Source organism: Electrona antarctica, assembly GCF_951216825.1.
Source record: "Electrona antarctica genome assembly, chromosome: 5".
Lineage (NCBI taxonomy): Eukaryota > Metazoa > Chordata > Actinopteri > Myctophiformes > Myctophidae > Electrona > Electrona antarctica.
The window spans coordinates 16,504,150-16,576,238 of record NC_136810.1 but is presented as its reverse complement, the minus strand read 5'-3'; the positions used below and the strand labels follow the sequence as shown (position 1 = coordinate 16,576,238).

General features: G+C 42.5%; 4 protein-coding genes across 10 annotated transcripts in view; 3 read left to right on the top strand and 1 right to left on the bottom strand.

The window, feature by feature from the left end:
* LOC306923024 (serine/threonine-protein kinase pim-3-like) overlaps positions 1-5,716 on the top strand; it is a 6,518-nt gene extending 802 nt beyond the window's left edge. The window contains exons 2-6 of the mRNA XM_079500978.1: positions 125-234; positions 453-503; positions 804-1,278; positions 2,894-3,085; positions 3,542-5,716. Coding sequence (XP_079357104.1) covers positions 125-234; positions 453-503; positions 804-1,278; positions 2,894-3,085; positions 3,542-3,753 — 1,040 coding nt within the window. The 3' untranslated portion in view covers positions 3,754-5,716. The remainder of the gene's footprint in view (positions 1-124; positions 235-452; positions 504-803; positions 1,279-2,893; positions 3,086-3,541) is intronic.
* Positions 5,717-32,370: 26,654 nt separating this feature from the next.
* On the top strand, positions 32,371-41,430 carry ftsj1 (FtsJ RNA 2'-O-methyltransferase 1). Of its 6 annotated transcripts, none has more exons than XM_079501017.1 (11): positions 32,371-32,492; positions 33,302-33,457; positions 35,156-35,225; positions 35,763-35,892; positions 36,204-36,282; positions 36,777-36,829; positions 36,926-36,979; positions 37,443-37,545; positions 38,687-38,770; positions 38,891-38,994; positions 39,559-41,429. In XM_079501017.1, exons 2-11 carry the CDS (start codon positions 33,337-33,339, stop codon positions 39,763-39,765), a joined length of 1,005 nt encoding a protein of 334 aa, XP_079357143.1. In that variant the 5' UTR covers positions 32,371-32,492; positions 33,302-33,336; the 3' UTR covers positions 39,766-41,429. The 6 variants fall into 6 exon arrangements, with proteins under 6 accessions (XP_079357143.1, XP_079357145.1, XP_079357147.1 ...); XM_079501019.1 differs by having other exon boundaries at positions 32,377-32,492; positions 33,324-33,457; XM_079501021.1 differs by having other exon boundaries at positions 32,379-32,503; positions 33,324-33,457; positions 39,559-41,430.
* Positions 41,431-41,623: 193 nt separating this feature from the next.
* LOC306923038 (bromodomain-containing protein 1-like) lies at positions 41,624-57,884 on the top strand. The gene is made up of 12 exons (XM_079501016.1): positions 41,624-41,988; positions 43,399-44,850; positions 45,733-45,895; positions 46,039-46,194; positions 46,515-46,643; positions 47,600-47,912; positions 48,500-48,838; positions 50,040-50,588; positions 50,930-51,053; positions 52,218-52,348; positions 55,992-56,158; positions 57,735-57,884. Exons 2-12 carry the CDS (start codon positions 43,421-43,423, stop codon positions 57,747-57,749), a joined length of 3,516 nt encoding a protein of 1,171 aa, XP_079357142.1. The 5' UTR covers positions 41,624-41,988; positions 43,399-43,420; the 3' UTR covers positions 57,750-57,884.
* A 7,922-nt stretch (positions 57,885-65,806) lies between these two features.
* Positions 65,807-70,090, bottom strand: bncr (bouncer). 2 transcript variants are annotated; one of them, XM_079500979.1, is made up of 3 exons: positions 69,931-70,090; positions 66,956-67,260; positions 65,807-66,708 (listed from the first exon to the last, which is right to left on the bottom strand). In XM_079500979.1, the coding sequence occupies exons 1-3, from the start codon at positions 69,954-69,956 to the stop codon at positions 66,572-66,574; spliced, it is 468 nt and encodes a 155-aa protein (XP_079357105.1). In that variant the 5' UTR covers positions 69,957-70,090; the 3' UTR covers positions 65,807-66,571. The 2 variants fall into 2 exon arrangements, with proteins under 2 accessions (XP_079357105.1, XP_079357106.1); XM_079500980.1 differs by having other exon boundaries at positions 66,956-67,257; positions 69,931-70,087.
* Between the last annotated feature and the right edge of the window lie 1,999 nt (positions 70,091-72,089).

Sequence of the window (72,089 nt, the reverse complement as noted above, 5' to 3'; positions counted from 1 at the left end):
CAAGTGTGTGGTGCCACGACCATCCATGGGCGCGCTGCCTGCCTGCCTGTGCGCATTGTGCGCTGTTCTCCCCAGTTTCCCCCCACAGGAATAAAAAACCGTGATTGTGTTATTTTGTATGCAGGGAAAACGGAGAAAGAAGCGTTCGAGAAGTTCTACCATGTGGGCTCGGTGCTGGGCAGCGGGGGCTTCGGCACGGTGTATGCCGGCACGCGGATCTCAGACGGTTTGCCGGTAAGAGAGAAAATAATTAGGGGCTTTGTTTTGATCCGCCACGCCACATGTGTAGGCTAGTAGGCTACCATCCCACCCGGGGAGAGAAACACACGACCTACATTTTAAGGCGTGTAGATCAGAACAGAACCACAGGGTATATAGGCTATATTCGTGTTCTTTATTATTATTATGATTTCCATTAATCTCATGATGTTTCGCTTTTGTTGTGGTTCCAGGTTGCTATCAAACACGTCTCCAAGGAAAGAGTCACCGACTGGGGAACCCTGGTAAGATTTTAACACACTTTGTCCGTTTGTTGTAGTTATAATGATGATAATGATACAATCAGCAGCAACTATACGCGACCATGTGTTATTGTTCCCACAACGTGTGAACCATGTGTTATTGTTCCCCGTCGACGCATAACATGTGCCATTGTTGTTGCCCCCCCCCCCCCCCCCCCCCTCGCATTTTAACCACTTTACCCATTATTTTATACTTTGCTTTGGCAATTTGTTTGGCTAAAAATCGTGAACATGTGGGCAAATCTGGGAATACATGTTTTGATCATGTTTGCCTCCACGCAGAACGGCGCGGTGGTCCCTCTGGAGATAGTGCTGTTGAAGAAGGTGTCGGGAGGGGCGGCCTGTACCGGCGGCCACCACCACCACAACAACAGCAACAACCCCGGCAGCAACAACTCCTCGCCGCCCCCGTCGTCGACGACGAACACGACGTCGCCCCCCGCCTTCCGCGGCGTCATCCGCCTCCTCGACTGGTACGAGCGGCCGGGCGACGGATGGCTGATCGTCATGGAGCGGCCGGACTCCGCCAAGGACCTGTTCGACTACATCACGGAGAAGGGCGCGCTGGACGAGGACACGGCGCGGGGCTTCTTCCGCCAGGTGCTGGAGGCCGTGCGCCACTGCTACGGCTGCGGCGTGGTGCACCGCGACATCAAGGACGAGAACCTGCTGGTCGACCTGCGCACCGGCGACCTCAAGCTCATCGACTTTGGCTCCGGGGCCATCCTGAAGGACACCGTGTACACGGATTTCGACGGTAAAGTTTTTTTATTTTATTTTTATTTATTTTTTACATTTTTGTTTTGCTTCATATTGTTGCTGCTGTTGGGTATAGGAAAAGCTTTGCATGTCCAAAATTGTATTACAAAAAAGAAGATTATTTTTTTACATTGAGCTTGTAGATCTGTTATTTTCACTGCTTTTTGTGTGTGACAGTGACACTCTTGTCTTGTATAGTGAAGTAGGGCATTAATTAATAGGCCTACCATAAAATAAAAAGTTAAGATTATTTATGATTGTGTACGGTCACCATTATTACACATGTGGTCCGGGGACCCCTAGGGGGTCCAGAATGGCCCCTTGGGGGTCGGTCTGTAACTCACTGGTATTTTTTTACTGTGGGGGATAGAGAGATAGAATATTGCATCAGAGGTTCTATGGCATCGCAAAAGGCTGATAAATCACTGGTGTGGGCTGTGAAAGAAGTATTTATATTCTGAGCAAAGTGTGCTCTGCTGTGACGCAGCATTTCCTGCTGCCACCCCACACACGCACACTTCAGGAGCAGGATCACCAGGTTGAATTTTTTGCCTAATAGCTGCTTATAATGATGATACTAGTATTGTCTTATAAAAAGCTTTTTTAATTGTGATATAGCTAGGCTATCAAACAAATGTTGAGACGGGTCGTGGGGCTTTAGCCTAGTTTCGAATCCACACTTACTTGATCTCCTCAAAACTAAGGCAAAAAAGAGGCTTATATGGACATGGTTGTGTTTTTTAAATGGGCGGGGGATTGGATTGGTGCATGTCTTGTTGTGAAACCTGAGAGGTAGCAGGCAGCGCACGTGACGCATTCCTGTTTTTGTTTGGTATCCAAGTCCCCCCCCTCCTTCCCGTGCCCTTGGGGAGGGAGGAGGGGAGAGGGAGGGAGGGGTTCAAAGCGTTTAATGATATAATGGCGGGCTGTAGTGCTTTTGTTATGGCGACCGACTTAGTTAAGGAGCTATTTATACCAGCCCGAGCAGAGCGGTGTGCCTCTCTCTCCTCCTCTCCTCACGACCCCAAAAGTAGCAGCCCCATTTCAGCCATGATGACGCAGTATATGTCGGTCTTCCCTCTCTCTCTCCTCCCTCTCCTCTCGCTGACTGACTGGCTGCCTGCTGGCTTCTCGTGACTTTTTTTATTTTGGGTCCGCAGTCAGCGTCACGCGCCAGGCAGACACGAGGGGGCGGGGTGGGGGTTGTTTTAGACAGACTACAGCGGTCGGTCAGCTGACAGGGAGGGAGAGACTGCTGCTTGTAGTGTCGCAGTTGCCCCCTCCCAGATAGTCATATTACACAGTGATTCTATTTCAAGGACTCCCACATTTGATACCTTTTTTATTTTATTCTTATTTATTTTGTTTCTGGGACTTCAGAACCCCCCCCTCCATTTGGTTTAATTCGTACACACTCTGAGTTACAGACCCATAAGGGATCTATTTGGACACCTTGGTGTCCAAATAGACTGAGAATCAGTGCATTATTACGATGTATACAGTATATTACGGTATTACCCAAGCAACAATTCTCGACTGCCCCTTTTCTTTTTGGCTTAGCCTGTTCCATCACAATTCACTCATGGTGTTTTTTCCTTCTTCCCTTACTGTAGGAACCAGAGTGTACAGCCCACCTGAGTGGATCCGCTTCCACAGGTACCATGGGCGGTCGGCTACCGTCTGGTCGCTTGGCGTGTTGCTCTACGACATGGCGTGCGGAGACATCCCCTTCGAGCAGGACGAGGAGATCCTCCGAGGATGCTCTTCAGCAGGCCGCATGTTCTTCAGGAGGAAGATCTCCCAAGGTGAGCACTTTATGAAGAATATAGGAACCCCCCCGTGACACTTGAGGAAAAATGTAAGAAACCCCTTATGACAAGTGCGAGATCGGAATAATAATTAATTATAATAATTGTGAATAAGGAAAGTAAGTTCTAGTCAACAAACGATAAAGAAGAGTGCAGTACCTCAAATAAACTATGTTACCAAACAATGAACCCTAACATATGCCTAAACAACATGCTATCTAAATAACATTCTGCACATTTGGAACAATAGGATACCAGGTAAAGAATGAATGCTAGCATTATGTCTAAACAACATGCCATCTAAATAACATTCTGCACATTTGGAACTATAGAATAGCAGGTAAACAATGAGCTGAATCTGCATGTGTCTGAACAACACGCTACCTAAATGGCATTCTTGACATCTGTGGTCGAGAAAAATAAATCTAATAAGGTCTTTTTACATTTCTGCAGAGTGCCAGCAGCTCATCCGGTGGTGCCTGTGTCTACGGCCGTCCGACAGGCCCACTCTGGAGCAGATCTTCGATCACCCTTGGATGCGAGCCTCAACGTCGTCGTCGACGTCATCGCCCAAGGATTCCACGACGTCGGAGTGCAGCGGTGACATCACGCTGCACGCCATCAGTGCCGACTCCAGTACACACTCCAGCAAGGAGAGCCTATGATCATCATACTGGGACGGAATTCCATAAAAGAAATGGGGAAGGGAATGACATTCATAAATATATCCCTGGACTGATGATGATGGGTTTGTGCCCCCAGACCCTCCCATTTTTGGCAGCACAGCAGTGGGGACTGCAAAGACTTTATTGTGGTTGACAACTTAAAAGGTTTTTCCTCTTAAAAACTATGTCTTAGTTTTTGAGGAGATGTCGTTTTGCTCATCAAGGAGCTTGTTATTACGTTTTGGGTGGTCTGGTGGCATTATTTTTATGAATTGTTATTTTTTGGGTTGGTTCATGTTCTCTGTAACCCTCCCCCAATCCCCTGTTATGTTCCGAGCAGCTCTTATAGAGCTTCAACAATTAATATTATAGTTTTTCTTTTGTATTTTCATTGATTTGGAGTGCCTTGTTTTTTGGAAAGCTGCTTATTTTTTTTTATTTTTTTTGGGTGCGCCCTCCCTGTCATGTTTTTGTTTGCCAATTTGAAAAAAGGAGGGGGGATGGGCATGAAGTCCCCCTGTGCCTCTTTCAACCAAGAGCCTATCCCCCAAGGGCATCGCCAGGGCTGCATAATCGTCGGGTGCAAACCACGTATCAAAACGAATATTTAAAAAGAAAAAAGAAGCCGATCTGCAAGCTCCTTGTAAGCTGGTAGATCTGCTATTTTCAATGCTTTCGTGCGACAATCTTGCATGATGAAGTAGGACGTACATTTACGAGGAAAAAATATTGAAATTGAAATATGGAGATACAAGGTTTATGCCCGACGACCATCGGCGATATAGCAAAAAAAGATGCCCGCCACCCCTCTACACTGACATGGTGGAATACTTGAAAACGCACACTCAACAACTCACAACACTACATCTCTCTTTTTGTAACGCTTAATTTATCCTCTGTCATATGATAACGTGTTCCGAAAATAGCAAAGATATTACAAGAAGTCATTTCCACAAATCTGTGGTTATTTATGTATTTATTTATTTATTTCCCTGGGTATGAGGGGGATCCCTATAGCCCTCAAAAAATATAAAAAGTAACAAAAGAAAAAGGTTCAAGTAGAACTAAAATAATAATTTAAAAAAGCTCACACGTTATGAGTTTAATATTGGCTATTTTCGGGATTTGCGGCCATCTGACGGAAGTATAAACCTAGGCTATGATGCCCACCATGTGTCCTCTTGTCAAACAAAAAATAGCAGATCTGTAAGCTCACAATGGGTTGTGAGCTTATATATATGCTATTTTCCGCTTGTGACGACAGTATAAATGGGGCTCAACTGTGCTGCTCTCTCACTGGAAGTCTGCAGCACATGGCTGTATTTGAATGGTTTACTCATCCATAGTCTCTGAATGTGTACTGAAACACACAACACCTCTCTCTCTCTCTCTGTTTCTGTCCCATTGAAAGGCTTCTATAAAGCAGTGTTTCCCAGTTTTTATTTTTATGGGTCATGAAAAATATACGTTTTTCTTTTTACATTTCCTATAAAAAAGGCTATGTTTACTCGCGACCCACCAAAAAATTGGTCCCGTGTTTGGGAAGCACTGCTCTAAAGTTGCTACTTCACACACTGCTCACTCTGCTAAACATAGCGTTTAATGCTTACTCCATCGTTTGCTGAAAAGAAGAAGAAAGAAAGAAAGAAACCTCACGGTCCCAATCGTGTGTATAGGCTGGGACCCCTGGGCGTGAAATGATGCACAATCAATGCAATATTCATGGTCTCATTGTTATTTTAAATATGATATTACTCTTTTCTTTTTTTGGATTAGTATTTGTATATTTATGTACATTCTCCCATGTATATTTATTTGTACTAGGACATTCCACACTCTTGTGGTTATTTATTTATTTATTACTTTTTCCTTGGATATGAGGGGGATGCGCCATATCCAATTTCAATTCGTTCACTTTTTTTTTGCATTCCTGTAATCCCATTAAATCGTCAACTAAAACCAATTTAGCCGTTGTCCACATTGAACAACTCTTGTGTCAACTTGTAAAAGAAAAATCTATTGACCCATGAAGGTTCAAATGGAGTTCAATGAAAATGTATAGGACAAAGGATGGGAAAATGCTGTTTCTGGATTACTAAATTCTAAAACGTTAATTCAAAATGTGGATGAAAATGTTGAGGACTACCGTATATTGTTTCAATTCAAATTTTGAAAATCATGATGGGGAGAATATTTTTTCATACCAAAATTTCAAATAAAACTTTTTTGTATATAAAATACAAACATTTCCAGTGTCTTAATTTGCTCAGGAATTTTACATTATTATATTTGTTCTTTATTTAGTACAGTGGTGCTATTATAGGTTTTGATATAGCATCAAAATCAGTGTAAACAATTCCCATAGCAAGTAAATAAAACGTTTGGGCAATAAGCCTATCTCACAGAATTTCCCCGCCCCCCTTAATACGCCCCCTTTCGGGGTTAGTGGTGATAGCGTGACGTCACTCCATAGACACTACATGTTAACAGAGGTAATTTAAGAAGTCTACAACTTTTGTTTTCTCAAGGTAAGGTTTGTTCTATCTGTTCGAGCTGATTTACCATCTTGTTTGCTTCATAATAATATTGGTCTGTCACATTTTTACATTAGAAAATGTACTTAGATTCTCCAGAGAAAAAAAGGTGTAAATGCTAATGTTAAAGACACCACTATTTACCGGAAGTGGGCGTGGAAAGCGGGCTGTGAGATAGGCCTATTGTCCATGACCTTTGGGCAAGTAGAACATGGCCTGAAATTGGCTGACGAGGCATAAAATGCCAAAAATAAATCTTAAAAAAAAGACCTGCTTACCATTTTGTCTCTGTCAGGTGGAAACCTCAAACGCAACTGTCAAATTCAAAAACGGCAAAAGTAGCAGATTGACAAACTCTGATTGGTGCCTCTGAGACGGTAACCATGACTAACCAGAAGGCTCACCCCAAAACATACTCGGCCCATCACCCCATTTGTTTAGCTGATCGCTTGCCCCCAGCGGTTAATTAATTTGTTTTACTGAGGTTAAGGTTAAGAATAAGGTTAGGACAATACATAGATTTACAGAGGTTAAGAATAAGGTTAGGTTTAGGCATAGTTTTACTGAGGTTAAGGTTAAGAATAAGGTTAGGGCAATACATAGATTTACAGAGGTTAAGAATAAGGTTAGGTTTAGGCATAGTTTTACTGAGGTTACGATTAAGAATAAGGTTAGGTTTAAAGCATAGTTTTGCAGAGGCTACGTTTAGGAATACCGACCGTTCCGAGGTCGCAGGATTTTACCTGGGGAGTGTGTGATTTGACCTGGGGAGTGCGTGATTTGACCTGGGGAGTGCGTGATTTGACCTGGGGAGAGCGTGATTTGACCTGGGGAGTGCATGATTTGACCTGGGGAGTGCGTGATTTGACCTGGGGAGTGCGTGATTTGACCTGGGGAGTGCGTGATTTGACCTGGGGAGAGCATGATTTGACCTGGGGAGAGCGTGATTTGACCTGGGGAGTGCATGATTTGACCTGGGGAGTGCGTGATTTGACCTGGGGAGAGCGTGATTTGACCTGGGGAGAGCGTGATTTGACCTGGGGAGTGCGTGATTTGACCTGGGGAGTGCGTGATTTGACCTGGGGAGTGCGTGATTTGACCTGGGGAGTGCGTGATTTGGGGCGAGCGTTCATTTCCTGAGACGTTTAGTGTCAACTCCTGAATGTACAGTAGGCCACTTGAAACGAAGTAGATTTTGTACATCTGCTAGTATCACATTTTTACACAAATCTTAATGTATGGGGGTCCCTGGCACAATGTCCTTTCAGTTGGGGGACCCGTGGACCAGAATTTGGGTGTCCTTCAATGTGAACCACTGATCTAGTAACACACACACACACACCAACACACACACACACACACACACACACACACACACACACACACACACACACACACACACACACACACACACACACAAACACACGTCAATGATGCCATGTGTCTTAGCTGCAGACAGAACCCTCTCTGGTGCCATCATTTCCAGAATGGAAACATGTCCAATATAGTATATTGGACATGTTTCCATTCTGGAAACGTATGTATATTGAATATACCATTCCTTTTTAATCATTATTAAGAAAAGAAAAGAAAATAGCAGATGCGAGCTTGTAGATCAGCTATTTTCACTACCTTTGTGAGACACTTGTATGATGAAGTTGGGAAATAACTTATTCAAATATGGTTTTAGAATATTGAGACCTATGAGTAATGTCTTTGCAACAGTAGAGAGAGCATTGACTACACAGCACCTGACAGTATGATGACTCAGATTGAAGATTCCTGGAATCTTGTGACCAGGTTAGCTTCTGCTGCCCCCTGTGGTGCAACAATACGATGCATGCATGCCGTGCTTGTGTAATAACTGTGCTGGCTGTGGATATCAAAACATTTGAGAACTACTGGTACTGTACATGCAAGACCTCAGAGTCCACCTAAAGCCCGATTTAACCACTTTCAACCTGGTGTCCCTATATTACTTGGTGTTTTTCAAATTGTCACAATATATTTTTTTGTGCTGATCGATCTTCAATCTCAGCTGTCCTTGTAGACCCTCACTCTATTGGTGCTACACACCACAGTGTTATTAGTTTTCAGCAGATTTAGTCTTCTGAAATGGTTTAGTCTTAGTCAAGTCTAGACTAAATATCAAAATCTCATTATTTTAGTCTTAGTCTTAGTCAACAAAATGAACACTGCTACACCATTGTACAAAAATCACACCTGTGTGAACTGAGTGGTACAACCCCCCTCTCCCCCTGCCCCCTCCCTCTCTCTCTATCTCTCTCTCTCTCTCTCTCTCTCTCTCTCTCTCTCTCTCTCTCTCTCTCTCTCTCTCTCTCTCTCTCTCTCTCTCTCTCTCTCTCTCTCTCTCTCTCTCTCTCTCTCTCTCATATTAGCAGGCAACAGTGCAGCACTATCGCTCTCTCTCTGTTTCTGGCACAACAGCACCACTTTTGCCCCTACTGCTACTCATAGTCACACACATAGGTTAACACGAGTCACATAGGTTAACACGGACATTGCTGTTCCTTGGAGTGGTTGCACCACTCAAAAATAGGGCTTAAGTTGTGAGGTTCACCTTGGTTGTACCACCAGTTTGACACACACTGTGTTGTGTGTTTGACAGTTGTTGAAAGGCTAAAGTAACCTTAACCCCGGTTCACTGCTTAGGATAAAGCCTGTATTGATTGTTACGTGCTGTGCAGCACTTAAAACTGTCCTAGAACAGCCTGTACTAGAACACAACAGGGATGAGGGTGCGCGAGAGTAAATGTGAAACATAACTGCCCCTCCTCTTTCCCACACAGAAAAGCAGAGGAGAGTTCAACGGAGGTCCCAAAGATCATGTGAATGCCATATAGGCTCATTTCGAATGCAAACTGTTACAGCACATACAACACCATATAATTCCCCCCCTCCCCCCATCCAGTTATTACACTTCGCCCTATAACCAGTAATTACACTGGCCCGCGGCTCAGATCGAGAAAAGAGAAAAACATAGGACAAGACAATTATAGTAGACTAGAGTCGGAGAACAAGAACTCAGACACACTGTCAGTCAGTCACAACAGGAGGGAGTTACGTAGAAACTATAAACACTCACACAACCCACAAAACAACATGAAGTGAAACTATAGAAGACCTCTACACAGGTTATGTGCTAACGCTCCCATTTGCTCACATTGGGAGCCCATCTGCTGAGGCGATCGACAGAAAAAAACATCTTATGAACTCACATTACTAATATTTATATAGGAATGGGTCTTGTGCGTCATGACGCAGGACACACCCGGCCTCCGGGTATGTAAGCGCCCCCTGCGCATGCCCACTCATCTCTCCTTCTGCTATATCGACAGGCAGCAAGTATAAAAAGTATATATATATATGTATATATATATATATATATATATATATATATATATATATATATTTATATAGCATTTGCTTACGTAAGCAAATGCTCGCTTGCACTATATACTGTACAACACCGGCCACCGGCCCAGTGGAGTTAAGGTGAAAGGTCGAGGTCCACCAGGTCACCGACCCAATGGCCTCGTTCTTATGTAAGGAGCCGACAGACCTATAGGCTGCCTTATATGCCCCCCCCCTCTTTTTGTATACTGTACACCAGGGGTGCCCACACTTTTATGACGTGAGAGCTACTTTCAAAATCAATCAGCTCAACAAGATACCACCATTGCTGAAAATAGTTTAAATATGTACCGGGGCTTTAGAATAGCGGTGCTGGCATTACATATAGGACAGATGCACTTGGAATAGAGGGGGAGAAATCTAATAGTTAGGGGTTTTTTGTATTTAATTTGTAATGCTACAGACGTTTGTGCACAGCAACACTGTTGAGCTTCCATACAGGCCCCTTTTAATCAATCAAGTCACCTTTAACTCAAGTGGCAGATTCCAAATCATGTCCTGTGCTCTACCTGCACAGCCTTTGTGATCTACTGGTAGATCGCGATCTACCTTTTGGGCACCCCTGCTGTACACGTTTTCCCATTTTTCTAACTGTGTATTTACCGTACCCCCAACCCTTTATGCTTGGTCCAATTTTCATATTCTTTGGTATGACCTGGCAGGGGAATCTGACCTCTGACATCCCAGTCTCAAGGCGGACACTCTAAACACAAGCCCAATAAGCTGTTTTAAGGGCCAATTACACTGAGGACTATAACTATATAACTATAAAAAATATATATTTTAAAGTCAAGAGGGTGGCAAAGTCCACGCCATAATGCGCTTTAGACACACACAGGCGAGTGGGCAAAGTAATTCATGTCATGAACAGAAGGGACCATAGTTAGGCCTTTAGTCATGATAAGAAAGAATATGTTTGTGCCAAAAAGGACCAAGCTGTACCCAAAAACAATAGATACCAGGCCTGTGGAATGGCATCTTGACTCTTAAAATATGCAAAATGTCAGAACATATTATCATAAGGCAAAAGGTGAAGACATCATAACAATATAATGTATAATTCTAGCGTATAATTTCCATCTCACTTTACAGTAAAGTGCAGCAGATGTGACATTAAAGCAGGCTCATTCCAAAACCTTAAAATCTCATTAACCTTTTCCACTCACTTTGCACTTTGAGTCAACCCCCCAACCTGCATGAATGTGCTAATTGCCATCCATATGTTACGTTTACGGTATCGGCACCTGCTTCTAAAGATCGTGTTTGCATTGTCTGTGCCTGGAAGGGGTTTCTTGTTTTTTATATGTAAATGTCAGGACCATGGAGGTGCCTCCAGCAAACATTAACATACATACTATACATTCCCCACACACACACACACACACACACACACACACACACACACACACACACACACACACACACACACACACACACACACACACACACACACACACACACACACACACACACACACACACACACACAGTCCTGACCCATTTAAATGTAAGTGCCATAAAAGGACCCTGCTTGTCCTGTTCAGATGGAATTGTCTTATACAAAAGACAGTCATTGGAATTCTCATTTACAAAGGACAGTAATTGAATAATTCAATTACTGAGCAATGAGCAATAAATCATTTCACAAGGGTTTGGATGTAGATTGTATGGTGGGGGGAGGCCGTTTACAGTTACAACATATCACACAGGACTCTTAATATTTAACCCAAACAATAACAATTGCTTAAGTTGATATAGGGACCTTAGCTAGCTATATCCCAAATGCCCCCCATGCAGGAATCTTGAAGTTGTTTTGCACCCTGACCCCAACAACACATGCATGTGAGTGACAGGAGTCTGACACTTTGGAACAAGGAGGCCCCACGGGATGATGGGGGTGGGTGGGGGTTCTAAACATTGTTCTATTATCTTAATGAAGTTCTTGTTGAAAGCCCAATACAATTGTGCAGCAGCTGCTTCCTATATTGAATACACAGGACCACAATGGAAATAAGCCCTCAGGCCTTTTTTGTGAACAAAGTATCCCATCAATTAATCAATCAATCAATCAATCAATCAATCAATCAATCTTATGATTTCTATCTGGCATGATTTGTGTGTGTGGGGGGGGGGGGGGGGGGGGTATGCAGGTCTTTTTTTGAATTATTTATTTTTGCCAAAAAGAGACATTGACAAGAGAGGGATAGGACATGTGAACAGGGAGCATATCTGACCGGGAGACAGCGAGAAATATCTGACCGTCCAAGAGTCATATCAGGAACACATTGTAGGGTGCACTGTGCACCCATGGTGGCATCACTGGCATGTCATATCAGGAACACATTGTAGGATGCACTGTGCACCCTACAATGGTGGCATCACTGGCATGTCATATCAGGAACACATTGTAGGGTGCACTGTGCACCCTACAATGGTGGCATCACTGGCATGTCATATCAGGAACACATTGTAGGGTGCACTGTGCACCCATGGTGGCATCACTGGCATGCATTCTAATTATCAGGTCAAGTTGTCCTATATGTAATTTATTGAGGTTCTATTGGGATACTGAGGAAGTCCCGTTGGCATTGAGCAAATTCTCAACACAGAAAAAATATATATATTTTAGTTCTGAAAGTGATTTTCTGTGGTGAACCATTCTGTAACTAGAAATAATGCCCCTCTGGGCACAGGTCTCCACCAGGATTGATATTTGGATCAAATGTGAAGGACTAATACTAAATAAGTGTAGCACATAAGTATATACCTGGTGGCGCTCGAAAAGGCAGAATTGAAAAATGCAGGCCAGACGTTTTTCCTTGGCCTGCCCTGCTGTAGGGAGTGTGCATACAAAGTTTTGCCCAGATCGGTGCAGTTATTTGTAAAGACACGACTGTTATAGCGCCACCATGAGGCTGATTTGAAAAATGTCAAGTGGCATTTCTGACCCAGTCTAGTGGGAATATGTGTGCACTGTGCACAGTTTCACCGGCGCAATCAGACACTGCGTTGATGATTTGCGGCAACAAACCATGTTGATCACATGACTATAAAGATCATGTGTACCACTTTGCATGAGATTTGGATAAAATCTGAAGGCTATAATCTGAAGGCTATAACAGAAATGTGTTTTACATATGTCTGCCTCCTGGTGGCTGACGGACGGACAGACAAACACACACACGGACAGGCGGAGTGCAAAACATACTCCCTCCCCATGCCTTCGGCCCGGTGGAGACAATAAAATGTTCTCACACCATTGTTCTATGACAGATGTCTGTCAGAGCCAAGCTCTCATGAATTGTTGTTATAAAAATGTACTTGTCAAATAATACCCCAAGAACAACAACAACAACTGTTGTAAGTCACTCAAGGAGAAATGTTCCCATTTCTAATTGTTCCACTTCCAAATCATGTGACGGTGACTTTCTCCCCTGGGCGCTGTTCCTGTCCACAGGCACAACACAACACATGAGAGAACTAATCAGACATAATCAGCCATCAGCTGCCATTACTGGGGCACAGGCTATTGACCTTATACAGTACACACTGCTGCCATCTTGCCAGCAACAGCAAGGTGTGACTAGGTGCAATTTCCCATTGACAGCCCATTCATCCAAATAGAAAAGTCCTATCTGATTGATTGTATTAAACAATGTCAAACTCGCCAGAATTGCGTGTTTGTTTAATACAAATTCAACAGATTACAAATGTTATGAGCTACTTTATGTGAAGAAATTCAGCAGGTGATCTTTTTACCAGCTGCTATGCAATGGCAAGCTGAGTCTATCATCGATGTGTAAGCTAGTCCTCTAGTAGTCCACCTGTTTTTCTCATTGGCTGATGTCGCTGTGCTAGTCCAGTTGGCTTTCTCATTGGCCGCTAAACCCATAGAGTATTAAAAGGATAGAGACTGGATAACACACAGATAACCTCGAAAGCAGAAACCGGAGCGACATGATTTAATCAATTCTTGTTTCTATGTGTTGGAGTTTGGAAGTGCTCGTTGGATAATCACTCAACAGCCCGGCCTGCATACCACCTGTTTTCAATTTGCACATAATGCAGGAGGCAGCAGGACATTGCTTTACTGAAAGCAAGCGCAGCAAAGTGGGCAGGTAATGTGCTATGTGCATATAGCCTACTGTAACTGTAGGCCTACGTACCTACCTGCATATCGTCTCTGTTGGGTGAAAACCTCATGTCCAAAACTGTTACTTTTCAGGATTCAAATTCGAAAATGTACGAGAAAAAAACAAAAAAAAAATTTAGAATATGGAGATGAGAGGTTTCTACAACAACGATACCTAAAAGGTCCGCCCCCCCCCCTGTGTTTTCCGCTTCTACTTACAAATGGAGCCCTGTGGGCAAGTGCATTCCACGAACACTATGAGTGCCGTTAACAGTGGATGAACCACATACTGAGACAGAATGACTCACGCACGCACGCACACACACACACACACACACACACACACACACACACACACACACACACACACGATGAGCTTTAGAGGAGCACCACCATCATCATCATCATCTCGCTTTCATCCCATAATCGCATTGATGAGGAGAATCAATTACGTGGATGGGATGTTGTCAGTCTTCTGCAGCTCATATCCAGTTACTGTAATCATCCTTTTAATGGGGAATAAAATGGCTTCGTACCGTATTCCTGCCAGGGCTGACTCACTGTCTGCTTACGGTAATTTAGGACCAAAACAAGGCTATATTTTCCACAGAAATAATAATCTTGGGGTTTTTGACATAACAGATCACAATGGTCTAGTTTTTGCCGGCCTGGTTTGTTTGACGTCAGACATTCTCTTGCTATGCCCTTCAGGCTGCATCAGTTGTCAACATTGAGAAGACAATACAAATTCTTCTTTCCTTTTGAGGGCGGCGGTAGCTTGGTCGGGTAGAGAAGCTTTGGTAATCGGAAGGCCACCGCTCAGCGGTTCATCTTCTGTGGCCCGCCCTCGGTCCCAGTCGTGCCCTGCAATAGGCCTACAGTATATGTCAACGTGTCCCCGAGCAAGACTCTTAAAGATGGAGTGCCGTTTTTTCAGGTAAGACATTATTTGAATATTCTAACAACCACACCTGGGGGTCTATTAGAGTAATGTTAACTCCAGAGACACGTACAAAACAGAAAAAGTACAAAAATCATGGCACTCCATTGTTAAACCCAACAGCTCTAAGCGCTCATGGCAAATCATCTGGTAAGACAGCTTGGTGAAGCTGCAACCAAATTAATAACTAAACTGCCAGTTGTTTTCCCATACAACTGCATAATGGGAGTATAAGGGTGCAATCACACCAAACCTTAATGCCAATGCTTTTCAATGGGAACAGAGCATTCATTTATTTTCTTTTTCCTTATTTTACCAGCTGCCAGGCTGGTCTACTTTCTATCAGGTTGGTAGTGGCAACTTACTTACCATCTAATGCGTTTGAAACGCATTAGAGCTATGGACCAGAGCTAAGGTACCCTCACAAAAACATGCAGTAACTCGATCCTGACCTCCCCCTGGCCAGCCGGGGCACCTGATGGAGGGGCAAGGAACTGGTTGGAATAACGTGTTCTTTCCATGCGCTATACGTCCTACCGGGAAACCCCCCCCCCTGTCAGGTGAAAAGTAGCCTGAGCTAATGTGTTATAGGTTTCTGGTCTAGAGGGGCGGGTCGCGGCAGAGATTTGGATCTCACCCCCCCCCCAAAAAAACCTGATATTTTTCACATAAAACAAAACAAAACACATTAATAGTCACAATCTCTTGTTAATGCTTTTCATGAACATACACATACACTCACAAATGCAAGCACGTGAGCGCACACACAAACACACACAGACACGCACGAACGTGCGCACACAGTGCTACTGTCACTAGTAGTAAACGAACGGTTACTCTTCTTCACAACCATAAACACAAAAGGTTTATGACGCATGGCGTCATGTTGCCTACTTAGCCTACAAGTGAAGGGACACGGCTTCATCCGTATACAGTCAGTACTGTATACAGTACACTATACAGTATTGTCAATAGGAATGAATGCCCGGCTAGAAGAAAGCATTCCGTTTTTAAATGAACTGGAATCTGTAACAAATGTAACTCTCGAGCGTGACCTCAACACTCCAAGTCATCACTATATATGCAATATGCATGCTGACATTATGAAATGATGTGGTGAACATTAACGTAAACCCTGTATGAGACAGAGTGTTCTCTAGCTCACCGTTTCCCAAACCTTGGGTTGGGACCCACGATTGGGTCGTGGACCTTTGTTTATGGGTTGCGAGTAAATATATATTTCAAGGACACTTCGACACTAACTCTGGGGGAGCCTGGGACCGAACTGGGAACCTCAAGCTTCCCATATGGCCCCTCTACGGCTACTCTACCCCTGAGCCACTGCCGACAGACAGACAGACAGACAGACAGACAGACAGACAGACAGACAGACAGACAGACAGACAGACAGACAGACAGACAGACAGACAGACAGACAGACAGACAGACAGACAGACAGACAGACAGACAGACAGACAGACGAAACATGACACGCCACGCCACGCCACGCCACGACACGACACGACACGACACGACACGACACGACAAGACACGACACGACACGACACGACATGAGAGGGATACAACTCAGATTAATACATACAGATAAATACAGATTAAGTACAGATTAAGTAGGAAAGAATACAAATACAATATATTAGACACTTATCGTGCTCCTCAGTGGGCAGCATTTAATGGATATTGAGACAGAGGCAGACGCATGTTTTTGTCATAGCCTCATCATCATCCTCCTCCTCCTCCTCCTCCTCCTTCCGGCAGGGAAAAGAGAGAGAGAGAGAGAGAGAGAGGGAGAGAGAGAGTGCCACGTCATCGTGGAGTGCAGCAAGAGAATTGCCTAGTCATTGTTGTGAGTGCGTGTCGTCCCCCTCCTGTCTTGTCCTGTCTTATCCTGTCCATCCTGACCAGTCCTGTCCTGCACGTGTGCGTCACACGCTGGTTCCTGCAAGTCACATGATGCCACACACACACTGCACCTTGACTCAGCCTGCTGACGAGCATCACAACACCACACAGATAACCTCGAAAGCAGAAACCTTGTATCTCCATGTTTCACATTTTGATGTTGTTTTTTTTCTTTTCCCATAAATGAATGCCCGACACACTGAAATGTGTCTTCATGCGACTCAGCAGCAGCCATGTATGCAACAACCACAACACAGAGAAAAAAGCAAAATAAATGACTTGGATAAAATATGAAGACAAGAGCAATATCCACTGCTCAGTGGACCCTGTGGTCACTGGTCAGATTAAATTGACTGATGGACAAATATACTTCTTTAGTCTGACCTTATTGTGTTTTGGAATGCTGCCTGTAATCCTGAAGGCAGCAACCAGATATTCCCCATTTAAATATGGCTAGTGTTTTATTCCTTCACAAACCTTATTAGCACACTGCTATTATATGAGTAGAGTCTCTCGCACAAAAGGACTGAAAATAGCAAGAAGCTCACGATGCACGTTGTGAACTTGTAGATCTGCTATTTTTACAATTTTAATATGTTTACAAAAAATACAATAGAGAACCTGCTTTGGACATACAAGGTTTCCACCCGACAATGACACGGATACGTGTGTGTGTGTGTGTGTGTGTGTGTGTGTGTGTGTGTGTGTGTGTGTGTGTGTGTGTGTGTGTGTGTGTGTGTGTGTGTGTGTGTGTGTGTGTGTGTGTGTGTGTGTGTGTGTGTGTGTGTGTGTGTGTGTGTGTGTGTGTGTGTGCATGCGTGAGTGTTCCCATGGGTGACTCTGTTATTGACATGTTTCACATGTTTGCCTAACCCTAACCCATGGCGGAAAGTAAGTGCACTTACTTGCATTTACTCAAGTACTGTTCTTAAGTACAGTTTTGAGGTATTTTAGTTTTTACTTGAGTACGTCCATTTTTCAATACTTATCTGCTATTTTTCTTTTAGCATGTTGAATAAAAAAGGAGAAAGAAACCAACCTGGGAAATGGGACATTAATTCTGCATAATGCGTTTTACTTTTTGGACCTTTAAGCATATTTTGAGGCCAATACGTTTGTACTTTGCTTCTTCCACTACTGGTTGACGCAGCCGCTGAGTTCATCAGTACCATGTAAGTATTTGACTTCATCAGTACCATGTAAGTACTTGACTTCATCAGTACCATGTAAGTACTTGACTTCATCAGTACCATGTAAGTACTTGACTTCATCAGTACCATGTAAGTACTTGACTTCATCAGTACCATGTAAGTACTTGACTTCATCAGTATGTAAGTACTTGACTTCATCAGTATGTAAGTACTTGACTTGATCAGTACCATGTAAGTACTTGACTTCATCAGTATGTAAGTACTTGACTTGATCAGTACCATGTAAGTACTTGACTTCATCAGTATGTAAGTACTTGACTTGATCAGTACCATGTAAGTACTTGACTTCATCAGTACCATGTAAGTACTTGACTTCATCAGTATGTAAGTACTTGACTTCATCACTATGTAAGTACTTGACTTCATCAGTACCATGTAAGTACTTGACTTCATCAGTACCATGTAAGTACTTGACTTCATCATTATGTAAGTACTTGACTTCATCAGTACCATGTAAGTACTTGACTTCATCATTATGTAAGTACTTGACTTCATCAGTACCATGTAAGTACTTGACTTCATCATTATGTAAGTACTTGACTTCATCATTATGTAAGTACTTGACTTCATCAGTACCATGTAAGTACTTGACTTCATCATTATGTAAGTACTTAATTGACTTCATCAGTACCATGTAAGTACTTGACTTCATCAGTAGGCCTACCATGTAAGTACTTGAGTACAGTATTGTTTTTGGAAGAATTATTTTATTTTAGTTTTAGTCATAGTCTCTTGAATAGTTTTCAGTTAGTTTTAGTCACATTTTAGTCACATGGAAGGTTTTAGTGTTAGTCTAGTTTTAGTCAACTACATGTCATAAGATTTTAGTCGACTAAATCTACGGTTGATATAGTCGACTAAAATTTATTTTGGCGGGCCTTGATGTTGTCGTAATGACTGATTTTACACTTGCTGAAAATAGCCGATCTACAAGCTCACAACGCATCGCAGCGCGACGCGTTGTGAGCTTGTAGATCGGCTATTTTCAGCATGCAGCAAGTGTAAAATTACTTACACTGGATCTCTTGTTCCTAGCATTTGAGTCTAGTTTTGAGCTGTTGACGAAATTGTCAATACATTTAGTCTTAGTTTTAGTCATCATAGCTTAGTTTTCATTTAGTTTCCATTTCGTTTTCGTCAGTGGAAAAAGGTAGTCGACAAACATTTTTCGTCTCAGTTTTAGTCGAAAAAAACAACACTGCTTGAGTAAATGTACTTAGTTACTGTGCACCACAGTAGCCAGCATTAACACAGACACGGGTGTCCCTGTCATTGTGTAACTCAAACACAAAAAGACGTTCCCATGGGTGAGTCTCTTATTGACTATATTCACATGTTTGCTGCTGTGTGAACAACATGGTCTGTGGTCCTATTACACTGGCCTTGTGGTTAGAGCAGGGGTCTTAAGTTCCAACAAGAGGAGCGGGACCCCTAGGCATGCAGTCCTCAGAGTTACTAAATGAGGGCCGCTGAATCTTTGTGTGATAGGATTTTAGATTTTCTTTTAAACCCTTGAAACCTATAGCATCCGTATTCTGGGGGAAGCATTCGCCGAAAAGATCTGATCTACAAGCTCTGTAGATTTGGTGTAGAGGGAATGAAGAACAGCCAAAGGTCAGGTTTACTGTATACTATACATTGTTTAACACAAGTGGTTAAATGTCTGAGAATACACATGAATCCAACACAGAGCTACTACACTGATGATATATTCTGTCAAACAATACGTTTAAACTTAAGTCTACAACACAATGTTATACAATATGCTTCATCTCTCTCTCTGCTAAGGGGTCCTTGGCCTGAAAAACCTTGAAAACCCCTGGGTTCGAGTGTTCGATTCCCCGCCTGGGTCATACCAAAGCCTCCCTGCTTGGAATCAAGGATTGGATTGGGGGTAAGTCCCCGTGACATACCAGCACCCCAGAGCGACATGTATGGCAGGTTAAAACTAACCCGTGGCAGGTTAAAACTAACCTGTGGCTTCCTGTGAGGTTAGGTTTAGGTTGGGTTTTGGGTAGGGTGTCGGACTAATGCCTGTTGGACTGTTATGTCGGACCAAATACATGCACCGTCATGTCCAGGGGATGCTTACACATCAAGCTGCCTCACACACTACAGAAATAGAAGATAGGCTCCATGGGCCTCATACATACTGTAGTTTTAAGCCTGGTCTTTGGACAACCAGAAGGCCCTTGGCCTAGGGCTGTCAAACTATATATTTTTTTAATCTGTATTACACCATTCAAACTATGTCCGAAATATGCCATGTTTTTCTGTATATTGTTATTGGAATGGAAAGTCAGAAGGCGGATATATACATTTAGCATACCAGGGCTCCAGACTAAGGGGGTCCCTACGTCCCAGGGACTATAAAATATCTATTTGGGACTTAAACTGATCTCAGCCGGGACGGTTTCGGGACTAGAGGCGTTTTTGCACTGAAAATGTGCATATTGTGCGCGCCTATGGGCAGCATGAGACTAGCAGCAACATAAATGTTGCAGCAGAACATTTCTATAAAACAAGAAATAAATAAAATAAAACGAGAGACGGACCATTCAAACAGGCTCAGCGCTCCCTGCAGCACAAGGAGATGTACAACTTCCATATGACAACAGCCAAAAGTTAATATATGTAAGGATTAAGGAAACTGTCGCAAATTAATACTGTAGATGAAACAGTGGCTCTCAACAGCCTGTGGACGGTGGATGGAACAATGTGGTGGATGCATCCTGGTGTAGGTAAGATTATATTAAGATCCATAAAAAGATATCACACACCTAACACCGGAGGTGTTACCGTTCCCCACAATGACAACTTCAACCCGCAAGTGAGAAGATCACAGTGGGCAAGTTGAGGCTGTGCATGCATCAGCCCTACAGTATGTGTCTGAGCCGAGGTTCTGACGCACGTCAGTGAAAAACTACGTTTTCAGTGCCACACACGCAGACGTGTGCTTCCGAAAGCTTTTACCTACTAATTACCTAGATATTCTGTATTGTGACTGTGCTTTTACTAAAATATTAACTTAGAAAACATGGATTTATATTTTTATTCAGATTTTCATTACTTTGCACATATTCAGAAATGCAACTGGCGACCCCTCCAAAATGTTACCCCTCTGGGGATGATTTAAGGCATTTACTTCAAGGATTGATGCATATATCAAGGATTATTATGATACCTTGATCATACACATTATGATTCCTTGCCACTTTCAAAAGCAATGCTGGAAGTTTTTAAATAACTATTGTATGTTCTGCCCTCACATTAGTGTGAATGGTTAGAATGACATATAAAAAAATAAAAAATAAATGGGACTGTATACATTCACTTTGGGATGGTTCAAATTGTATTTCGGGACGGTTCTGGGATGTTGGTGAAAAATGTTAGTCTGGAGCCCTGTAGCATACGTACAGTATGTTTTATTCATTACTAGGGCGGGGGCCAGTGCCCGTGGGGCCCTGCCCAGAGCCCGGGCAGAGGACATTTGTGTCGGTTCTGGACAACCGTGGGTCTGAACGACTCGACACCGGGCACTGCACTTATATTGTGATGTCAGAAGTGATGTCAGCGGTATCCCCTTTTATGCCCATATATGGAGTTTTTTGTCAGGCACGCACAACCAAATATGGAGTCTATGTCAGACGTCGGTGGGACGAACCCGTAGGCATGCCCAGATATGGAGTGGCCCGGGCAGAGGCCTTTTGTGCCGGTTTGACTGACCGGTTTGACTGACCCAAACCGTGGGTTTGACTGACCCAACACCGGGCACTGCACTCCCTGTGGGTCATGGGACGCGTGTGTCGAATTTGAAGTAGGTGGGGCGAACAGTTCTCAAATTACGTGGATTACAGATGTAGTACACACACAGAGAATTGGTGCATTTATAGTTAGATAGATAACAAATCCAATGTGGTAGGATGGTGTCTCCCTGTCTCTCACCCCGTTGTTGTGCTATGTGATTTGAGACGCTGCCTTTGTAAATTGTGCAGCCTTATAGGGGTAGATATAGTGCAGATATGGTGAAATTGATCTCAAAGGTCAACCAGAGAACTCGATTTTTGAGCAGGATATCCCCCTATGTCAACAGCAGTGCTATGAGGACCTTGGTCGCGGTGCCCTCATCCAGTGTCACTTTGACTATGCTTGTACTTCATGGTACAGACTACAGCGGTATCGCTAAGCCATTGAAAACAAAGCTGCAGACCTCCCAAAACAAGCTTGTGAGGTTACTACTAAAATTAAACCCCAGGTCTCATCTTACCTCCACCCACTTTAGTAGCCTGGGGTGGGTGTGCTAAGAGTGGAGGAGAGAGTATCTCAGCTCTCATTGTGTCTGGTCTTCAAGATCCTAGATGCCTCTGTTCCTAAGTACCTGCTGGGTTACCTGCCCAGAGTGAGGGATGCTCATGGGTACTCAACCAGAGGAAGTTCACATGATCTAGTTCCCCCCAGTTTCAGGACACTCAAGGGGAAAAAATGCATTTTATTACACAGCCACTACTCCAGCCCTGAAATCCTTAAATTATCTTGCAATATTTAGGAAAGACCTTAATTATACTGTATATAAGGATTCTCTTTTATTTGTTTCATGGTTGTTTTGTTTGTGGTTGTTTGTGTATAGTTTTATTATGTTACAAGGTGGACCACAATGGAAACAAGCTCAGTCTTTTTTGTGTATAGTCCATTTGGCATTTTTGTAATTTTTTTAAACTGCCAATAAAGTATTCTATCGATCTAGAGTCGATTATTAGATGTATGGGGCGGGTCAACCAGGCATGGATTAATTGCGTTAAACATTTTTTTGTAATTCATTTCACAAATTAATTAACTCAGTTATTTTGACAGCCCTAATATATATAAATTCTGCAAGCAATTAACAGCCAGTGATGTGAAGACAGCACCGGAGTTATTAAGTGTGATCTGTGACTGGTGTTTGTAATACGTCTGGCAGCTGCATTTTGGATTAGTAAGTAATCTAGAAATAGATCGAGGAGTGACTTGGGCTGTTTTGAAAGGTCCATTAATTACAACAAAGGATGTTTCCTAATGAGGCTTTAAAAAAATAAAAAAAGTCTCTCTGCAAGAGAAGGCCAAACAACAATACCATCAAGTGCACAGAAAGTGATGTGAAATATGTTGTGCATATACTCTATGTTCTGTCATTTGCAAAACATTGCTCAAATCAAATCAACGCTTGCTCTCTGCTCACGCATTTGTTTCATCCCGTCTAGACTCTAGACGGGATGAAACAAATGCGTGAGCAGAGAGCAAGCGTTGATTTGATTTGAGCAATGTTTTGCAAATGACAGAACATAGAGTATATGCACAACATATTTCACATCACTTTCTGTGCACTTGATGGTATTGTTGTTTGGCCTTCTCTTGCAGAGAGACTTTTTTTATTTTTTTAAAGCCTCATTAGGAAACATCCTTTGTAGTTTGTTACTGTGAGAGCTGTACAAGATCTAATGACTTTGACTTAAGTCTCTAGGGTGCACACTGAGTTTGACAAATAGACTACTTTTCTTATTTTAATGCCCTCAACTCCTGGAATGCCCTTCAACACATTTTAAAGTTGATTTTGTTTGCACAGTTGAAATTGATCATGCTGCTGTGTCTGTCTGTCTATCTGTTTGTATTCATTTTTTCATTGTAAATGAGGGTAATCTTAGTGACCTTCAGTATAATTAAAGGTTTGGGTGAATTCATTAATAAATTAATGAATTAATTGAATGCAACCGTGCAGTTACATTATAAGGCTAAAAGGATATCACAAAAAAGTCCATTATGGTCCTACAGTATGTATTCAATTCATCAACATATACAGTAGCTTAGAATTTAACAAAATCACACCCGTGTGAAGTGAGGGGGCGCTCTCTTATCATCGTACATCATCATACATCATCTCATCCCGGCCAATCACAATTTGCGTCCTCACCTTCTACAATGTAGAAGGTGTAGAATCTACATCAATGTTTGTGTTACGCAATGTTGGTGTTCCACTCATAATTGTCCATTCATTGTCAATTGCATTTAATGTTTGTGTTGGGACAAAGATTGGTTTACATACACCAAAATCTGGACACGCAGGCCCTCAACAATAACACATGTCATCAACAAATACAAACACATGTACAAGGAGAAAAGGGAAACATGTTGGCAGTGAATGACACTTCCTTCTGATGGAATTATTTATCTCCCCTTGTGGTGTCGTGATAGATGTTTTTCCAGGCCAATTTTGATAGAAACCAGTGTTATTCATCCGTTTAATGGATGGTGTCAGACAGGGCATTCCACATTTTGGTGGCAGTGCAGTAGAATGATAACTTTCCCAGGTTTGTTCCAAATGTGGGTGGTACCAGATCATGGTCGCTCCCTCTAGTGTTGTGGCTGTGGGTGTCACTCACTTTGGAGAAGTAGTTTGACAGGTTTGAGGGTATTGAGGGCACTGTCTCTGTCACTTGTAAATACCAATCCTGTTGATATTTGCTTAACCCTGACATCCCAAACTAGCAAAGTGTGCTGGAATGGAATGAGGTGGATCATCAACATGGAACGTGACAGGACACTGAGGACAGCCCCGTCTGTTGCAACCAGGGGTGTCGCATCCATCGCATGAGACAGGTGGTCAAATCGTGCCCCCCCTACTCGTCACCTTTCTGACGCAACAGCTGACATCTGCTCCTAAACACTGTTCCTCACTAAGCCAGCCGGTGAGGAAAAAGGAGAGCTTTGGGTTCAAACAGAGGCTGTAGCTCGGTGCCCAGGTGGTCTGAAAGGAAAGGCTTGATCACTCTGTTGATTTGCAGTATGTTTTTGGAACAGCTCGGAAGGTCTGACTCATGTCGGGACGGCCGTAGGCCTCTATTGATGATGTGTTTGACAGTGAATCCCTGCTCAGGTTACTGTTTCCAAATGCAGGCAAAACATGGGCTCAATCGACACATGCCTCTGTACCAGCAACAATGGCCTTCATCAGCTACTGTATCGTCACAACATAGCTTTAACCACTAGTTATCAAACCCATTTGAACTAATTTGGATCCCCAAATTCTTTTGGCTGAGATCAGAAAATATGATCCGATCCATAACTGGGATTGGCTGTATGATTATTTCACTTTTGTGCTTCATAATATCTATGCTTCATCTCTTTCTAATCTAAGGCTAAGGGGGCCTTGGGCTGAAATCACATTGAAGACCCCTGATCTACATCATGGTCAGGTTTATCTTACAATTCAAATTTGACCTTTACAACTTATGATTTTAGTGCCCAAAATATACAGAATGTATTATGCTGTGGAAGCCAAATAAATTATCTCATCGTTATGGTGCATACATGTTTTATTGTTCTCTGAATTAAACATAATAAAGGCAATTGTTTAGTTAACTTTTTTCCCATATATTCATCATGTGTCCTGTGATTTTCTTGTATTCATCATAGCAGCAGTGCTATTTAAAATCACGTAAACTCAAATGTTTGGTGGGTGCAGGAAGATTACATAACGTCCATTTGTTGTAAGAAGCCTTTATTTACTTCCCCTTTTTTGGCAGTAGTGATTCGATTACCGTGCCAGAGTGTCAGTGAATGAGCACGACCCGCGTGGGTGGGTGCTCAGTGTGGGGGTACCGGATTAGGTGCCAGCGACACCCACTGAATCATGAGTCAAATCCGCAAGCCCAGAACAAAAGATCAGAGGTAGAAGAAAGCCTCCTCAAAAAAAGAGATGGTTGAGCAACAATAGACTGTGTGTGCAGCCATATTGGGAAGAAATTGGGCCTCTTCCTTATTAGGTCTTACCAATGATACTTATGATGGCTCTGTTCCATGCAATGAAGCACAGTGGTTCACAAACTGTTTTGTAACTAATTACCCCCATAACTCTGTTTACAAATGGATTAAACCCAGAGTTACACACCCGTAAAGGGCCATTTGGATGCAATCAATCAATCAATCAATCAATCAATCAATCAATCAATCAATCAATCAATCAATCAATCAATCAATCAATCAATCAATCAATCAATCAATCAATCAATCAGTTGGCCGAGTCAATTTGTACATCTCCCTCCCCTCTCTCAATTTCCCCCTCTCTTGCTCGCTCCCTCCCTCTCTCACTGATCGGGATTTGGAATGTCATCACAAACCACAGAAGCCGTTGACTATAGCAACAGCCGATGTTGGGGTTACGTATGTCGGGGTTACACATTACATGTAATGTGACATCACGTCAGACACTAGAGCAACCGGAGCCATTACGTATAAATAACACTGATTTACATTTATGCCCTACTTCTTTTTTCCATGTCATCCTTTGAGTCATCATGCTCTGCTTCACCATACAAGAGTGTTACATGTATTACGTCTATTTTCACTACTTTAACACATTTTTTAAATAACAATAAAACATCACACCCGTGTGAAGTGAGCGGCGCTAATATATTAAAGTCTAACTCATGTTGATTAGGTGATGTAATGGTGATGTAGACGGAGCAAACACAAACATTAAACGCCATTAACAATAAAGAGACATATGATGTAAATGGCACATTATGACGTAAATTTTCCCTTCATTGTCAATGGCGTTTACAAAACAAACATTGAACTAAAGACAAACATTAAACCTGTGTATATAGGAGGGGCTAGCGCCCCTCAAAAACAGAAGGGTACATAGAAGGTTTCCACTACATACGATCTAAGTGTGTACAGTGTAATGTGTGCTACTGTGCTTGGGTTCATGATCTCTCGCATAGTTGGCAGGGATGAGACAGCCAAAATGTGCATGAGTACAGTGGTGGTTGGTCATAGAAATAGCCATGGCTTTGGAAATATTTGTCCGAAGAAATACTAACTGTCAGGAACGTGTCCAGCCAGCAGAGAAATTTGCAGGTGATTATTTATTTCCTCTGGTGGGTCAGGTTGTCCTCGCACTCCCCGTTCCTTCCAACTATTCACACCATATGACATTGCCATGTAAGAATATACTGTAACTGATAAGATTTGTAACAGAAAGAATTCAGTGGAGCAGTGTCAGTATTTCAGTCCCTGAGCATTCAAAATAGGCTACTACAAAATGAACAAAGGGGAAATGTAAACACACAAACTCTTGTGGGGCAAATTGTGGGCTTACAGATCAGCTATTTCTGAATAGCGGAAATATAAATAGGAGTGGTCAAACCCATCTAACTACTTTAGCTGGGGACCCCAGCTGGAACACCCTCAAAACTAACAAATTAGCCACCAAACCAGAATCATGGAGATGATTTTATTGTGAACTCTCTTTTGAATGTGATGACGTAATGAGTATACATTTGTAGCCAGGCAAAGTTGAGCCTCAAGGGCCACCGTAGACTGGCTGCCCTGTCACTTCCTGTCAATCAGTCTAACAAACAGGTTGCTTGGTGTTGACTGTGGGTCCGACTCCTGAGATCTGGGTCTCCTGTTTTAATTACTTGCGCAAGCAGAGCGCGCAAGTACAGTAATAGTTTTCGTCCATGTCGCCGTTTGATGCGTATGCGCCGTGCCAGCGTAGGACGCAATGACTACTTGTGCTTGATATGGCAGTGGTGTCAGATTACATACATGTATACATACATGTATACATAGGGGCATTACCTTTAATCCTCCCAACACTAAAACATATCGTCATTACGTCACCATCGAAAACCAATTACACCCTGGCATTGGGTCCTTTAATCCACATCTTTATACGTCATCATTGAGAGCTAGTTATACCAGTTATACCCTGACGTCATATATGCTGCTACGATACATACGCATCAAACGGGGCGCAGAGTAACCACAGTATACCGCTAATCAACTTAGAAATTGCATATACATATGTATACATATACATACATATACATAGGTGCGATTAGGACCCCAAATCACACCTTAGAAAGCATGAGTGTCTACTCCTCCTCCCAGCCAACACTCCCCACTGACAGGTAGTTACCTACATCAAAAGGGCATGTGAGCTCAAACCCACAATTCAACATTTTGGTTTTAATATGTTGATATTAATTTTGTATTCCTCCTTAGGACCACAAATCACACCTTGGAAAGCATGAGTGTCTATTTCAAACAAAGTGTTTTTTGGATGTATTAGGATGTTGATATTCATTCATCAGCCAACACTCCCCACTGACAGGTAGTAGCCCCCCCCCCAGAGAGGACGTATAGGGCCTTAGTCCTACTCCTCCTCCCAGCCAACACTCCCCACTGACGGGTAGAATCTGAATCACCTTTATTGTCACAGCACAGATTTACAGTGTCAAACAGTGGGTGAAATTTAGTAGATTGGCTAGTTTTGGAGTAGAGTCGCTGCTTCTTCGCCTGGAAAGGAGCCAGCTTAGGTGGTTCGGGCATCTGGTTAGGATGCCTCTAGACTAGAGCGTCTCCCTAGGGAAGTCCTTGATGCATGTCCCACTGGGAGGAGACCCCGGGGCGGACCAAGGATGAGATGGAGGGATTACATCAACTCACTGGTTGGTCTGTAAATGTGGACAAGAAATCAATTACTAATTGCTCCAGTGATTAGAAATTGATAATTCTAAATATGCTCCTCATTGACTTACATTGTACACTAAAACAGCTTTCAAAGTCACTCTTTTAGTACATAAACAAACACAAACCAAGTTGATTCAGACACTATAGAGCAGTGGTTTTCAACCCATTTCATATCAAGGACCATTATTTATTCGGCATTTGAGCTACGGACCACCTCTTAGGTGACATTCACACCAGAAAGCTTTACTCCGATTAAAACGAATCCTGCTGCACATTGTCAGAAACTGCGCTTCGTTTGGCAGGTATGAAGCATCATTCGAATCCTAATGCGCATCAAAGAACCGCATTCTACTTCGACCAAAAACGGGGGTTTCGCTTCGCTTCCAATCGCACTTGATTTCGATTCGGTGCAGGTGGGAATTAACCTGACTCCGCCAGATGGGGCAGCAGAGAGTACACTGGGTTCCCCCTCCTGCTCCCATATGGGAACTATCAGGCAGACTTGATGCCCGGCCACAAAACGGCCTGGCCAATCAGCAGCAGCTAGAAGCTAGAAGCTGCTGCTAGAAGCTGCTAGAAGCTGCTTCTGATTGGCCAGGCCGTTTTGTGGCCGGGCATCAAGTCTGCCTGAGAGTTCCCAGATGGGAGCAGGAGGGGGGAACCCAGTGTACTCTCTGCTGCCCCATCTGGCGGAGTCAGGTTAGGTGGGAATGCAATCCGCAGCAAATAAAGGAAATGAAGCAAACAATGTGGCGGGTGAGGAGCTAAACACAGTTGGAGACGGAGAAGGCATATTTTACGCAGCGCAAGGATGTCCCATTACCGTGGACAGACGTGGTCGAATGAGGAGACTGAAGCCCTGATCGAAATGAGGACGAGTACATTAATCAATTGCTTAAGGAAACACATAAAAACACTGCAGTGTATAGCCTACAGAATATTCTGTCTGTCTGTCTGTGCGTGCCGTAAACATGGAGTGCTGTCACTGTGTGGGGACTGGGGAGTAGGGACTTTCATCTCGATAAACTTGTAAACATTTTGCGCTGCTGTCTGTTATATCAGTGCGCTCAGCGCTGTGCCCCCATGCCCAAAAGAACAGTGCGTGGCTGCGTGCGTATAGTGATAGAGAGAGAGAGAGAGAGAGAGAGAGAGAGAGAGAGCGAGAGAGAGAGGAGGGGGGGGGGTCCAGTCCCAGACGGCACGACACATGCACGTTATGAGTATAATTTTATTACCATAGATTTCACTGTGTAGGCTAGTTTATGAATGGAACACATTGATAAAGGTCCCCCTGCTGCGTTACCAATTGCTGCGGATGACAGTGTGAAGGCAAACCGAAGCAAATTAAATATGCAAGAATCCCAACTTCTCCGCCCATTCGCATCGAGTCTACCGAAGTATTAGGTGAGAATGTGACCGTAGACCCAAAACATAGAATATTTCGTTATTGTTGGATAAGAAGACAACAGGCAAACGTAGATCAAAATAACAATTCTACAATTATTTTACGACTTTGTGTAAAGTAAGTAATGCAGATGTTTAACAATAATTTAACTCTTGAGAGCGTAAAATGAACCCTCCTTCATTTAGCTGGGGACCACCTGCAACACCCTCAAGGACCACTGGTGGTCCCCGGACCACTGGTTGAAAGCCACTGATATAGAGCATCACCAAACATCCTACCGTTGTTTCTTTTTTTTATAGGCTATGAATGTTAATTTTACTATTTGAAGATCTGGATCTGGATCCATGGATACAGTCTGGGTTTTCTTCCTAATAAAAATGGAAAGATCAACAGGAAGTTAACATTTTTATATATAAAAAAGTAGTACGAAGTTTGGTGATGCTCTCTATTGTCTGAATCAACTTTGTGTTTGTTTACGTACTAAAATAATGACTTTGACTGTTTCAGCATACAATGTAGACCTACATCAATGAGGAGCATATTTAGAATTATCAATTTCTAATCAGTGGAGCAATTTTTTTCAATTTCTTGTCCACATTTGGAGTTACATCATGGCAATATAACTAGCCTAACTACACAAACCTATACCAAAGTGGTCTTGCCCTTTAAAGGGGCATTCCACTCATTTTCAACATTTTACTATGTCATTAATATACCTTAGAGCTGCTGTGTGGAAATAATAAAAAAGTCCCCCCATTCTGTGTTTCCTAGAACTGTAAGTATGAAAAAAATTAACATGGTGAAACGCATCTTGGTGACACACAGATGTGTTTCACCATGTTAATGATTTTTTTCAGATCTCCAATTCTAGGAAACACAGAATGGGGGGGACGTTTTTTATTATTTTCACACAACAGCTCTAAGGTATATATTAATGACATAGTAAAATGTTGAAAATGAGTGGAATGCCCCTTTAAGTAGTCTACAGTAGACCTAGTTGAATAGCCTACATGTACACTACCTATAGTTGCATAGTTGCATTCTACCACTGCCAATCACTGATATGTGGACTTTGTTTACCACAGATCCTAATCTAGGAGTTTACTATTAAGGGACCATGTGAGAGCGCATGTGTGTGCACCTGCTGATCAAAGAGAGCACAACATCCACTAAACAAACAATAGATCTAAGATATTTGAAACCTCCAGAACCTGCATGTCAACATCACTTTTGTTTTATATTATATGCACGTTTCAGCCCACTGAGTCTGGGGAAAGCCTTTAAAAAAAAAAAATTAGGAACCCGTTTTCTTTCATTTCTAAAAAGACATGTAAAAGAATGATTGCAGTAGCCTACAGAGAGATCCAGTGATTGTCATGTAAAGTGAACTACATGTGTTACAGTGATAAACCATAGTCCACAGTGCTCCCTGTTGGCCAATTCTGGTATAAGGGAATCGCATCATGCATTATAACCATAGCCGATAGCCTGTATACGTTGGCTATTCGAATCAAATACATTTTCTGAACTTTTTGGTTTTGTTTTTATCTATAATTTGGAAATTTCTTTACACAAATCTTCTCTTCTAGCCCTAGCTGGCACAAAACCTTTTAAGATTGGGGCCCGTCCACCGCCACAGAGAGAGAGAGAGAGAGAGAGAGAGAGAGAGTGCGCGTGCTGTGTAGGACTACAGGTCATGTGCAGTAGGCCTATATATTTGGATGTCCTTTCAGATTGAAACAATAACACACCCTCCTCCCCTGATGTTGCAATAATAATAATAATAATAATAATAATAATAATAATAATAATAATAATAATAATAATAATAATAATAATAATAATAATAAAGTAGTGTTTTAAAAACTTGAATATAGTGAAAATGGCAGATCATAGATCTGCTATTTTAATTTTTGACAAATCTGACAAAAAAAATCTGGCCAACCGACAAAAATAAAAGGACTTTGGTGCCACCGTGTGTTCACTGATACAATAACGGAGAAACGACCCGTTGATTTTCTCAAATATTTCCAGGATAATTATTGCTTGTACTTGCCTTTAAATACCTACCTTGAAAGCAAATAGTTAATCTTGTAAAAATGTAAAACGTAGCCCTTTTAATTGCCCTCCACACCACTAATACTATAGTAGGCCTAGTACACAGTAGTACTTGTAAACAAGTGTAATGCTTAATTGGGTCGTCCACTCACAGTTAACAGTCTTTGTATTGAGTTTGTGCTTGAAATGTACTGTAATTTTGCAAACTGTTAATAAATATTTCAATCAATCAATCAGTACTTTTACAATTTACTACTGACTAGATTTGAACCTACTACCTCTGTTTTACCGTTGTCATTTCGTTTGTGTATGTGAAGCACTTTGAATTGCATTTGAATTGTATTTGTATGTAAAGCACTTTGAATTGCATTTATGTCTGAAAGGTTGCTCTTCTATATTAAAATAAAGATTATATTTCATTTATTTATTCAACATTTGTAGTGAGAAATTCGCAAAGGCACTCTACAGAGACAACTAATTTCGGGCCGCGGGGTCCTTGCACACACACACACACACACACACACACACAATCAACAACACGTGAACAACAACATTTGAACGAGAGTACGAGTCTGTTTTTCTGCAGTTGTGTAAGTGTTGTGTAAGTAGATTGAGTGAAAATAACGGTTGTTATTTATAAGTAGCATATATTGAGGATGATTTATTTGGTTAGTGACGTAAAGTGACGTAAAATGCAGACAGCAGCTTTTGCTTCTATTAGGCCATTTGACCATGTTCGACTGTTACTTGTTCATATATGTATTTAATCGAGTCTGACTTACTTTCGTATCATAGATATGCAACATCGACAAAATACATCTATGATACGCGAACGAAAATAAAAGCCTGGCTACCGAGGCTAAGGAATGGATGTTGTGGCTTCACTGCTAGTCTTAAAATAATATTACAAACATCGACATCGACAAGATGTTGTAGTAGGTCTATTATTCCCATCCCATCTTCTATAATAGTAGAGAGCTCTCACACATACGTATGATAAACAAGTGCAATTGTTTATTTAAAGTCAGGAGACTCCCGTAATTACTGAACAATATAGTATATTATGAACTTTATAACGAAAAACCTTTTTGTTTTAACCTAGTACCAAAATATATAACTATAAACTATAACTATATAACTAAATTATGGCAACAATATTCAAAAATAGCAGATGAACGCACAAACGTGTGGCTTTTGTAGATCTGTTATGTTTTAAATCTTTTGACAAGATGGAAGATGCCAGGGTGAGTATGGTCAAATGTCGTTCTTGTTGATGAATTGTACATAGGACCACAATGGAAACAAGACCCCAGGAGTTTTATTTTATCTTATCCTTTTAGCCGCAATGTCTTACTGTAAAACGTGATATTTCTGACTAACAACATCTTCAAATATCCAGGGAGGGACTGTTGTCGTCATAGCAGGTGAACAAACATGGGCCGTTCCTCTAAAGACAAGCGGGACATCTACTACCGGCTGGCCAAGGAGGAGGGCTGGAGGGCCCGGAGCGCCTTCAAGCTGCTGCAGCTAGACGAGGAGTTTGGCCTGTTCAAAGGTACATAAAGTTGTAGATATGGGCTTTTTCATTACCCTAATCCACACATTATTATCCGTCATCCAACCAACCGCATCAATTATATTATCCTATTTATAGATCTGCACATCTCTAGTACATATCATGTGCCCATGTGTTTTTGAGGGGTGCTAGCCCCTCCTACATCCAGCTTTTAGTTACCGGTCGTCTACAAACTTTGTCCTAATCAAACATTAAATTCCCGTGACAATGAATGGAGAACTTTACGTCATAGTAGGCATAGTATCAAAGCAAATAGGCATATTATCTATTTTACAACATGATGATATACGATGATAAGAGTGCCCCTCACTTCACACGGGTGTGATTTTTATATAGTAGCAGTGACATCAATGGTGCTGAGTTCTCAAATATGTTCATGTCACGCCATGGCATGGGCAACGAAGCCACCGACCGTAGTGGTCAAAGCTGGAACTGCAGGCGGTCGAAATCCATGCACAAGCAAGAGAGTGCGCCGCACTACAACAATTTAGAGCTTAAGGACATGGAATGCAGCCCCGTCCCCTTCCATCATGCTGGGTGGCACCCAGGTGACCCACCCAGGTCATAAAGACAGAGGACATGGAATGCATCCCCGTCCCGTTCCATCATGCTGGGAGGCACCCAGGTGACCCACCCAGGTCATGTCGGTTCCTGGGCATGATCCTCTCTCGGGACCTGAAGTGGGAACTTAACATCATGGCCCTCCTGAAGAAGGCCCAGAAGAGGCTGTACTTCCTCAGGCAGCTGAGGAAGTTCAGACTATCAAGGTCCATGATGGCTCAGTTTTACACAGCCATCATTGAGTCCATCCTCACACACTCCATCATCACCTGGTTCCCCACTGCAGCTGCAAAAGATCTCGCCAAGCTGCAGCGGGTGATACGCTCTGCGGAGAGGGTGATTGGCCGTCCCCTGCCCTCCCTCAAGTCCCTGCATGACTCCAGGGCACTGAGGAGAGCGAGAAAGATCACATGGCCGACCCCTCCCACCCTGGCCACGGCCTCCTCACCCTGCTCCCCTCTGGGAGAAGGTTGCGGCTGCCGATGGCTAAAAGCCCGCAACAGACTGAGCTTTATCCCCTCAGCCGCCAGGCTGCTAAATGACTAGCTTCCCTCCCACCCCCACCCCCTAGGGAGTGTCACCGCCACTATCATGACACAGGACAATGTTTGCACTATGATCCATAACTCTGCACTTTATATTTATACTTATGGAATGCACACACGCAAATGCTAAAGCAACGCCACTGAGCAACTTCCATTGAAATTAATAGCGGGGGGCAGGGCTGTCACTCCCGGTCCGCTCTCTACTATTATATATATATAACTATGGTTACCCCCAAATTGACAAATTGACCTCCATCTCGATCTGAAACAACTTTGTGCTAGGGAACTTTTTTGTCTCCAAATATCTTCAAGATTTTCCAAAATAGCAGATCTGCAAGCTCACAATGTGACATGTTGTGAACTTGTGACTGTGAGCTTGTAAGTATAGCATATTAACTAATTTAGCTGTGGTCTGTGACTCTGTGGAACCCCTTCAAGGACCTCTAGGGGTCCTCCACTTTGAGAACCACTGATCTATAGTACTCTGGTCTAGTAAACAAGTCTTTAGATGTCTACACAGTACACTAGCAGCCCGGTGACATTCTGTGTATTGTTTGTCTCCCTGGTTCAGGAGTGAAGAGAGCAGTGGACCTCTGTGCCGCCCCAGGCAGCTGGAGTCAGGTTCTAAGCCGTAAACTCAGGTATTTTTCTCCTGGCTACTCTCTTGAAGAGATTACATTTAGTAACCTAAATGACATTTTGCTCTTAATAGAAATAAGTGCTGAAAACAGTCCTGAACAAATCAGGACGTTTGGTCACCGTAATGTAATATGCCGTGTCGTTTAACCCATTTTGGGCGGGAACCCCTTTTGGTGTTTTAAGCATTATGTTATACTTTAGCTATTGAAAAATAGCAGATCTACAAGCTCATAGCGTGGCACTCTGAACTTGTAGGTCTGCTATTTTTGAAAAGATTGTGAAAATGTGCCTCAAATCTTTGAATATATATTCTTTCAGAGTTTCAGTTTTTAACTCAAATCTTTGCTTCTGGAGGGTCCCTGGAACAACATATTTTCAGATGGGGGTCGGCGGCATATAATTTTTGGGGTACTTGACATGAAATATATAGAAACATGAGCTTTTTCAGAAAAAAATATATTTTAAAAAGATATTTTTTAAATTTCGACGTCAGGCCTAAATGATAGCATATAGATTTTTTGTTCTATGATCTAAACCAGAGTAAAGGATGAAAAAGGAGATGAGAAGACCCAGGAAGCCCAGCGTGAGGAGGTAAAGATCGTGGCGGTGGACCTACAGGCCATGGCTCCTCTCCCAGGGGTGACGCAGATCCAGGGTGACATCACCAAGGTAAATGGAACCAAGTCATGCATTAAAGCCTTGATGGAGACTTTTCCTTTGTTTAGTTTAATCTAAAACAGTGGTTATCAAATCTTTTAATGTCAAGGACGACACATTGAAACATACAGTATTACCCCACAGACCTGATTTTGAAAAGGATATTACCAAGCACCCCCATAAGAGCGGATATTTACTGTTAGAGCAGTGATTCTCAAACATTTGAATTTCAATAAGGACCTCATTTTGATATGCAGGGACATGGCACTGCAATGTGCCATATTGTGCCAAAAGCTGTCACTCATCCACAACTTTGCTTTCAGATCTCGACGGCCCAAGAGATTATCAGACATTTTGAGGGACAGCCGGCAGATCTTGTTGTATGTGATGGAGCACCAGATGGTAAGTTTCTAGAATAATATAGAGGGTGTCCTCTATGACAAGCCACATATATCCAGTCCACTAGCTTGTAGATCTGCTATTTGAGGACCCCTCGGGGTCCCTGACCCCTGTTGAAGATACATGGTCTGGGCAACTTTGAAGATGGAGAGGGCCACTATTCTATTCCACACTCACTCCAGAGGACCACATTGCATATACTGTTGTAGCAAAAATAGCTTTGCAAATACATTGGACATAAAAAAAGACACTAATGTTTTAATACTAGTCATTAAGCTACTATTTTATTATAGACTGAAGTAATTAAAGCGGGTCATGTTTGTATGTTTGGAATTGTAACAGCTGAAATCTGTATCTGCATCAGTATTCTGATATTAACCTGTTGGCCGCATTAAGTGATGGTGGGGGCTGCATGTGGCCCCCGGGCCGCCAGTTGCCCATGTATGGTCTAATCAAAGCATTCTCCTTATTGGTTATTTACTGTTCCGTCTCCATAGTGACTGGTCTCCATGACGTTGATGAGTACATCCAAGCTCAACTTCTATTGGCTGTGAGTACTGCTCGTGGATTGAGATGGCTTCGTTCACCTAATGCTAATGGTCCCTAATAGGCTGTAAAGTTTGTTTAAACATTTTTCTTTTCTAAGGCTCTAAACATCACCACACATGTCCTGAAGCCTGGAGGAACATTTGTCGCAAAGGTATGTCCAATATACTGCCTATCATCTCATATGTCATATATTTGTCTCATATTTCAAGATTCAAATTCAAAAACAGCCAAATTAGCAAATTTACAATCTCGAAATGTGTCAAGTCGTGCCGCATTTCTAGCTTGCAGATCAGCTAGTTTTGATACTTTTGTATGGTGCTGTAGTATGATCAAGTAGGGTGTTAATTTATGAAAAAACACAATGGCCCCGTTATATGAGAAGGTTGACTGCTAGTTGTACAGTTATACTCTGCTACATGATTGACTGCAGTTGGCCAGTGTGTAGCCCAGTAGTATTCCAGCTGTAACAACAATTTCTGACAAGACAAAAATATGGTTATCTATGTGAGCTCACATGTTCTTTGGCTGTAGATGTTAGAATAACTTTCTGTTCCTCTTGTTGTTGGAAATAATGTTAAAAAGCCACACTTCTTTTCATCCTCATCCTTGGGCAGATTTTCAGGGGCAAGGACGTGACCCTTCTGTACTCCCAGCTGAAGATCTTCTTCAGCGACGTGACGTGTGCCAAACCGCGGAGCAGCAGGAACTCCAGCATAGGTGAGCCAGGCTTGGATGGGCCTGAGACGGAGTGTATTGCAATATCAACCATGCTTGCATGAAACAAAACAAAAAGAACAGTGCATTTGCCATAGTGTTGGATCCGGTCCCCCTGGCACTGTTCAGTGACTTCCCAATGATCCTAATAGAATTAGAACCAGAATGAATGTTATTGTCACATCGCAGGTTTATAAGTGTAAAACGGTGACGTTGTTTTTTGTGTAAAACTCCATCATTTTTGTTATTATCGTAAGAGAAAGGGAAGAAGTAGAAGGGGGAGCAAGGGGTAGAGAGAAAGATCAATAAATATAAACAATTTTAACTACAAAATTATCTACATGTGATATTTACAGTTTACACTGTATCTATTATTATCTAATCTATCCGGTGCGGTAAGTACCTGAGATATAAGTTAACTGTCTTGGTTAAGCCGTTATACTGTACTTTGTTGACCAGGGTTGACTGTACCAGTAGGCTTCCTCCTTTCTTTCCCTCAGCACCAAATGGCTAAGATTGCCTTCCAAAGTTTGCAGGATTGGCTCAAGTCATGAACGCAGAGTGCAATTTGAGGGAAATGTTGCATGCACATTCCCTAGCCTAGGCCGAGGAAGAAATGCCACTTGAAAATGTTCACATTAGCTTCCTGGTGGCCCATTTTACCCATTACTGCACCGATCTGTGTACAACTTTGTATGCACACCCCCTAGAGGCCAAGGAAAAATCTTTGACCTGCATTTTTCACATCTGCTCTTTATAGCGCCACCAGGAGGCCGATTTATGTAAAACAAATTATTTGATATCACTCCTTCAGATTTTATCCAAATCTCACGCAAATTGGTACACAATACACACGATCTCTATAGTCAGGTTTGATTTATCATATTCCATCCTGATTGGCTTCCAACGTTTTCAGGAGTGGCCCGTTTTGTACAAAATGCCGCAAAGCGCAAATCATTAACACATCGTCCGATTGCAGTGAAACTGTGCATGCATATTTCCACTAGGCTGAGGAAGAAATGCCACTTGACATTTTTCCAAAAACGCTCCTATCCTGGTGGAGACCTGTGCCCTGAGGGGCATTTGTCTATTTTAACATTCCATTTGACTTGTTTGCCTGTATGTATGTCTGTCCCTTCTGCAGAGGCCTTTGTAGTGTGTCAGAACTACTCTCCCCCCGAGGGCTATGTCCCCAACATGTCCAACCCACTTCTGGATCACTCCTATGGTAATTATTAACCGTAACGTTAATACTTCATTCATTCATTGGAAATCACTGTGCTCACCCTGGAGAATATGATTAGTTTTCATATGTTGTAATAGTTGATTTTCCTCTGTATTTTCAAAGATGTCGATTTTAACCAACTGGAGGGACCAAACAGGATAATTGTTCCGTTCCTTGCCTGTGGTGATCTTAGTGCTTTTGACTCGGACAGAACCTATCCTCTTCAGGTATGGATATGCACACAAACACACACATACCTTTTTTATTATTTGGAGTATTATAGAAGGCAAAGCCCTCGAGTCAGTATTGTAGGGATCGACCGTTATAGGGTTTTCATGTTTGATAACGATACAGATTAGTAGTGATCAAAGAGGCCCATAGCTGATATTAAGAGCTGATTAAAAGTCAACATTTACAGAAACACAAAATGACATCCTTTAAATGTTTATTTAATATGTAAGAATATTTATCAATAATTCAATATTGGTTATTCATGAAGAACAAATAATGCAAGTAGCAATTGAGCTTCATTCAGGTTTTCAAAGTGACTGTCGCCACTTGGCAGTTATTGATTGGATTTAACACTAAATTGATTAACTTTTCAGGCAAGTGGGCATGGCCTTGCCCAATGGGCAAGTGGGCATGGCCTTTGTACTTTCCCAATGGGCAAGTGGGCATGGCCTTGCCCAATGGGCAAGTGCCTGTCAACTACTGTGGGAATAACTAAATTGGGGAGAAAAATGGATAGTATCGATCTTTATTGAGACTGACTGTATTTTTGCCCTTCTTAGCTGGATGCCAGTAAGGAGTACCGGTACATGCCCCCCACACAGCCACCTATCCGACCACCTTATCAACAAGCCTGTCATCTACGCAAGAACAACCTGCTGGCCACAGAAGACGGCCCTTCACTCCCACTGGACGAGGCCCTGTCTTCTGTCCAGCTCTCCAGCCAAAAGGACTGCATAGAAGACACCAAACCCACACAGGCAGACTGACATAGCCTGGACTGATTTGTTCTCAACAACTTGAGCCTGACAATACAAAGCTGCAATTGCAGATCTAAAAGCACACAACTCGCCACATCACAACATGTTGTGAGCTTGTAGCTCTGGTATTTTCGCTCCACAACACCAACGTACGACTATTTTTGAGAACTTTCTCCCATTACGACATTCCCAAAATAGAGTAGACAGGACAGGACTGGTGGTTAAATGCATTGATAAAAAAACAAAAGATGTATTGAGAGAATCGCCGAATCATCAACCAATAATCATCAACCAATGACACTGGAATCGCATCAGGACATTTTCCAATGGCAGCATAGAATTGTGATCACATATTGGGGTTTATGATCACACATGGTTTGCCTTTTATATCAATTTATCTTTATTCTTCTCAATCTTCTGTAACACAAATGTGCCGTTTGTCAGGTCTTCCTTGTAAAACAGCATTGTTCTTAAAAAGCTGCAATCCGTAACTTTTGCATCATATTTTGGATTTGAACCCTGAGTCTCCTGCACGAGAGAACAAACACATTTCTACTACTTTTTAGTTAGTATGATGCAGAACAAAGTCAAACAAAAGATCCCCAATGCAGTAACTTGCCAGTGTGTTCATATAAACCCATTTGCTGTGTAGGGTTGGGATCATGCAGGAACCGCATCAGACATTGAGGAACGGAATCGGTTCCATCACATTTGGAATCCATTTCCAGAATCGGTTTATCACACTGTCGGAGCTGGTATGTGCTGCAAATGGGCCCCAAAAATAATTGGCAAAACCCTAAGATTTTAAGGATAACATAACATTTTGATTCTAACATGCTCTCTGAAAATACACCCATCTAACGAGTCCCAACTCCAGTCAGTTAATGGTTTAAGCACTTGGCTTGTCAAATCGCCCTGTGTTTAGGAAGCTCATTGTGCTTGTACGTGTCGCCACTTGGGGCACACTCAAGGATTTCGAGTGGCCTGTGTGCAGTCATGGAAGTGGGCCAGTCACGGCAGGTGGAACTGCAAACTGTTCGTTTTGAGGATCGTTTTTGGGGGATTGCCTGTTGACTGAGTTCATTATTATGAGCTTCAGGCAGTGAAACCACAGGTTATTAGAAATTAGAATGCTGCTGGCTAGGAATGCATTTCCCTCGTGATAACTTTGGAATGTGTGACGGAGACAGGCAAAGCCTGGGGGATGTTTAGCCCTTTAATATGCTTCTCCTTATTCACAAATGTCTACACCAGTGGTATCCCCCCTCCCCCCAATTGGCAAAACCCATGATTTTAATGATAACCCCAAATTAATATTAATTAAAAAACAATGACCAATTAAGAGGTTGAGAACCACTGCTCTACACTGTTGGTTTGCATGCATAATAACATACGTTCAAATGTTTTATTTATTCAAATGTTCTGGATTGGAGCTGGAAAAATACAATAAAATCAACTAATGGGGGGATCCACTAGTTCCACTAGTTATTTTTCTGATCTGTTGGCACAGTATATCTCATGAATGATCATTGTAAAGATAGTAACTGAACGGCCACAGTGGTAGGTTGTTGAATGTTGAAATTACATTAGAAACTGAATAGAGATGTTAATGACATGCTTTCTCTTCTTAATTAAGCCTGAAGGACATTATTCATGGTGAAACTGCGCCCCCTGGTGTGTTTTTGTGGAAAACGCAAAAATAACTCAAAACAACTTGCAAGCAGGATTCAGGAATTTTCTTTCTAAAAGTTTGAAATTGCCATGATCCTAGGCAGAGACACCTTAGGAGATAGCAAAGTATGTTTTGTCCTAATCTCGTTTCCCGTAAAACAATGTGAAAACGAATGATTAATTAGCGGGACACTTCCTGATTTGACGTAATGACGTCACGACGCAAACGAAGCCGCACAACCGCATTGTTGTTGGTGGGTGAAAAGAGAAGCTAGGTCGGGGCTGTGGACTGGACTGCCTACCGCTGATCTCAACACCGTTTACTATTTACTCCCTGTTACCAAACACAAAACCATCCATGCCGACGGGATCATCGACGTCGGACTATTATTTAGACTTTATCGGCGTTAACAACCACAATAATTTCGTGCCCCGTTTTGGATGATCGCAACTTGAATGTGGATTTGCTGCTCTGCAGGGCCAACGTCCGTCGGTCGCCGCCATTGCTGCTTCGCAAGCTTTTTTTTCTTCTTACAAAGTCGATTTATTGGACAAATAAGGGTAAGCGCACTTTGTTTTTACTGCTCACGCTATTATCAGACCCCCCGTCGCTGGGCGGGGGCGTCGGAGCGGCGGAACGCGGCGCGGCTGTCGGAGAAAAACACTCGTTTTGTCAACGGAGTCTCATAGATTCTTGTTTTGTTGATCGCCATATTAGTTCCCTTCCTCCTCTCTGGGGTTAGCTAGCCGGGTAAGCTATTTTAGCTTAGCTCACACGGGTTTGTGTGTTGGACGGAGTGTCCTCTCGCGTGGACAGAGAGTGGGCCCTGTTGACTTTCAATAGCAATAGCTTGGCCACGCGAGACTTTGTCCCCCTAGCTAGCGTGCCTTTTAAGCCCGGTGGTGGAGTTCTAAAGCGTTAGCTTCCTGAGAGAGAGAGAGAGAGAGCAGAGAGGCCGCAGACTAGAGTCAGACCTTTAATTCTGCTTTACTGACCCCACTACAGAAAGACGGCCATTTAATATTTACCACAATTATTTAGCATAAATAATTCCCTCAAGACTGAACCCCCCTCGTTTAGTTCGATGGCTTAATTGGCTTCTGCTAAATACATTTTAATTATTGTTTCTGCTAAAGACGAAATTAACATGAGTTCCCCTCCTCGGGGCGGGCTAGGCTGTTTGTCTGTAACGGTTTGTTTTGACCCCCCTGTCATGTTACTACTGTACTGTATCAGCTGTCTGCAAGTTGTTGCCACCGACTACTGTACTGTATCAGGCAGCTGTCAAAGTGGTTGCCACTTGCCACCACAACGGATACATTTATTGCCATTTAAACTATATTGATTTGACGTTGCACCTGCTTTGTCTCTTCAACGGCGCATTATTTGGCATATTAATTAGTATATGAATTATATGGGTTTTAACTTTCTGTCTGCCTTTCACAGCCCATCCCTTACGGGATTATTCAGACACAATACACTAAATACATTATATTTCCTGTGCCAACACGCTGACACCAAAATAGTAAACAAAATAAATAAATATCACACAATGTATACATAACTCTGATCGAGAGTACACAGAGAAAGAGAGCAGAAGATAAGTGTGTGTGTGTGTGTTAAACTATCTTACTGTTTGAGCCGAAGACAGTTTATATAAAACTTACTAGTATTGTCTGCTTTTTGCTTCTGTTTAGTGAGGCAACTTTATGTAATGAATCATCAGATAACAGCAGCACATCGGTTTAGATTTGTGTTGCTTGGCAGTTGGCACAGGCCAATAGTCAAGGCTGGTCTTGCTAAAAGCTTGTCCGTATACATACTCAAGTCACGGTTACTGTTTAACTTGGCTAAGACAAAAATAGTTTGTCATGGTTGTTGCTCAAAGACATGATCAGTAAAAAATGTTTTATATATTATATTATATTATTGCTATGTTGCTTAATCAGATTCCTTCCCCACACTTTCAGGGTGCTACTATAGGCCTTCAGGATGAAGAAAAAAGGTCGACATAGCAACCATGTTGCCATGCCGAAGGCGAGGCGGGACTCTTCGCCCATCAAGCCTTCGCCCAACCGGGAGACGCTGACCTACGCCCAGGCCCAGCGCATCGTGGAGCTGGAGGTGGACGGCCGCGTGCACCGGCTCAGCATCTTCGACAAGCTGGACGTCATCAAGGACGACGACCCCACCGCCCAGGAGATCCTGGAGTGCAACAGCAACAAGGAGAACAACGAGAAGCCACAACAGGTTCTGGTGCGCTCCGTGCGCCTCAAAAACAGCCAGCAGAAGAAGAATGCGGCGCTGACAGCCGCGCTCGTCACCACCGGCACCACGTCACCACCGGCACCACCACCACGCGGCACCGCCCACCACCAAGGAAGCGGCGGCGGGGGAAGCAAGCTGTTGGAACCCAAGTTCCGCACGGTGGAGCACAACCTGCCGGGGGTGCCTCGGAGGCCGGCGGCATACTACAAGTACACGGAGAAGACGGAGGATGAGCTGGACGAGGAGGTGGAGTACGACATGGACGAGGAGGACTTCGCCTGGCTGGAGCTGATCAACGAGAAGAGGAAGAGCGAGGGCACAAGCCAGGTGTCCTACAACCTCTTTGAGTTCCTCATGGACCGCTTCGAGAAGGAGTCCCACCTCGCTACACAGGGCCAGGCCCAACTGCAGTCGCTGGTGGACGAGGACGCCGTCTGCTGCGTCTGCATGGACGGCGACGGTGCCGACAGCAACGTCATCCTCTTCTGCGATTTGTGCAACATCGCCGTGCACCAGGAGTGCTACGGCGTGCCCTACATCCCCGAGGGCCAGTGGCTGTGCCGACACTGCCTCCAGTGCCCGTCTCGACCCGCCAACTGTGTCTTCTGTCCGAACCGGGGCGGCGCCCTGAAAAAGACGGACGACGACCGCTGGGGACACGTGGCGTGCGCCCTTTGGGTGCCCGAGGTGGGCTTCTCCGACACTGTCTTCATCGAGCCCATTGATGGCGTGAGCAACATCCCACCCGCCCGCTGGAAGCTTACCTGTTGCCTCTGCAAGGAGAAAGGGACGGGGGCCTGCATCCAGTGCCACAAACAGAACTGTTACACGGCCTTCCACGTCAGCTGTGCCCAAAAGGCCGGGCTCTATATGAAGATGGAGCCGGTGAAAGAGGCAACGGAGTCGGGCTCTGCGTCGTTCACAGTAAAAAAGACTGCGTATTGCTGCGCCCACACGCCCGAAGGCTGCGACAAGAGACCCCTCACCGTCTACGAGGACACCCACTCGAAACCGACCGCTCGCCACAAGCGAGGGGGGAAAAGGGGTAGCAATGGGTTAAAAGGATGGCAGAAGAAGCGGTGTAAACGGGAAGAGCCGGAACCAGAACCTGAAGCTCCAGCCAGCAGCTCTGGACCCAGCATAACAGCCTCAAGGTAGGGCTGATGACGAGGCTCGTGACGGGCACATCGAGCAAGCGTAACCATTATGAATTTATAGATTGAAATCAGTCGAGGCAACTGAGAACTTTAGTCATTTGAATTCCTAGAAAGCCAGCAGCATGTCCTCTATGTCTATGGAAGCATGTTGCGCAGAGAAAATAGCTCTCAATGCATCTTCTGCGACATTGAGAGCTTGTAGATGGGCTGTTTAGAGTTATTATTTTAAGATTAGAGCATTTGAAGTGGTCAAACCCACCCAGCAGTAGCAATATGGTCAGAAGCATCTCTTAAATCTGAATAGTTATATTCCATATAGAAGCAAAGCTTTAAGCCTCAATCTGTGATGTCTTCACCAGTGGTTAGCAGTATGTAGAACTAACAGCACGAACAATATTACTAAAACATCATTGCACATATTGTGGTAATTGTTTAGGAAACAGCGGTAGTGTGGGGGCCTCCTTCACACTGTTTCACAAGTCGCACGTCAGGCCTTGGCCATACAACATCTTTCGGTCGTGAGATATTCCACGTGAATTAAGTCTCCACTTATCGCGCTACTTCCAACCAGGGAAACTACCCCCTGTCATGTGTAAAGGAGCAACTTGGACACTCATGCATGAAGGAAGCATGAGTTCAAGTCTGTTGCTCTCCCCAGGTTGGCGGAGGTTGTGTAGAGCCCAGGATCACATTAGATAATTGACACAAATGGGTTACAAAATTGTGGGATAGAAAATTATAAAAAAAAAAAAAGAGTCTCCACTTTTCTTATAATCAGTATCTCACTCTGCCTCTCTGTCTTTAAGCTTTTATCTCTCTATTGCCATATCACTTTTGCTCTTCACTGACTGGTTTCTGTATCTCTCTCTCCCTGCCCAGTTTGGACACGATCCTCAATCAGGTGTCTGTCTACAGGAAGAGGCCGTTCGTGGAGCGCGTCCTAAGCTACTGGGTGCTTAAGAGGCAGTCGAGAAACAACGTGCCGCTAATCAGACGACTCCAGGCCAGCAACCCCCAGCCTCAGAAAACAAAGCAGCAGCCGGTTAGTCCTGTCATGAAACCCAACACTTCCACCACATTGCACAGTAACGCACACACAACTATGCACACCTCATCACCACAGGGTTTTGTTTTTTAGACACAAACGCACTGCAAACATAAAATGTGCTTGTTTTTTGTTTTTAGGCTCCTCCTCAGCCTCCACAGGAGGAATGCAGGGCGGAGAGTAATCAAGCACTGAAGGAGCAACTGAAAGAGTGGCATCGTCTCCGCCACGACCTGGAGCGTGCCCGCCTGCTGCTGGAGCTCATCAGGAAGAGGGAGAAGCTAAAAAGAGAAGAGGTGAAGTTCCACAGTCATCGTCGTCATCATTATCATCATCCCAGTCTTGTTATTGTAGTCTCACTATGCCAGACCGCCGCCTCCCACAATCCTTCCGCAATACGTTCCGGAGCAACGTAAATCATCTGAAAATGATCGGAGGATAAAGTGGATGTGACGCCTCCTCCCCGCTGCTGTTGTATTTACAGTTGCGAAAATGTGTCCCAATATAAAAATCAAAGCATATATAGCTTGCTTATCAGAAATTTGAAATATAATAGAAAGATATTTTTGTGTAGTTCCAGACTAATCTGTTCTGTTTGTTTCTTTTTGGCCTGCAGATGAAGCTCCAGCAATCAGTATTAGAGGTCCAGCTCACTCCATTCAACATTCTGCTCAGGGCGCTTCTGAACCAACTGCAAGAGAAGGACACCTACAGAATCTTTACTCAGCCTGTCAGCATCGTAGAGGTTAGTGGTTGCTGTTTTACAAACAGGCCACACCACTAGTAGAGACCTGCGGATGAGCTTTTTTGTCACCCGAATCTGCGTGTGGATATTCATAATCCGCCCGTTATCCGACCGCATTAATTCATTATTCCAATTTATCAATCCGCAACCATCCACGGATTGCGGGTGGTTGTGAATTGCGAGATTTTTCCAAGATTTTGTGTGTTTTAAAAGCTATAATAAGATAGATAGATGCCATTAATTTATTTCCCGCATTATTTCACCCGTGGTTTATCCAATATTAATTTATAATATATTTGAATGACCCAAATCCACCCTAAACTGCGGTTAACCGTGGCAACCGCGGCTAAATCTGCCATCCGCAGGTCTCTAACATGTAGCCTAATCAGATATTACCAGGTAGCACTACACAATTATTTGGTTTATCATCATACTTGGCACGCCTAATCTCGAAAGCGTTCCCTGCCCAGTGCCCACCCATCTGACCACCTAGTGTGTGTGTGTGTGTGTCTGTGTGTCTGTGTGTCTGTGTGTCTGTGTGTCTGTCTGTCTGTCTGTCTCTGAAGGGGAAGAAATAATAAGCACAAATGTCGGTATATGCTATCGTCATTTAAAAATAAACATCTGAATCGGCGCATTCCTATCCTACACGTTCTTTTTGAGTGGTTTAAACCACTCCTACAACTGGCTTTTGTGTGCAGAAAAAAATGAGCATGGTTGCTATGTTAAAAATAATTTCTGACGTAATTAAATCACACCCGGGTGAACTGGATGACCGTAGCAACCATGCTCATTTTTTCTGCACAAAAAAAGCCAGTTGTGAAATCACATCCGGGTGTGATTTCATTACGTCAGACATTACGTCAGACCACAGCTGATCATGCTATATAAAACCTTACACCACTCAGTTCACACGGGTGTGATTTTTTAAATTGATGTCACCTTGTGGCTCTCAGGTTCCTGACTATCTGGACCACGTGAAGAAGCCCATGGACTTCTCCACCATGAGGAAGCGCATCGACGAGCACGCCTACAGCAACATGGAGGAGTTTGAGGCTGACTTCGACCTCATCATCTTCAACTGCATGAAGTACAACGCCAAGGACACGTTCTTCCACAGGAACGGGCTGCGGATGCAGGACCATGGTGGGGCCATCATCAGAAAGGCCCGGCGAGAGGCGGAGCGCATCGGCTTTGACTTCCCCAGTGGCTTACACCTCCCCGAGCTCCCCAAGCCAGAAGCCCCCCCACCCTTCTCCTGGGAGGATGGTAAGATAATGAGATTATAGATCTGTAAATGGATGGATGGGGGAAAAAAACAATTTTGCAAAAATGTCCATCCCAGTTATTAGAATAAAGCATCCTCCACGATGAAAAAAGAAAAGGGTCCACAGTATGTGTTTTATTAGGCTTCGATCATGCCTACTTCATCTCATTATGAGCCATAATGCCAATAAAGACGGCGTGCGCTCAGGGGATTTTGGCTGTTTCTTACATGGACGGTTGTTGGCAATGGAGCTAAAATAAGGTAATTCATATTTTTTTAAACTCTGGATTAAGGCTAATTTATCAAATCTCGGGATCTGGTCCCTGGCTACCTGTACATTATTAAATTAATCTTGTTATCTCGGGCATGGCTACAGAGGAGTTAAGATTGCAGATTGCGGCTATGACAGGTGAGGGGAAGAGTGCCAAACCATATGCCAGCTTAGCAACTGTTGCTAAACTAGCATTGGACAATCACTTTGGGTGGTATTTAGCGATCAGGGTCAATTATCACACTAGCTTATCACATGACATGTGTACGTCCTTGCACTAGCCAAGCCATAATAATAACGCTGTCCTGTCAATTGCAGTGGACAAGCTGCTGAACCCGGCCAACCGGCAGCACATGACGCTGGAGGAGCAACTGAGAGAGCTGCTGGAGAAGCTGGACCTCTGCGCAGCCATGAGGCACAGCCCGTCGCGCAACAAGCGCCTCAAGCTGCTCAGAAAGACCATCACGGAAGTGCGAAGCGAGATAAGCCTGAGGATGAGAAGGCAACGCCTCGCGGCTGCGGCGGCGGCGGCAGCAGCGCCGACCACCCAGCCCCCAGAACCAGAACCCTGCCTTTTACGCAGAGAACCAGAGGGAAAACCACTGTCCGAAACAACCACCACTGCTCTGCTCAACCACCACTGCTCACCAGAGGAAGGTAAAGACCTGGCCACTAACATCTGGATGTTTGAAGCTAAGGCTCCGTGATGAAGTTAGTCTGAAACATAATTTGGCAAACCTCTTTGTGCTGTATGCCAGTGGTTCTCAAACCTTTTCATATCAAGGATATCTGCCTTAGAAAAATGGTGTGTGCACGCTCATCCGACACACCGAAGGTCCGACGTGCGGAAATCACCTGTCGCTCCCGACATAGGTTAGGGTTTGGGGTAGGTTGTCGGTCTAATGACTGTCGGACCTTTGGTGTGTCGGAACAAGCCTGTACCCCAAAATACTGCTTTAAAAATATAAGATTTGCACTGATTTTCACAATTTATTCAAAAGGCCAGATCTTCAAGCTCATATCGCAGCACAAAGTGATGCGCTGTGAGCTTGTATATCTATTTTTTGTCAGGTGCTCATGAAATGTAGATGACAAGATCACCACCTAGTCGACAAGATCGTGATTGGCTGCTTCTATCCAATGGGATGGCAAAGCCATCGGCCTCTGGGCAATGGGAAGGGGAGAGGCAAATATCCCTGGCAGCCACGCAGGCTGCAGACAGACGGTGCAGAGCAACGCAGCAGAGAAGCATGATCAGTCACACACACGGGTTGAAGGGGAACTACTCGGCGCATAGTACAATTATTTGACACGTTTGCAATGTTCGAACGTCACTCGATATATAACTTCACGCCAAACGCGGCTGAAACAGCGCAGCGCAGCCAATGCAAAGCCAGTCATTGAACCACACACAGAACGTCGGAAACGAGCGCAAACATGTCCGCGAGGCGCGTGGTTGTGACACTAACATACACGTTACTAAAATAATAATCTGACTAATATGGGGGGGGGGGGGGGGGGGGGGGGGGGGGGGGCGGAGAACACAACGGAGACATCGCTTCTTTCACCTGACAAATATCACTATGTGATCATTTCTTGTTTAATATCCAAAGTATAAGATGGTTAAAGTGGTTACAATAATTGTGATGCCATATTAACTAATTTAGCTGAGGAAAGAAACCTTTTTAATGTAAATTATTGAGATGATGATGAGATGAGATATGCTTTATTGTCCCACGAGGGGAAATTTGTCTTGGGCAAAAGTGCAGTAGTACATGACATATTGGCTGCTGTAATGACGCCAGGAAACAAAGCGGCCCAATTCATCTTCCTTGTGTCTTTTCTTTTATCTTCCCAGAAGAAAAAGTATTGCCTCCTCCGCCTAAACTAGAGCCATTGAACTTACCACCGCATGTGGAAGAACCGGTCAGCAACTCGGAAGAACCGCCACCCGCACTCAAGCCCGCTCAGTCCCGAGTGGAAAGAAATCAGAAGACCGACGTCAGCGGCGACAGCGAGCCCAAGACTGCTACTACCTCAGCTCCCCGGGAAACCACTCCCAACGGGCATATTTCTCCACACTCAATGCTGCTTTCCTCCGACAACAACGACCTCAGTGTCGTGGCCACCTCTGTGCTCGCTGAAGCCCCAGTCACTCCCCCCTCCTCCCGCAACAGACGCACCAACATCCTCTTCCGCAAATCCAAGAGTGTCAGCCCGCAGAAACCCCCCAAGAAGCTTGAAACCTCATCATTGCCGTGCTCCCCGACGTCCCTTGGTGCCAAGACCTTCCTCTCGGTAGTGATTCCCAGACTGGAGACCCTCCTCCTGCCCAGGAAGAGAACACGGAGCAACAGCGGAGATCATGAGGAGGATGAGGAGTCCCCCATCAAACGCCTTGACACAGGTATGTCGTCCATTAAACCCAAGCCTGATTCATACTATGTGGTTGGGATCCTTTTATGATTTTCATGATTCCAGTTAATGGTTCCCGCTAACGATTCCAGTATATTAAAACATTACTTGAGGGCGTTCCAAATGGATCCTTACAGGTCTGAGAGTGTAAAAAAATATAACCAAATGCACCCTTACGGCCTGGTTCCATTTGTGAATTTTAGTTATGGTGGTCCTTAAAATTGAAAAAGTCTCAGAACCACTGGTATTGTAATTAAATACCAGACGTGAAGTCAACTCTGACAGTGTGATTAAAAACGGTTCCTCAAATGTTTTCTTTTCCATTTTGTCCAGGACTAGCGAACGGTTTCGTGGTTAAGGACAGCAGGTCGGCTCCCGGCAGGCCACTAGAACCGCGGCGACGCTGCGCTTCCGAGTCCAGCATCTCCTCTTGCGGGAGCGTGCAGAGTAGCACAAGGTATGTGTCACAATTATTTGAGATGATCGAAAATGACTTTTGCATCATAATTGTCACAATCATTTTTTATTTTTTTTATTTATTTTGGAAGTATGAAGTTATTGAATATGTATATTGAAGTTATTTGGAGATAGGCAAAATAACTTCAACTGTAGAAAAAGTTGCTCTTGAAGCCTAAAAACTAAACAGAAGTTTTATTCATAATTTTCCAATATTTGTATTCATATGTTCCAATGTTGAATGCCAAAAATACAATTATATCGCAATTTGTGTGACAATTTATCGCCAAGTAAAAGTTAATGATGATAGCCTAAGACTAAATATATTGACAATTTCGTCAACAAATAAAAACAAGACTAAGTCCTTTTACACATGCTGAAAATAGCCGATCTACAAGCTCAAGGCCCACCACAATACATTTTAGTTGACTACATTTTATTTTATTTTATTTTGCTTTAACCCATAGATTGGACCTGATGATTCTACAAATGTCTTCTAAATCCTGACAGTTTTCTGAAAAACCTATGTTTCTCAAACTATTTCCGGTCAAGGAGCCGCCGAATTATATGTAATAAGGGCCTTTCTCTGCCCCACCCCTCTCACATTGTTTATATGGTGTTTAGGATCCAAGATGGCCGCAGCACCAGGAGGGGGCGGAGGTGAGCGGGCGGGGTCGACATATGCCCTTACTGGGCTGCATTCAAGACACTTGCCTTGTGTCTGACACCTGACGTGTGTCTGAACACAGCTTTGATGGATGTGTTCTGCCCCCCTCCCCCCCATCAAACAAAATGTTTGGTCAAACCATATGGGCTTTCATTGGAAATGCATTGGAGCAGCCATTATACAAAGACACAAGACAGGTACGCAGCCCAGTAAGGCCACCCCCTCCTGGTGCTGCGGCCATCTTGGAAACTAAAACACAATATAAACAATGGGAGAGAGGTGGGGCCGAGAAATCAAAATATGTAGTTCCAGGGACTTCCTAGAAACAAAGATTTGAGTTAAACACGTTCGCTCTGAAAGAATATATATTCAAAGATTTGCGCCCTTTTTTCACTATTTTTCAATAGCTAAAGCATAACATAATGCTTGTTGGCTTTCTCTGTGAGAGAGCTGGCTTATCGGCTGATTGTCCCGTCTGTGCCCGTCCATATCCTCCAGCACTGTTGTCATGCCTAAAAGTGGCAAGGGGAGGCCGGCTGTGACGCGCCGTAGCACTGTGGACGATAAGAGCACTCTGGTCACCTGTACTGAGAACGGGGAGCCCACCAAAGCAGCCAAGATCGCATCAGGTGAGCCATTATTAATTAATTGGTTGACTTTTTATAAATTCAGACCCAAACCTTTTAAATCCAAGAGGCAAAGTTATTTGCCATTTGTTAATTTCCTGTTAACACCATTAACAAATGCTTTACTCTGCATGAATGCTTGATAATATCCAAATGGCCAACTTTCTATTCTCACACATGTATTTGTTTTGGTGAGGCTGGTTTAAGTTTGCATACAATTCAACCTTACTATTTAGAATGGACAAAGGATGATATCTACAAATGCTTAATATACCTACACGCATGGCCTTAGTTTTTTAGTCTTTCATCTCCCTCTCTTGTCGGCATGTAAAACCTGCCACGTTAACCAGGTGGTAGTTTGGTCTGCTCCTTTTCCCCCTCTACACCAAATCTGAACCCTAGGGTTCATCTGGTTAATTACTGATACAATTTTTCTGTGGCTATTCCCTTAAAGTGGAGGTTCAAAGTTTCAGTCTGATACAGAAGAATGTATGTTTCTGAACCAATAATTGTTTATAAACCTTACAAGCGAGAGACGGACTACAAGCTCAGCATGTTTGCTACTACGCGGCTTATTTCTAACCTATAATATTTTCCGATACATATTTTAGTGTGCTGATTACGTTTAAAGAGAGAGAGAGAGAATACATTGTCACAAAACTATTTCACTCAAACTTTACGTTTATACGTTTTTGTTGTTGAAACGGTCATGCAATGAAATAGAAATTAAGCACTAAGGGTGGATAAAAAATAGCTGACTTTAACTGTTTTCATATAGTTTACCCTCATTCATACAGGCTGTTGCCTTTTATATTCAGTTTAGAAAAAAAATATTCTGGGGCAATCAATCACTTTATATTTAACTGCGTTCCATTATCACGCATGTACAATAGACTAGGCATGCCGCGCTTTACGGAATTTCGGTAATACCGCGACAGGAAAAGCCACGGTGTTGATACCGTCGGATTTCCGACCTTACGGTATTTTAATACAGCGTCGGCGGGCGGCGCATGCTGCGCAACTCCACTGGCAGACTAAGGTAAAACATTTATTTTCACCACACATCTGCGGTCAAGGGGCCAGCGAGGCTATTCAACGTTCGAGCGCTCAACGTTAACGTTGAGCGCTCGGTTGCCCTACGTCACTCAGGACCTCAAAGTTGAGGTCCTGGGAGGGACTTCCGGCAGTCTTCCGGGTGCTTCAAAACGCCACTGAGCAACTTCCACTGACATGAATAGCTGGGGGGGCGGAGCTTCGCGCCAGTTCAGTCTCTATTATATATATACTCTGTCTGCGGTAGATTGAAAAGTTGCTTCCTACCTTTGTGTTGCTGAAAGACACCCAGATCCAGTTGTATATTCCATATTTATTTCCATTGGCTGTCATGTTGGTTCAGTCCAAGCAAGAACAACCCCCCCCCGTCCCAAACAGTTTGTATTGAGTTGTGCTTTCATGGGCAATGTACCCATTCTGCAAACTGTAAATACTTCAATCAATCGATCAGTCCGACGGGTCATAAACGGTCATTAGGGGGAGCCATAGTACAGTGTAATACAGTGGAGAATAGCTATTGATTCATTGATTGAATACCTTATTGGCAGAAATGTAATCGGTACAGGGTACAGTAAAATCTTTTTTTTAATATTTTGTTTATAATACCGTACCGTACTGTAAAATCTCATACCGTGGCATGCCTACAATAGATCTACATGCTCAAAACCCATCGCTAAGCTTGGATATCGTTGCTCTCGGGCAGAAACCCCCTCATCTCCATATTGTTTCTACTTGTTTTGTCGTAAATGAATGCCATGGATATAATACAATATCATACACAAAAGCATCAGAAGTAGCAGATCCAGATTCGAGCTTGTAGATTTGCTGCTTTTGAATCACAAAAAGTTACAGTTTTAGACATATGGGATGTTTCTTTTGGTGCATGACAATGTGCACAACCAAGTTCTGGGCCCTTTTTTGACACCCGTTTTGCCCCAGTTGCTTTGCCTTAACATGCTGTTAAGACGAGCACTTTTCACAATCCATCAGTTGGTCATCTTTCACTCTGTTACTAACAGCAGAGCTAATGTACTCCATGGCAAGTTTTGGCAACTCGCTTTGGTTCTTTGAATGGATATTTCACTTTATTAAATACGTCACAGAATAAAAGCCAGTTATGCCAGCATCCTGAACATGATGTATTTTATTTCATTATGTATTTGTTTTATTCAGACTAGTCTTTTTTTTATTCATTTGCTTGATTCAATATTTAAATATTTGAAGTTCATGTTAACAGACACCATGCCCTCCCTTACTTTACAAATCCATTCTACCTTTAAACTCCATACCACTTAAAGCACACATCCTGACTGATATTGTCCTAAATGCATAAGCAGGCGTGCTATTTCAATCGTGTCTTTTCCGTCTTAATTTTTTATTTAAAAAAAAAAGTATTTTGAAATGCAAATACGCCCCTTGAGATGCAGCATCTTGTTTTCGAGGGGGTCCTGATAAAATGTATATCAAAATTCGGAATACTTAAAAAAATCGAAATACTGAATCAAGCAACTTATATATGTCTGGGTCGGGGTGCACACAAAAGCTTGAGTAGATGTTGAAATGATCCCCAAAAGTGAAATATCCCTTTTAATTCACAAGACCTAATCCAAATGGCATATTTTCCTAATATGTGACCATACCTTTTTTAATGTCTTTTTTAGGCCTATCTATGTGTGTTGTTGTTATATTTCCCCTATCCTGTATGCATGGCTTTGTGGTTGTTTAGTCTTGTTATACTCTTTGGTCCTATCTTTTGCACCGCCTTACCACACATGCCTACACGTTTTAGGCATTTTTTGCAGATTTTGAAAAACATTTTAAAATAGTTCAACAAATCTACTAGCTCACAATGTTTCGATGTAGATCAGCTATGTTCTTATCAATGCTTATCAAAATTGTAAGAAATGCCTAAAACGTTTAGGCATAAGGGGTAAGGTGGTGCACATGATGGGGCCAACATGTGTCTGTTTGCAGTTGAACCCCCACCCCCATAACTTGCTTGTCATTATTCCTGCTTCCCTTAGAAGTTGGCAACGGAAATATATGGAAGCCCACTAGCGCCTCAGCAACATTTGCTCTGGAACCTCTTAAACTAGTTTGGGCAAAAAGTAGTGGATTTCCCTCCTACCCCGCCTTGGTGAGTGAGAAGTGTGCGCATGTGTCCTCAGTCCTGAGACGCTGCTGGCCATCTCTCTTTTGTCTGTCTCATTCACACCCATTCACACTCTCATCGTTAAGTGGTGTAGCTCGTGTTTTGTGCCAAACAACACTCATGCCAGGTTGTTAGTTAGCAAAAAGAATCGGCTTGTGCGTGCGTGTGTGTGTGTGTGTGTCTGTGTGTGTTTGTGTCTCTGTGTGTGAGCTGTCCAGAGATGGCTTTAGTGGCTTTCCGCGGGGGCTCATTGCTGCATGCGTGTGCATGCGTTATGTATGTATGTATGATCGCCTGTTAAAATGTCTTCTGTCTCCACTGGTGAGAGCTTTTGTGGCTACTTCAGCCACCAGGAAAAACTCCCCAGCTGTTGCGTCTCCTTGCTGGTTGTGTGCCTGCCGTGCTGTTGCTCAGTCCCATGTTCTTGTTGCTTAAACACAGATCACGGATCCCAAAACATCACAGATGACGGTGGCACGTCGTCGTCAACACAACGGAGTCCTGCCCCCTCTGCCTCCTCCGGACGTTCTCAGGGCAGGAGAGCGGATGCAGTACAGGTCCGACGAGAAGCTCTTCCTCGTCCACTTCTTCGACAACAAGCGCAGCTGGTAAATATCTTAGGCTAGACTACAAATTCAAGAAAGGCAAGAAGTAAAAAATAAAAATATTTTTAAGTGGTGCAACCACTCCAAGGAACAGCAATGTCCGTGTTAACCCACCTATGTGACTCGTGTTAACCTATGTGACTCGTGTGTGACTCATGAGTACCAGTAGGGGCGCTGTTGTGGCAGAAACAGAGACCGAGAGATGCACTGTTGCCTGCTAATGAGAGAGAGGGGGGGGGGGGGGATTTGCACCACTCAGTTCACACGGGTGTGATTTTTATTTATACGTTTATTTAACAGAGACAATACAAAAAACAATGTATCAAATTGTAAAAACATTAAACGTTGCATTGTATATGCGTTTGTAGCCAAGGCCAATTTGCAACCCCAGTCCCTGGTTAGGCCTTTCTATACAAATATGATCTACCTACTACTACCTACAAGTACAAAAGCAATAACATTCCCAGATTACACTTCAATGTTTTAAAATGTGCCTAACATATTAATGTTCGCACCTCTGGTGGAACTTCTTCATTAAACATTTTGAGATCAGTTTTTATTTCAGTTGTTATCTGTATTTGGCCGTGGACCCCCATCTGAAAATATGATGTTCCAGGGACCACTCAGAAGCAAAGATTTGAATTAAAGACATTCGCTGTGAAAGAATTTATATTCAAAGATCTATTGACATATTTTTTACGATTATCCAAGGAGTGCCGCACTATGAGCTTGTAGATCTGCTATTTTTCAATAGCTAAAATATAGTTCCCGTCCTGAATGGGTTAACTCAATCCCAGCCAGGAATATTGAACTCCTTGCCCGCCAGAGCGCCACGGTTTTCAGGCCGCACGGCCCCTATTTGAAGGTATATTTGATGGTAATGAGAGAGCCGTTCACTGTGTGTTCGTGGAAAAAACTCTGTTTGAAAGTCCATCCATGTAATCCATAGTTATAGCCTTTTTAAAGGGCTAAAGACGTGTATACACAAATCAAAACCACGGAGTGCCTTGGACGTGTATAGGTGTCTTTAGGTCTTTTATTATTTATATATATTTTTTAAATGTTTTTTTGCGCACAGCTGTTCAATTCCTTGTTTACAGCCCGATTAGTATGGCCCATGACTAAATCTACGGCGCTCTCCATGGTTTTGACCAAAAGGGAAATGTTCTATCTTCATTTCTGACTTCAAGAAGCATCTCGTTTAGAATATAAATGCTTCTAGAGAGACTTTAGGTGATAGCGTGAGGTAAGAACCGAAGATTATGCCTCCCGGTTTTGTGGGGTAACGGAAGGCGGGGCTTTTCAGAGTAAAATCTGCCTCATCTGCAGGCACCCTTAGTGCCATTTTTGATGAATTCCCCGGCCAAAAAAGTGTTAAGATTGGGTGGTCTCTCATGGTGAAATTCAAATTTCACTTTGACACCGCTAAAAGGAGGCAGAGTCTTACTGGCACATGGCCTCCGCGTGTGGTTCTTCAGAGTGAGTTGCATACGGTTGATCCAAGAGCTCCCTCTATTGGAAACAATGACTCAGCGTAACTTGAGTGAGTTAATAATCATCTCTGTTTTTCCCCCATCAGGCAATGGCTTCCTAGATCCAAGATGGTTCCTTTTGGCCTCCACAAGACTATAGACAGAATCAAGTTGACGGAGGGCCGCTCCGCTTCTGTTCGCAAAGCCGTGCGGATGGCTTTCAACCGAGCCATGAGCCACCGGACCCAGAACCAGGCCCAGGGACTATAGCCTGGCAGCGGAACCCAAGATGCTGGACTGAATCTTCATCATCATCATCTCCATCTTAAACCTCTGAGGAAAAGGCCTTCCTATTAAAAGTCTGACTCGTACTTGTCGTGTGCCGGTGAATAGCCGACCTTTACAAAGCTCACAACTAGGGTTGTGCCAATGACGAGAATCTCGTCATTTATTGATTTCTATTAATTCAGAAAGAGATCGCTCTATGCTACCGTCTGTCAGCGTCTCCGTTGCTAGGAGATAAACTGGAAGTGGTCCGTCCGTCAATGAAATGATTCCCCCTCATCCACTGCCATTATGACCGCAATCTTCAAACGCCTTTTTCTCTGAATCCTTTCTCAGATTGAGATGTTGGATCAAAACCAGGATGATAGCGGCTAATTAGTAAATTGTCGCTACCTCGTGGTTACAACATTAACTGATGACTGAAAAAGACGGTAGCCACATTAGCTTTAGCCGATTTGGCTTCCGGTCATTTTGGGGTGAATTTTGGGGTCCCGGCTGAATCCGGTGGCAGGGGAGGGACACAGACTGAAACAATGCTGGCATTAAATTTAATGATTGGTCTATTTCTGAAACAATGCTGGCATTAAATTAGTTAATGATTGGTCTATTTCTGAACCAATTCATTAATGGTTCCCTTGAACAATTCCTATGTTAAAAATAAAGTTGATATAATTTTTCTAATTCTTATCTCCAAATGTTAACTTTGTGTTTCTTTTCCTAAATGCCCTATTTGATCATACTGTAGTATGATCCTTACACAAGGCGTTACACAAAAGCAGCAGATTGAGTTTGTAGATCTGCTATTTTTGCATTTGAATCCTGAAAAGTAAACCGTTTTGGACATATGAGGTTTCCACCCGACACAATTTGGTTTGTTGTGAGCTTGGAGGTCTGCTATTCCCGGCCCGATCTCAGTGCTCGATGGAGCATAAATCAGGCACAGTTTGTTTACTTGATAATACTACAGTAAACCATTTTGAGTATTTCAGCCTTGCACACACACAGTATGGGGGTTTCACACTCAAAACATACAACTTGCACATTTTACACACTCAAACTCGCTGTTATCGTGGTGTTTACCTACCGTTTTACCTGTGAGCCGAACCAATAGGGCTGGGTAATTACAACAAATGTATCGAAAAAACGATGTTTAGAACCAATAATAACAGACTATATGAAGCTGCTCATTTTAGGTTTAATCAAAGAAGCAGGGGTTTGTTTTAATTCATAATTAAATTTCTCGTATTATCAACGATTCCACGCGGAACGATTTCAGTAGATTTTTCATAATCGACTAAATCGATTGGTCCGATTAACCACGTAACCCTGTATTATACTTTTTTGTACGACGGTAGTGTGTTTTCACTCTTTCGTTCGCTAACCGCAATCGAGGCAAAACGTTAAAAATAATCATGATATCGATTTTGGATTGATTATCACCCCCAGCCCTGTGAACTGGGTCCTTCCACTTCCTCTAGGGACAAACTCCAACGCTCATGAACTCTTTTATTCATTCATTCATTCAACACTTTTTTGTTTTTGTTTTATGAAAATAATGTAGCTTGCAACATGTCATCAAGTTTGGTCTATGAGCTATGCAAATGAACAAAAAAAAAACTAGGATAACGGGTGCAAAACAAACACAAAAGAAAAGGTAAATCTATACTTGGTTGTGTGTGAACTTAACCCCTGACTCTGAGGGGGAAAGGGTTGGGGGGGGGTCTAATGAATGTACCGGAGTTTGACCTCTGAACCTCTTTAGAAATGTGCTGCAAGACTGCTGCGACTTCACTGCCACCACCATGACACTCATATGCAGCCCGTCAGATCCTCAGTGTTAATGTATCCCTTTGTAACTCCTCAGAGAACACACCTTTTGAGCTGAGGAGTGCCTGATATCCTGTCCACATGGATCAATACTTTACCATAGAAATACATGGTGCTGCCTGCTCAAAAAGGTGTTCTCTGTGGCCCCTTAAAGTTAGGACACTTTGCTAGAGAATTTTTGTGTACTTCATGATGACACTAGTCCAATTGGTGACATATCGCTCCGTTGTACAGTTAGTCCCAAAATACTGTCTCTTTGACTTCTCTTTTAGCACATAAAATAGCTGATTCTGACATTGTATAACCTCACAAATCATAGTGTGGGGAGTGTTTTTAAATAACATTTGAACTTCCTTTTGATTTTCCCCATCTGTGGATCTAGTCTAGGTCTTCTTCCTTCCACAGAAAATGACTAACTCAACTTGAAGTTCATATTGTTTTCATTAAAAACACTCTCCATACTGGGTTTTGCAATGTTATACGGTATTCTTCTTTGTTTGTGTTCCTTTATGTGCTAAGAGTGGCTTTGAGAGCTATGTCATCGTACAATGGAGCATAATGTCACCACATGGACTCGTCTGTCCATGACGAGGTAAGTACACAACCCAAACCCCTGACAAAGTGTCCCAATTGATTTAAATGACCTGGCAAGGGTCATCATTTTTAACTCATTTTAAACTTGTGTTCACAAATTAGTATACACTAAGTTGTCATGGAGGATAATGCCACGGTACTGGTCATTTATACTCCTGTATACACACTCACCAGTGTTACGGGTCCATTTGGTTATACATTGGTGTGCACTGTGGGTGAAAACCTTAAAAATACCCTCAGTAGAGGTGTTTATTTCGGTTTGCATTTGTAACCCTCTTATCAAATTAACACAGAAGGATTTTTCCTCCCCCCCCCCCCCCTGTGTCATGTCCCTGTCATGTGGAGTGGAAACCTCATATATCCAAATACTATTACTTTTCGGGAAGCTCAAAACGTCTCGCTTGGTGCCGCATTTCAAGCTTGTGGATCTGCTACTTGTGACGCTGTAAATGGAGATAAGAGGTTTCTGTCTGACAGAGTCAATGTCAAGCAGCAGCAACTGGGTTATCATTCATTTGTTTTAACCCTGTAAATACCTGTGCAAGGCCCTCACACTAATTTATTCAGTCTGTTTATTATTGGTACAGCAGTGTTCACTTCTCTGCATCGTTCTACTGTTTAAAGAGGAGTGAGTCGTGCTGGTTCTCTATGGTGCAAGATTTTTTGCTGGTGCTAATCTTTTTTCTTTTCTTTATTTTACCCCACGTGCCGTGATCTGCCTTTACACAAGCGAGACATGGAACGGGGTAAAGAGGAGGAAAAAAGAAATTACATACTGTACTGATCGTGGTTCTGTTTTTATTTCAGCTCTTATTTTTTTAACTTTTTGTTTTCATAAGTTATTTGAGTTCTCAAAGCTTCTCTTTGGCATTAATGTGTTGTGTGTGTGTGTGAGTGCGTGTGCGTGTGTGTGTTTTACTTTTTTTATATACATGTTTTTACTGGACTTTTTTTGTTTCTCGTTTGTACATATTTATATAAAAAAATCTATATAATTGTATACGTCAGATGCTCTTAATGTTTAAAATGCCTACGGTGCATCATTCACGCCCAAAAACCAAAAAGAAGAAGAAAAAAAGGAAAAAAAATGCTGCCCAGATATTTTTTCAGTTCAAAGTTCTCATGTATTTTTTTTCTTTTTTCTTTTCTTAAAAAAAAATAATACTTTTGGCTTTTTTGTGTGCGTGCGTGCGTGTGTGTGTGCGTGTGTGTGTGTGTGCGTGTGTGTGTGTGTATGATGTGTTCAGTTAACCTGTAAAATGTGTTCTTGCATATCGTCGCTGTCGGGTAAAAAGTCCAAAACGGTTCCTTTTAATTTAAACGTAGTAAAATAATGAAAATAGTCGATCTATAAGCCCAGAAAGCATTGCACCGTGAGGCTTTGTGAGCTTGTAGATATGCTATTTTTCACAACTTTTGTGCAACACTTGTATGCTGGAAGTTGGGCATTAATTTACGACAGAACATTGAAAAAGAAAGTCAAAATACGAGGTTTCTTGCCACGATAGCAACGATATATAACATTTTGATTGTGTTGCAGGGACACTATTGGTGCGACTATAGGAGGAATGTGCCTGTAATAATTTATTGTAAAAGGAGAAATGTTTATGCATTTACTTTATATAGAGTATTGTAAGAAGATAACTACTGGTAAAGTAGAAGGCAGATATAGAGACTTTTTTTTTTTTTTTTTTTATCATTGGCATATATCTTTACAGGTGAGGTGATAGAATCTGTGACATTTTATTCTGTTTAGGAGAATCTGGGGTAGCAATGATAGATTGATTTTTGTTTTGTTTTCCCCTCCATTTTTCTTTCTTTCCTTTTCTGGATGCTCTGTAAATAGAATTGGTACTAGACTCTGGGAAAACCACAATATAGCCAATGGGAGTGGATATGCTGGAAAGTCCAGTATTTCTTTTTCGTTTTTTTATTTTTATTTATATTAAAAACACTGAAAAATACAAAAATGTATTGAGTTGCTGATTTAAAAAATGTGTGCGTGCGTGCTGAACCGGAATCGCCTTCATCACTTTTGGAATGGTTTCCAGAGCCGATTTTAATAGTCAGAGCTAGTATGTGGACTTCACTTCTGCTATACGCTATACAAATACCGGTGGGTTTTTTGTGTGTGATTTATTTAGAAAAGCAATCATAATACAACAGTATAATCAGCAATTCAAGGATTACACAGAAAAGTCCAAAGACTTATTTCCACTGGGGTCCTCTCACACTGAACGGATCACAAATCACATAACAGTACATATACATTACATACACAACACAACAAGTACGACCCTATCCATCCCTCTAAGATGACCCTTTATAGGGGAACCTTTTCCAGTAGCCATTGTTTAGTCTTCTGTTTAAATGTCCTCAAATTGGAGGTCAGTTTAACACTGGTTTCCAGGCTGTTCCACTGTGTGGCTCCTATATAAATGAATGAGCCTTTGCCCACTTTACTTTTAAAAGTAGGGAGCACCACATCTGCAATACTGGCTCTGGTGAAATTGTTGTGTACCTCATTTACTTGCCTGAAACATGTTCTTAAAACTGCTGGGACCTCTCCGTATTTAATTTTATGGACCATGTTTAGTCTAGCCATTGTAACCTTGGATTCTACTGGGAGCCAGTTCAGCTCCCTGAACTGGTTCCTTCCTATATGGGTTCTGGGTTCCATCCCTAGTATAACCCTGATCAGTCTATTTTGGGCTGACTGTAGCTTTGTTTTAAAAGACTTAATCAAGCCCTCGAACCAGTTGGCCACCACTAATTTTGTCTCCCTGTCCATGTATCTTGCTGTTCGAGCTAGAAACTTAGTCAGTCGGGAGACTTTGTTTAGCACTCTTTTCTCTTTTTAATTTCAAGGACCACCATAATGTACAAATGGACCCGAGTCCATTTGGTACCATTTGTAAACTCTGTTAAGACCCATAAGGCTCCATTTGGACCTCCATTGAGAAACACTACAATATGTATGCAGTGCACTATGCAATACATGTATGATTGAATTTGTGATTATTAAAAAAATGTGCACCCGTCGAGGGCGCGCTTATCATCATACATCATCACATTCCATGCTCGGCTAGGGTGACCAGATGTCCCCCTTTGCGTGGGACGGTCCCTCATTTCATTTTTTATAAGACTTTTCAGACGTCCCACAAATTGAGCCCCTGTCCCACATTGTGACTGGAGGGCATCAGTGTTCAATTGCCCTAATAGTTAGTCCCCTAATAGTTGGCTTTCTGTTGTAAAGCTCTCATTGTTTCTTTTCCTGCAAGATGTGTTTTTAAGCCTGTTAAAATAACATGAGAAATATCCCCTCTATAGGCTACAGTACCAAGTCGGCCATACCACCCATGACCAAAATTAGAAAATGTGAAACTCCAGAGGGGTTTAATAACAAAATGAGGCAATATTAGGCATATGGTCGAATATCACATCAAGGCATTTAAATAGCAACTTAACAGTTTGGATCTGGTCAGTGTCACCCTATGCTCGGCCAATCACAATTTGTGTCTTCACTTTTCTGTCCCCACTTTTGTCTTCAATGTTTGTGTCTACACAAACACGAAAAGCTGGACATAGCTGGGGCTAGCGCCCCTCATATAATGAAGACCAAAAGTACATTAGATTTGGCTAAATATACATGAGTATTTTGGCCGATTACTGGAATCGCTATGGAAACAGTCCATTAAGAGGGAAGGAACCAGAAACATTAACATGGATCCGTTAACATGGCTAACGGATCGACCCGCAGTCTCTATAATTCAACCGAAACGTAACCCCAAGCTAATCAGATGATAATAATTTCGGAGTCCTGTGTCCTGTGTGCAGACTGTTCTAGAGAAACAGTAATGAGTTCATATTGAACTACGCAACCTCTTCCTCATCAGAACTGTCCTCAGGTGCTTGGTTTGTACAGTTCTGGAGTTTGCAGAGATCTGTACATTTCAACCCACTCAGACAACTGCAGTTAGGAAGCTTGCATAGACCTGCACATTTATGAGACAAAAACTCAAGGACTACATCTGGTACAGGGGCTGTGCGCATCCAGTGAATTGCTAACTGTCCACCAACAGTTGTCCATCCACTCTGTATGGGATCTGGTGCAGAGTATGCAGAGAGCATCTCCATATTCGAGTATGGTAATTGGCATGGAGGGCATGGAGAAATTGGCATTCTCTACATGGTGGGAGTTGACTGGAATCAGCCTCTCCCCTGGCACAGACAAGCTAGTATCGGATCTCGTTCACGTCACTGGAGGTGGTCCCAGACAGGTACCAGCTACAAGTGCACTGCTGCAGTTGGCCAAAGACCTCTGTTGAAACATTCCAAGTCTGGCCAAGTTGTTTGAATGTCTCCTGAAATTCTGGGTTTTTCTTCAATAATCTGTGCATTCAGTTTTCCACAACCAGCAATGGCACTCAGTGTCACATCCTGTAAATGGGTGTAGCGCAACGACTCAGAGCTTTTCTCCCAAAGCAAGGCCTAGCTGGTCTATGTCCACAAACCATGTGTGGAAGTCTAAATAGAGAACCATTAAATCTCTAGAAGTAACAATACAGCTTGCTTGTGTGTGTGTGTGTGTGTGTGTGGGGTATGTTATCTCTAAGCTACGTCTAGTTGTGTGATCCTCATTTACATGTTTTCCTGAGTTGAGTGCTGGGGTACAACCATGAGTTTGAGAGTTCCTGACTCTTCAAAGTAATGTCTAAAAGGTTTCTACATCCTCAAACTCGTAAAAATATGATTCTATTAGGTTTTAAGATGTACCCAGTTTCAGAAAGGCAGCCATTGTGGATTTACCCGGTATGGCTACCAGAAGTATAATTCAGCATGTCTGTTGTTATATTATGATGTTGGTCATGTCCATCCATGGTACAAACATCAGAAATGTGCATACATTTGAATAATTTGAGTTTAGACAACAATGATTTAGGCCTATGTGGTTTTGCATAATCACAGTATACCACTAAAATGGTATTCAGCTGCCCTTCTGAAACTGCTATCACACATTTTCTCACTCCTGGATGTCAGACGAACAAAATTATACCACACATGTCTTGTCCCTTTTAGTGGTACCGACATCTCATTCGGCCCATGGACTAACCTAGATTCTCTGTGGGGTTCAGGTCAGGCCAGTTGGCTGGTCAGTTAAGCACAGTAATACCATGGTCAGTACAGCAGTTACTAGTAGTTTTGGCTCTGTGGGCAGGTGCCAAATAGAGCTGGAAAGGAAAATTAGCATCTCCATGAAGCTTGTCAACATACTGAAGCACAATGTACTCTAAAAAAAACAATCTCACTTTATAGGGTGTGTCGTTTTGGGAACCATTCCTCTGTTGCACTAGAGCTATAGTTCCAGCTACGAGATAAGAAGTACCATTTTCAATACTATATTTAATTTCATAGTTTACTGATGGAATCCCCATGGGGCGTGTTTGTGTATTTGAGAGAGAAGAGCTGGTGATTTAATTAAAAAAAAATATATAGTTTATTTGATCATCCTTTCTCTGGTACAATATGCATATCTGGTACAACATGCATACACAATTAGAAATATGGTACAACATGCATTTATACAATTTGACATCTGGTACAACATGAATAGCTGGAACATGTGTTCTCTTGTTCCAGTCATCAAATAAGGGCCAATTTAGCATTAAATACTTAGGCTTTTAATAGACTCCAGCAGTGCAGACACCTGACCAAATATCCACACTACAGGCCAGGCCTATGGGTGTGATAGCACCCAGACCTGGACTGCAAAGGTGTTCCCACACCCCTAGTTTTCAGTTCAGATCTTAACTCTTCTCTCGGTCCAACAGGAATAACCAACATATATGTTACAGGGATTCTAAACTCACACCTTCTTGCTAAATTTAAAAAAAAGGGACCCTCTTGGAGGAACTGCCCAATGTTTGAGAAACCCTTTGTATAAAAAGAAAAAGAGGGGGGAGAAAGAATCATCATATATACAGTTAATACGTGCGTGTGTGCGTTAGGTTGCGCACAGTTGGTGAAAAACAACCATGCCGTTTCCGTGCTCATACCCAGACACTCAGCCAGCCACCCACACACACACATATAGCTCCGTAAGGGAGCTATGTGTAAATCTGCTGCCGCGTCAGAGCTATGTAAAAGTGAAACGCAAAGGGTTATGCCGCTTTCAGGAAACCCCCAGAACTACAGTTACACTGTGTGTTCCTAACATCAGCAATCTCTCCATGTTTTGTCACCAGCTGGACAGCATCTGGCCAAGAGCCACCACCAGTGTCAGGATGAGAGGGAAGGATTTGGCCATCAGACATGGGCCAGCGTTGCAGAAATTATAGCCATCACAGCAGCTGAAGTGTTGACTGTAGACAACTCCTGGTGTAGAAGGGAAATTGTATTAGAATAAGTGTTAATAAATAGCTCTATCTGATATGGTCAATCAGTCTCTCTCTCTCCCCCTCTCTCTCTCTCTCTCTCATATATGGAACAGAGTAAAACTAAATGTAGTGCAATGCCTACAATTCCAAGTGGTTGTCAGGGTGGGGTTCCCAGTTCATACTTTTTTTTTAATATAGCTTTATTTTATTTATTTAACAAAAAAAATGTTTTAAATGAATAGTACCTTTAAACCGCACAATCCCGACCTGATTGCATCTGTCCTCTGCCATGCAACCCTTCGAAGACAGGGTGCTGTAGTTGCCGTAGCGACCGTCGGCGTGGTAACACACCTGGGAGGAGGGGCACGTGATCTTGATGAACTGATACTGCTTGTCCTTGAACATGTCGAATAAGCTGGGTGTAAAGTACAGGCTAGCCTGCTCGTTCTCCATCACGGGGAGGTAGAAGCAATAATTAGGACCTGCATGAACCTGCAGCACCATCATCAGGACACTCAGACACAGGAGCTGCAACACTGCTGCTACCCTGCTGGACACACAACACAACAGTAGGCCTACAGTTAGGGTAACAATAGTCTCCTATGGCCAGACAAGACTGTTTAGTGTTTACTGTACATACATTTCTCGATCTTTACTCATGTATATGGTGTTTTTGTATATTTGTCTGTGCACAAATATGCTAACACACACCAAAGTCCTTTTTAGCAGTGCCGGCCCACGGGAGAAAACTTGAAGAGGGAATCTTGAAACAAGAAAGTGGCCGCACAGGCGCACACGCCAATAGCCAGAGTGCCAATACTTTATTAGGACAGCAGGATAGACAGAATCTTTGTCTATCACTAAATGTTTCAATGAATTGAATACTCAGGTAAATTGTACTCTGGTTATTTTGTTTTAATTGGCAAACTGTTAAAGCAGTCAAGCAACTGAAGCAAGCTATTCCGGTCAATATAGATTCTGGAGCACGGAAGCCCTGATCACAATGGATGTGAAGCCTCCTCATCACCTAATAGAACCCATCTAAGCGTATAGCTCACTGCTTAACAGAAATGGAAATAAAATTGTAAAGATATTTTAATATATATTGTCATGAACGGAAATGCCAGCTTCCCTCAGATTCTGGGAGGTGTATAGTTAAAGACTCGCAGTCGGAGATTGTGGAATAGTTGTCTGGCTGATTGAAAATGAAGACGTTATTCACAGTTTGTACAGTTCAATGAAAGTACAGGTCAATACAAAAACTGCTACCAGGATAAAACCATAGTGTCAGTGTCCTCCATTTACAGACGTACAAATATGCACCTATGTAAAAAACATTTTTTTATCAATATTATCAAAAAAAGGGGGCGGAGTGTATACAGTATGGAAAGGGCTTTTAACTTTTTTTACAAGGGCCAGTTTTGAATAGCAGCCGCCTGCAAGTGCTCTTTGAGAGTGGTTTTAAAGGAGTCTAGGGATTCACATTTCTAAAGGACAACTAGTTTTTTTTCAACCAAGGTTCATGTTTTAGGTTATTAGATTAGGTTAAAAGATGTGTTAATTCTTTTTAATTTGCTGCTTTCTTTCGTTTTAGGGATTTTAGCTGTTTTTGACAGGGGGGCGGGGGCATTCGAGCATGGGGCTAAATATGCATTTCTTTACAAAATGTTATTTTTTTTATCATTTACTATGGTCCTTCTACACTCCAAGAAATGACATCTGGCCACAAAAAAAATCACAGGATCTATTGAATATGAAGGTAGCCTACTAGGGGGATGCCACACTGTCATAGGCTCAATATGTCAGTTTGACACATTCAGTAGATCCTGTGATCTTTTGTGGCCAGATGTCATTTCTTGGGGTCTAGTATAGGACTATAGTAAATAATATAAAAATAAATCGCTATAACATTTTGTAAAGAAATACATATTTAGCCCCATGTTCGAATGCCCCCGCCCCCCTGTCAAAAACAGCTAAAATCCCTAAAACGAAAGAAAGCAGCAAATTTAAAAAAAAAATACACTCAACCTTTTACTTTCTCTAATGACAACCTAAAACATGAACCTTGGTTGAAAAAAACCAAAGTTGTCCTTTAAAATGTGGAACACCCTACCAACAGCCGTTAGTGGCATAGGAGCAAAATATATTTAACCCCTTGTTTGAGCCGAATCTGGGTTGAACGTGGGATCTACAAAGTAACTTTCAAAAAAATAGTAGTCAGTAGACCTATAGGGGAGAACGGGGTAAGATGAGCCAGCGGGTAAGTTGAACCAATCTAGAAAACTAGAAAACTGTTGCCATGTGACCTTAAATCTAGTAAGCATCCATCATTTACACCTGGCTGTGAAGCACATGGGGAAAGTAGAAAACATTATTTTACACAAAAAAATGTTTTGTCGGTCAAAGTAAAATTACGACATCATGTGAAATGACTGTTATACAAAGTAAAATGTACCTAGGTCTAAAATGTAATATCATACATGTTGATGATTTGCCAATGGATAGAACTATGTGAATCATTTAGCAAATAAATTGTCTGAAGTAGCTTACCGGTATTCATCATTGTTTTCTAAAATGGTAGCTATGGGTAAAATGAGTCAATGGGAATCACTATTCATATTTTTTTAATTAAGTCTTTGCTACTCAAATTATACTGAATGACCTTTAATTTGCATGTACATACTCATTTAAGAGAAGTTTGCAATATTGTATTAACAATATTGCAAATATAAGGTTCTGAATAACAAACTTTATTTAATAGTCTTAATATTGTTTAAATAAACAAATAAGACTATTTGCAAAAGTTTAAGCTTTTAACATTCAAATATCATGTGGTTCAACTTACCCCTCGACTTGGATCAACTTACCCCTTACCTGGGGCAAATTGAGCCACATGACCACTTTTTTTTAAGGTCATATTTTCATGGCCCTTTGTCATAGATGCTTACTCATAATTTCAATTGATAGAAGACATCCTGAAATATGGGTAGATCATTAGATTTTACTGCCATCTCATTTTGCCTTGCTTCCAGGACAACTTAAGCAAAAAGTGGTTCATCTTACCCCGTTCTCCCCTATTGTAAGTGTAGCCTACTTACTTAGTCAACAGTGCACTGTACATCACCCAGTTCTCAAACATTTTCATATCAAGGACCCGCAATTCGACATGCAATTTGGTCATGCATAGGCCTATATCCATTATGAAAAAAGATTGCCTCACCTCCCCATTCTGTCCATTTCCAACATATAACACAGAGCAGCACTACAAAGCCTTCTTGTGATTCACTTGGCAGTCTCAGTTGTATTTGGTTCAACTCAACCTTTTAACTTCTCTACTGACCACGCCCTCCTTCCTGACACACCTGGAACTGACGAGCAGGAAACACTAGCCTCGGTCCCAGGCTTACTTTTCTGCGAAAGTGCGAAGTGTGCGGAAACACAGGAATAATTATTGATTAGTCATTCACTCATTCTTCTGCATTCTTCAGTTTTTTATTTTATTACAGAGCTAGTAGTGATTTGGGGAGAACAACATGCAATTGACCCATATGTCTACTGTACTTTGGGCTATGTTCAGAAACCTTCCAAGTTCCTACACTGAGCTGAATGTCCTGTTGTACCGATTAACCTACTAACTGGAGACAGGTGAGCCTTGTTCTGGTTTACTTAAAGGGGCATTCCACTCATTTTCAACATTTTACTATGTCATTAATTTACCTTAGAGCTGTTGTGTGGAAATAATAAAAACGTTTCCCCATTCTGTGTTTCCTAGAACTAGAGGTCTGAAAAAAAATCATTAACATGGTGAAACACATCTTGATGACATCATCAAGATGTGTTTCACCATGTTAATTATTTTTTTCATAATTACAGTTCTAGGAAACACAAAATGGGGGGACTTTTTTATTATTTCCACACAACAGCTCTTAAGGTATATTAATGACATAGTAAAATGTTGAAAATGGGTGGTTTTCCCCTTTAATGGTTTTTAATCAAACATAATCTATGCTGATAGCAATAGATTATGATTTATTTTGTCAAGTTAAGTCTTGTCTTCTTTGGAAATTAGTGTATGTATTATTTTAATACTGTATGGATATATTCTTTTGCATCCTTTCTTTCAACGTATGACTGAAATTGAATCAGTGACAGAGCAACAGCTCCACCTACTGGGTTGATGCGTTACATCTCAGCCAGTTAATAGGCCTAGTCCGTCAGACCTTCATCAGGCCTGATATGCTTCAATACAATTATTTAAATAAAAAAAAATATTTAAAAAATAAAATAAAATCTGTAGGCTAAGTGAAGACGGTGTGCAGAATTCCAGTCTTTCTCCTGCTATTCCAGTTCATTTGTCTGACGCACCTGTGACCTGGTTTGCATAAGGACTTTTTTTCTTCCAAGTAGGTACCTATTTGAAAATGTCAATTTCAAAACAGCAATGCTGCCTGCATTTAATGTGTACCTTCATTTACTTCACTTTTAAAAATAGGCCCACCGGAACTTAAAGCAGTATTAAAGCATATGCTTTTGAATAGTCTACTTTATTATTATTATTATTAGTAGTAGTAGTAGTAGTAGTAGTAGTAGTAGTAGTAGTAGTAGTAGTAGTAGTAGTAGTAGTAGTAGTAGTAGTAGTAGTAGTAGTAGTAGTAGTAGTAGTATAGTAGTAGTACTAATACTAAATACTAATAGTATAGTATTCCTACTAGGCCTATAGGGCCTAGTAGTATTATTACTTTTTTAAAGCAAGTACTCCATTAACTATAATTTTAACAGAATAACTTTCACTTGTAGTTGACCAGAAGTATCAATACTTCTACGGACATTTCACTTAAAATAAAGTAAACACAGAATTAGATGGACATTCTAACGTGGGCCATGATTTGTCCAACGTTTTGAGTTCAGTAGCTCCACACAAACACATCATTGCCCACAGTAGCACTGCCCGCTCTTCACCATGCCATCCTCAGTCAGTCACCCTGTGTCTCGGCACACAAACTTGCACTCAAAATGAAATGCAGCTTAATGCGCTCTTTGACATTGTCCTCCCCATTCTCCACTTTGAGAACTAGGGGGTCCTCAGACTTTTTTAATATGTTATCCACTTGAACCCTAGCATCCTTATCCTGTTGGGAACATTCACCCAAAACAGCCGATCTACAAGCCCATCACTTGTGTACACTCTTCTGATCGTCGCCCCTGGCGCCTTGGAAGCCTCCTCCCTATTCACTCCGTCAGCCTGGGCACATTTGAACTTCTATGCACGGCCAAAGGAAGCTGTCTTTTGCGTAATTTCCGGGTTTTTAGACAGCTGGTGGATGGAAATGAAGCTCCACCCATGTGGCAGAATGCCGCTGGGGCAAGCTTTTCCGGGAA

What these genes read in the sequence shown, in the direction of transcription:
- ftsj1 (XM_079501021.1), top strand. Translation starts at nt 33,337, where the DNA reads ATGGGCCGTTCCTCTAAAGACAAGCGGGACATCTACTACCGGCTGGCC. An exon ending in GTTCTAAGCCGTAAACTCAG is followed by an intron (nt 35,226 to 35,762) that starts GTATTTTTCTCC and finishes GATCTAAACCAG; the next exon opens with AGTAAAGGATGAAAAAGGAG. An exon ending in AAGCTCAACTTCTATTGGCT is followed by an intron (nt 36,830 to 36,925) that starts GTGAGTACTGCT and finishes TTCTTTTCTAAG; the next exon opens with GCTCTAAACATCACCACACA.
- LOC306923038 (XM_079501016.1), top strand. Translation starts at nt 43,421, where the DNA reads ATGAAGAAAAAAGGTCGACATAGCAACCATGTTGCCATGCCGAAGGCG. An exon ending in AGCCTGTCAGCATCGTAGAG is followed by an intron (nt 46,644 to 47,599) that starts GTTAGTGGTTGC and finishes TGTGGCTCTCAG; the next exon opens with GTTCCTGACTATCTGGACCA. An exon ending in AGCAGCCAAGATCGCATCAG is followed by an intron (nt 52,349 to 55,991) that starts GTGAGCCATTAT and finishes GCTTAAACACAG; the next exon opens with ATCACGGATCCCAAAACATC.
- bncr (XM_079500979.1), bottom strand. Translation starts at nt 69,956, where the DNA reads ATGTTGGAAATGGACAGAATGGGGAG. An exon ending in GAAATGGACAGAATGGGGAG is followed by an intron (nt 67,261 to 69,930) that starts GTGAGGCAATCT and finishes TTGTGTGTCCAG; the next exon opens with CAGGGTAGCAGCAGTGTTGC. An exon ending in CGGGATTGTGCGGTTTAAAG is followed by an intron (nt 66,709 to 66,955) that starts GTACTATTCATT and finishes CTTCTACACCAG; the next exon opens with GAGTTGTCTACAGTCAACAC.